This window comes from Nicotiana tomentosiformis, chromosome 5 (assembly GCF_000390325.3).
Source record: "Nicotiana tomentosiformis chromosome 5, ASM39032v3, whole genome shotgun sequence".
In the NCBI taxonomy this organism is placed as follows: domain Eukaryota; kingdom Viridiplantae; phylum Streptophyta; class Magnoliopsida; order Solanales; family Solanaceae; genus Nicotiana; species Nicotiana tomentosiformis.
Genome location: NC_090816.1, coordinates 25,008,087 through 25,080,175, shown reverse-complemented (window position 1 = coordinate 25,080,175; position 72,089 = coordinate 25,008,087). Strand labels below are relative to the sequence as shown.

Genomic DNA, 72,089 nt, shown 5'->3' with positions numbered 1-72,089 from the left:
GATAACCTAGAAGATAGAGTAAGAACTTGTTATAGAAAAGGGCAGTCCGATGCTCAACATATCCCGTATTCACGCAGGATCCAGGGAAGGATCGCACCCCAAGAGATGTGATGCATACAACCTACCATAATACAAGCATTAATGACTGTCGAACTTCTGACATATAGGTGATACGGAGACAACTTATAAGTTGCTCCAAGAGTAAGAACATGTTATAATCAGCTCAAATTTCAATTGCAATACTACACCGTCAGTTCATATACTTAAACCATATATATATATATATATGCACATGCCTCGTTCTAAGATCCCATGTTGTATCATTCTATCAAAGAACTAAAAAAACATGGCCTATGGTGTCGAAGGTAGTGGTTCTGGTCTAGCCAATATGAGAAGCCTAACACTACAAGTCTTCACTGGAAGATGGTTCATGGTATTTGCCACTGTTCTAATCTTATCAGCCTCTGGTGCCACTTACATTTTTGGTATATACTCTAGTGATATCAAAACTTCGCTCGGATATGATCAGACCACCCTTAATTTACTCAGTTTTTTCAAAGATTTAGGGTCCAATGTTGGTGTCCTTTCTGGTCTAATCAATGAAGTAACACCCCCTTGGGTAGTTCTTTCAGTTGGTGCAATCCTTAACTTTTTTGGTTACTTCATGATTTGGCTAGCTGTGACCAAAAAAATTCCAACACCTAAAGTTTGGCATATGTGTGTGTACATTTGTATTGGTGCAAATTCTCAGTCTTTTGCCAATACTGGAGCTTTAGTCACTTGTGTCAAGAATTTCCCAGAAAGCCGTGGCGCGGTTCTTGGACTTCTTAAGGGTTATGTTGGCTTAAGTGGTGCAATGTTGACACAAATTTACCATGCAATTTATGGTAATGAATCTAAGTCTCTTATTCTGCTTATTGGTTGGCTTCCTGCTGTTGTTTCTTTTGTGTTTCTACGTATAATTCGTGTTATGAAAGTTGTTCGGATTGCACATGAGATGAAAGTTTTCTATAGGTTTCTGTATATATCTCTTGGCCTTGCTGGATTTCTCATGTTGATTATCATACTTCAAAAAAAACTTGAATTTAAACAAAGTGAGTATGGTTTGAGCACAGCTATTGTTCTGTTTCTCCTCTGTTTACCACTTGGTATTGTTATAAAAGAAGAAGTTGATTCTTGGAAAGCCAAGAAACAAGCATTGGAAAGTATTTCACAAGTCAAATTGGTAACTGAGGAGCCAAATTGTGAATCTGCTCAACCCCAAATTCTGCCACAAACACCCTCTTCTGCCACTGCAAATAGAGCATCCACTTCAAAAAACCAAGAAACAGTTTCTTGTTGGAAAACAGTTTTTCGTGCACCGGATAGAGGAGAGGACTACACTATACTACAAACCCTTTTTAGTATTGACATGTTAATTCTATTTTTCGCGACGATTTGTGGTGTTGGAGGGACATTAACAGCAATAGACAACTTGGGACAAATTGGAACATCACTTGGCTATCCAAAAACAAGCATTAGTACATTTGTGTCCCTTGTAAGTATATGGAATTATTTAGGAAGAGTTGTGTCTGGTTTCCTCTCAGAACATTTCTTGTCAAAATACAAATTTCCTAGACCCCTTATGCTCACAATAACACTTATAATCTCCTGTCTTGGCCATCTTCTCATTGCTTTCGACGTCCGCGGTGGCCTTTATATTGCATCTATAGTCATAGGATTTTGCTTTGGAGCACAATGGCCATTGTTATATGCCATAATTTCAGAGCTTTTTGGGTTGAAATATTACTCAACTTTGTATAATTTTGGATCAGTGGCAAGTCCAATTGGTGCATATGTGCTTAATGTAAGGGTGGCTGGACATTTATATGATAAAGAAGCAGAAAAACAGATGAAGGCATTGGGAAGAAGTAGGAAAATTGGTGAAGATTTGGAATGTATTGGGGCTGAATGTTTCAAGTTAGCATTTATTATTATCACAGCAGTTACAATTCTTGGAGCTCTTGTGTCAATAATTTTGGTGTTAAGGACTAGGAATTTTTACAAGAATGATATTTACAAGAAATTCAGAGAAGAAGCTAAAGTGGCTGAAAAAGAAATGGCTATGGCAGAAAATTTTGGTGGTCTTCTTCAAAATAAAAATTCTCCAAAAGGATAGATTAGAATTTTGAAGAAGAAAAAGAAAAAGAAAGTTGAAATATGTAAAAGACAGAATAGACATTTGTTGGTTTGAAAGAAATTCTCAAGTTTTCTCTTTTACTTGTCAGTAAAAAAAATTTCTTTCTTCTTTGTCTACTAGATGGAGTATATTCAATTATTTATGTTACCTTTTTTTTCATGATATTATGTTTCTATTAATTATTTGCTACATATGTAATTTGATATTTTATCATATATCTAGCTTTTAAATATCAAATTTTTACAAACCTGTTATCGGAATTTTTAACATCATTGCAATATCATTAGTTTGAACTTTGAAGTACTCAAACTTTCATCAACCTTTAATTTTGCATTTTGACGTAATTTATGGAATTAAGTAGAAGCCCGTTAGCACTGTGAGTTTGTCTCTGTGTGCGCGCGTGTTTTAGATGTCTTTAGATATCAAATATAAAGATTCCCTAGTGGTCTTAATTAAGAGTTAGAGTCGAGTGCACGTCCGTATAACAATATTTTTATATAATAATTATTCATTATAAAAGTTTAATTTTTCTCATAATTAATTTTTATGTTATGTTATAATATATTTCATCTATAACAACACTTCACTGTAACAACCAAAAAATATTGAAATAAACGAAACTGTTATAGAGATGGTTGACTGTAAAAAAAAGTTATCACTACATATGTAACTCTTTATAACAAAGTTGATGTGATAATTATAGTTGTTATTTGTACATCATGCCCTTTTATAATTTTAAAATTAAGAAAATGATATTTTTAGATCTCTTACGTGTAAAAGACGGATCTCTTACCCATAAAAGTTAACCTTCCATGTCAATTTGCATTGCTAAAGTATAAATTTTTTACTCATTACATTGCTAGAGTATAAACTTTTTACTAATTATAGTCTGTTAATTTATCCAATTTAAAATTTTTACGAATTATAGTCTGTTAATTACATTGCTAGACTATAAATATTTTGCTTATTAGCCATATAATTACTAACATCCTTTAATTAAACTATAACTCTTGTTCTTTTAATAATTTTTATTTTTGGAGAACTGTGATCTGCTTGTTTGACTTAACGAGTGGGTTGGTAGCCATGTTAATTGTCTCAAATATTCTATTTGTTCATTGTACGACGAGAAGTTGCTTCGAATATTGAGGAGATCTAGATCCACTTTTAATAATTAAAATAAAATGGTCTTGCATTGATATATGGAAAAATTGCATACAAGGAGTTGAAAATCTTAATGATATGTTTCCACACTAAATGAAGAGAGGATCTAACCATATATTTATAATAGGAAATTACACTCAATAACCTTACAAATAAATGATTTTGATTTTTTATCTCAACTTGTTCTATGGGTAATCTTTTAAGGTAAAAAGTTAAAAATGTTACTTACGGGACAAGCGAAGGGCAATATTTATACTTGTTAAACTTAAAAGTTCTCCCTATGAAACAAACGAGGTTAAAAAATCAAGTGTGACGCTCAAAGTGTCCTACTTGCGCAGATCACCCCATTTATCGAGTTTGGGTATTGTTATTTTTAGTCGCGCCATAAACTATTTGCATTTAGAATCCGAAAAAATATTTAAAAAAAAATTATATAATTTTTGTATATAACATACAAAATGTGTATATATACAAAAAAAAAATACATTATTTGGTCTATTATTTTGAGAGTGACTATACAGTGTCATTTTACCTTTATAATACAATGGACCTTCCATTACAGACTCATAAATCTACAATACGGCATATACTACTTTCAAACTCACACTGATATATGAATGATTTAAGCCAACATGAAATTCAATAAATATGAGATACAAGTTATATTCACCAATTATATTTATTTAGCATGTTTTATAAAAGGCAGAATAGCCTCATAGACACGTGTACTTGTTTGATTTTGACATCTCGATCCTTTTACTTCACAAAGTTTCATCCAAACACTTGTCGTTATTCAAAAGGAATGTTTCAAACCTTTTTGACCTTTTGTGTTCTTCAAACGTCTGATATGGATGACACATCAATGCCCACGTCAGATTTTCAATAACACATCATTAATAATTAACTTTTTAATATGTCTTTTTTTCCATCTCACCATCCTCTCCATCTCCCTCCTCCCTTATTCTCCACCATTCAACAGACCTTTACCACCACTTCAAAACAACCTACAAGGAATAATGTTTCGATAATGAATTCATCAAAGAAAAAATTCTTTGCACTTGGCCATGTTATTATGTAACTGCAATTTAAGATTTTAATTAAATAATCTTCATGAAAATTCTACTATTCAGAATCCAAAATGGCAGCCTCAATAAGATCAAAATGGTCTCGTCGATGAACACTCTTTCCACTCCTTCTTTATTTTTAGAACCCATCTCTTAAAATTTGCCTCACCACCAATGGTTGTGATCTCTCTCCGACCATCCTTTACCTAAAAAACTTTTTCACCGCCGTATTCCATCATAGCACTAACAATCAACCATAAAAATTATCAACTAGAAATGACTCACCAAAAAAACCACCCAAAATTATTTGAGATTCCTCTAGAGAAAAACTTATCATAAAAGAATTCTGTCGGCAATCTTCTTTCACTTTTTTTATTTTTTTTCCTTGCAAAAATAGTCTTCAGAAGTGGGGGAAGAAAAATGAGGGAGGTGGAAAAGAAATTTCTCATTAAAAGTTACTCAATCTGGGGTGTCTTCAGATTTGGGGTGACCACGTGCTACTGGTGGAGAATAGATATGTTGCCGTGGGTTGTGGGTTTTGGGTTTGGGGGGAGGGAGGGAGGGAGTGGAGGAACGGAGGGGAGAGAGGAGAACGTGAAAAAGAAATCCTCTTTGACTTTTTTCTTAAATTTAATTTTTGTCTTTTCTTTTCTTTTTATCTTTTCTTATTTTAATTATTTTTTGGTTTAAATATTTACCTTCACGCTCCCTTTACGCGTGAAATATATGTATTTTGTCTAACTCAGCTGTCAAGTTTCCACATAGACATAGTCAACGGTCATAGGGGTTTAAAATATTACTTTGAACAACTATAAGTGTTTGGATGAAACTTTGTAAAGTAGAAGGACCGAAATATCAAAACCGAACAAGTACAAATATCTATGAGACTATTCTGCCTTTTATAAAACCAAATATTTAATTGAATTTTTATACAACCATTGATATCGCATGTGAGACGCCCCGATGGGATGTATATTCTTTTCTAGTAGAAAGAGCAATTTGATGGGGGCGAACAATAAATGTTTTCTGGCAATTCATCTTTCAAAATTTTGGCTCAACATTCAGTATTATAGCCTGAAACATAACAAAACTTTTAAAATTAGATAAAAGTAGTTTCTCCACAAAATTACTTTTTTGAAAATTATTTTTGAGAAAAATACACTTAAAAGCACTTCTTAAAAGCTTGGTCAAACACTAATTGTTGCTCAGAAATACTTTTCAAATTAATTAGTCAAATACAAACTGTCTCACAAAAAGTACTTTTGAGAAAAACACTTTTGAGAAAAAAATGCTTCTCAAAATAAACTTATTTTAGAAGCTTGGCCAAACATGCTTGTTTACCCTTAAAACGAATAATAATTAAATTTGTACGCGGTTTTAAGGATATGTGGATTGATTCAACACAAATAATCAAGAATATTAGATAAACAAGTTAAAGACAAAAATGAATAATCAAACCAATTGTAACGTTACCGTAACGATCCAGTCGGTCGTTTTGAGAGTATTAGCCCCGAACCCCTAATTATAGCTCCTTCTATATCTTTTTGTGGTTATGTAACTTGCCGGGTGGATTTGTTTTTAGTTTCGGAGTGAAATGGGACACATAGTCCCTAAAATATAAGTTTAAGTCGTAGGAATCGACCATAGTTTGAATTGTATGAAAACGACTTCGCAATAGAGTTTTGACGGTTCTTATAGCTCCGTAGGGTAATTTTGGTCGTTGGAGCATGTTCGAATGTTGAATTAGAGGTTCGTAGGTTATTTTAGCATCAATTGGCGAAAGTTGGAAAATTTAATAATTTTTAAAAAATTTGACTGGGAGTGGACTTTTTGATATCGGGTCGGATTCCGATTCCGGAAGTTAGAATAGATTTGTAATGTCAATTATGACTCGTGTGCAAAATTTGAGGTCAATCGGACTTGATTTGATAGGTTTCGGCATCGGATGTAGAAGTTTGAAGTTTTAAAGTTCATTAGGCTTGAATCGAGACGCAATTTGTGCTTTTAGCGATGTTTGATGTGATTTAAGGGCTCAACTAAATCCGTATGATGTTTTAGGACTTGTTGGTATGTTTGGTTGAGGTCCTGGGGGCCTCGGGTGAGTTTCGGATGGTTAACGGATCATTTTTGAACTTAGAAGATTTCTGGTGCTGGGCTGGTTCTGGTGTCATCACACCTGTGGTGGGTTTGGCCGCAGGTGCATTCTCGCATAAACGAGTTGGGAGTCGTAGATGCGGAGGCGAGAAGGATGGCCAGTGGTCGCAGGTGCGGTGTGAAGGTCGCAGAAGCGGAGTCGCTTATGCGGAAGATTGATCACAGGAGCGGACGAGTGTGGGGAGGCCTGTCCACAGAAGCGGACGTGTTTGCGCAGATGCGCACCCGGAGAAGCGGAATTGGGACCACATGTCACGCCCCAAAACAGGGGAGCGCGACTGGCGCTCAACCGAGTGAACCCGGCCGAACAAGCCTATTAGATTTCCTTCTACCCAAACTCATCCATGAATAGAGGTATTACATATTTTCCATAGTTAGACAAAAGATGTTCATGTCTACGATACCAATTCATTACCAATAGTTTCATCATATTTAAAGTCTCAAATGGACAAGTAATACAACCACAATATAGCATAGTTTGACTTTTCCAGCACCAATACACAACACACACTATGTCTACGGAGCCTCTAATAGATACAAAAGAGTACTTTGATAATGCCGGCAACAAGGCCCCGGTTATACCTCAAACACAATACATGAGGAACAAAAGATACTTTGGGACTACGAGGCGGTTCCTCGGGAGATCCCCCTATACTGCATATTTACTTTGGGATTACGAGGCGTTTACTCGGGAGATCCCCCTGTACTGCATATTTACTTTGGGACTACGAGGCGTTTACTCGGGAGATTCCCATTGTCTTGCATATTTACATTTGGAACTACGAGGCGGTACCTCGGGAGTGCCCCTGTTGTTTACCTCTAATTGATGGGCGGTTATTTTTTTGAAACTTCTTGTTTATATTCTCAGTCATTTCAAAATATTATTATATCTTCTGCCTTGTTTATCTTTTAAACCAGTAGGGCCCTGACCTTTCCTCGTCACTACTCTATCGAGGTTAGGCTTGGTACTTACTGGGTACCGTTGTGGCGTACTCACATTACACTCTGCACATCTTTTTGTGCAGGTCCAGATTCTTCTTACAGGCCAGATACTAGCAAGTTGGACTGTACGTAAAGATTTCAAGGTATATCTGACAGCGTCCGCAGACCTCGGAGTCCCCCTCTATCCTTATTATGTTGTTTCCCTTATTTTCTTTAGAATTGATGTATAGAGACACTTAGTATTTTCTCTTAGAAGCTTGTGACTTATCTCTACCGGATTTTGGGAGTTGTAATTATTGATTTACAGTTTTATATTTATTTTATGTATTGAGATTGGAGTTCAGTTAATTATTATGGTATTCCGCAAACCTGTTGGGCTTACCTAATCTCTAAGACTAGGTGCCATCACGACATTCTACGGAGGGTGAATTGGGATCGTGACAGTTACGACCTAGCTCGAACTTAGGTTGAACAACAGTTTTGTCCTCGATCAGATCCTTGGTTCGAATCCAATTGTAAATGAAGAACAAACAATAAAGTAAGAACTTTTCAATAGTTGGAAAACGGAAAAATAAATGTGTATTGTCTTGGTTTGCATGTTACAAAAATGTGTGTTATGAAAGAAAAATTTTCCCTTTATATAGTAGGAGAGTTTCATCCCTAGTACAAGTCTAAAAAAAGCAAAATCTTTCTTTTTCGTTAATTACTGATCTGTAACCGACATCGGGCGAGATCGGCACCGTGATATCTGGTTAGATACGGGATATCACGACCCTCTGTTAGTCGTGCATAACCGTTTGCCATATTTTTCGAGGTCTTATAACTTGCTTCGGGTCCGGGGATTGTTGCTTTATCATGCACGACGATGAGCACATTGTTCACCTTTCATGGGTCTCGGTACGAAAGGCTCCCAAACTCGATTTCAACCTCGTGTGTCTCTGTCCTTCTTCCGTCTTCTTCATCAAAAAATCGGAGTATGCATTATCCCCGATTTTACCCGTATACAAGGCTATTAGAGAGTAACAATTTGTGTTTGGTTAATCAAGTTGAAAATTACTTTTGCCAATATTAGAACAGTCATTTCTGTTTGGCTAAGATTCCAAAAGTGCTTTTAGGAAAGAGTTGCTTTTTTATCTAATACTATGCAAAAGTAGTTATTTTTTCCTAAAAGTTTAGCCAAACACTTCAATTTTCTAATATAAGCACTTTTTTAGAAAAAAAAAAATGATCCACTCCAACTTATAGCATGTTTGGTTAAGCTGGAAAAATCAGTTTATTTTGAGAATTACTTTTTTTCAAAAGTACTTTTGTTGAAAAGCAGTTTGTGTTTGGTTAATTAATTTGAAAAGCACTTCTAAGCAGCAATTAGTATTTGGCCAAACTTTTAAAAAGTGCTTCTAAGTGTATTTTTCTCAAAAGTGCTTCTCAAAAAGTGTTTCCGGGAAGAAACTACTTTTTTCCGCTACTCCAAAATTGCTTCTGCTTCTCCTTAGAAGCACTTTTTTTTCTTCTAAAAGCTTGGCCAAATACTTCAACTTAAAAAAAATACTTTTTTTTGCAATAAAAGTGCTTTTCTTTTGGAGAAGCTTGGCCAAACAGGCTATTAGCTACAATTGAGATAAGAGATTTAGCTAGCGTTTGGACATAGAATTGATTGAATCTTGAAAAAGAGTTTTTGAAATTGTGTTGAAAAATAATTTTTGAAAGTTGAAGTTGTGTTTGGACATGCATTTTAATTGAAAAAAAGTTAAAGTTTTATGAGTGAAAAAAAAAAATTCACCCATAAACTAGTTTTTGGGAACTTAGAAATTTGTGAATGTTTTCCCCAAAACATGATCATATTTCATAAATAAATAATATTTTCATTTTTTTTATAAAATAAAGCCAAAATTTATGGCCAAACAGCAATTAAATAAGATTACCCTTTGTTTTTAATTTTTTATATGAGAACCAACTTTGCATTCTTTTCCTTGCTTACTGAAAATATTATTAATAGTACTTTCTTTTCATGTTATATATAGATATTTTTTTTCATTTCAACAAAAAAGTTTTTTTTTTCATGATATAAAAAATACTTTCTTTTCACGTAGAAAAAATATTTTTTTTCATTTCAACAAAAAAATATTTTCTACTCTCTAACCAAACACTAGAAAATATTTTTCACTCACCAATCAAACAAGAGAAAATAAGTGATAAAACCACCTATTTTTCATGAAAATATTTTTTAGGAAAACATTTTCCTTTCGTACCAAACACACCCTAGATGTTATCTCTTTATCTTTACCGTATGCAGCGCTAACAGGGAAACATATATGCCTCGTTATACAACTAAATGTTTGAATCTATATTAGAATTAGAAACAATAAGATGCACCAAAAGCTAGAAATATTTCTCATTCATTATGCCATTCTCCTTTCTCATGTTCTTCTGTTATATATTTGTACTTGATTCCCTATCAAAATTTAAATAAACTGTAGTTCACAATATTGGATATTACTTTCAAGAAAATAACTCGAATGCGTTATACATTATGGTCTTGTTGTACTGTGATTTTGAGAACGATGAATATAACAATAAATCCTTTACTCACATAATAATAGCAAAAAATAAAATGTGATAAATGAAATGAATATTTTGACATAAAAGCTAGCTAGACCATAACATGTTACTGGAGTATACATTGCAACCAGAAGGAATTAATGTAGCAAAGGTGCAAAATGAGTGTTATATATAAGAAAGGTGCATGACAAGTGGGTTAGTTGGGTAAAATTCACAAATAGCCACTTTTCAACCCTCGTTGTAATTGAAAATAGCCACTGTCATGAAGTTTTAAATTCACAAGTAGAACTCCAAGACATTGTCATGGAATTTCACTGTGAAAAATTGAAACTCCATCATAGTGACTATTTTAAGGGCAAAATACGAAATTAGCTGATTGGCCGAAACTAATATCATTCGCTAGCTAAAAAGTATATAAAATACATACTATTTTATATGTATATAACACACACATGCTGAGAAATAGCCACAGTTTCAAAAGTAATCGAAATTTAGCCACTTTTCATGTAAAGATAAATCTGAACGAAAACATTGTTCAAAATCCGGAAAATATTCCAGCATAATATACTGAAGTTCCAACATAATATACTGGACTTCCAGTATAATATACTGGTCCAACATAATATGCTGAAAGTTCATACACAGGTGCTCCAATCTCCAGTATATTATGCTGGAACTTTCCGTGTGTTGGAATTCCAGCATAATATGCTAGAAGTTCATACACAGGTGCACCAATCTCCAGTATATTATGCTGGAACTTTCCGTGTTGCAGCCAAAAAGTGACTATTTTTTAATAATTTTGCAAATGCTGGTTATTTTTCAATTAACAATCCGAAAACTGGCTAGCCCGTACTATTTTCACATATATTTCTCTATTGTCAAAGACAAAGGCCGAAAAGTGAGAGCTATTTTCACGGTTAGTCTGACCTACTAACCAAACTAGACCAACTCAAAAAGTGGTTGGGGCCCGGCCCAATACCCAAAATAGAGGCCGGCTAAGCTTGGCCTGGCCCATGAAAGACCGATTTGGGACCTGAACCCGAACCAAGCCCAATATCGGGGCCCGACTTCAAAAAAGAAAAAACAGAATATGAATGTTTGGATTGGTATTGACAATACTCTTGAAGGGAATATAGGGAAAAGAAGGACTTCTCTTCTATCATTACTTTCTCAGTTGCTAATGTTATTTATGAATTATAATTTCATATAGAGATAAATTTGAATGATATTATGTAGTTTTTCTTACTTCTCTGTTAACTATGAGACAAAAACGTCTGAAATTATGATCAAATGGGTGCATTAGTTTATTAGGAAATCTAGGGGTTGCAAAGCATATAGAGTAAAGGACTTTTGTGCAGTTTATTCATAAATTTTGTTGAAAGATCTCTTAATAAAAGGTGCAACAGAGTATATAATCGAATTATCTCAAGAAAATATTCTTATGAAGATGTTACTACATTTTTTTTCTTCATGTTTCCATAAACTTTATTTTAATATAAGTTCTTAAATTTGTCTAAATTTGAATTTGTCTCGCAATTTTTTCATAACATGTGTGTGTGTGTGTTTGAAGAAACTTTAAAAATTATGTAAAATATTTAAGAAACTAAAAATAGTTTTTGGAATTTTGAAGTAGTCAAGGCGAAAAGAAACATTCAGAAAAGAAAAAAAAAAAGGCCACAAGAAACACACTATTTTTCTTTTGTTATAAAATAAAGACCGTAAAGTAAATAAACCGAAAACAAGTATAGAGAGAGATTGATATATTATTCAAACTTCAAACTTATGTACATAATGAATTGAAAACTCCTCTATTTATAGAAAAAAGGAAGCAGCTGTGAGACTTTTCAGGAAGCAGCTGCAAGGCTTTTCTTTAGCTGATTGTAAGTTGTCTGCATGAGCTACTTACAACCTGTCTGTTTAATAAGAAGTCGATGCAAATCATTTCATTGAGCTGCTTACAACCTGCCTGCATCAGCTGCTTGTAGATAAACTTCAACAGAGTACTAAATGGATAATCTTCTTCAGGAAGATTATCTATAGCGGAGTAATAAATGGACATCCACAATATAATTATTTTCATAACACTCTCCCTTGGATGTTTATTAAAAGGTATTGTGCCTCGTTAAAACCTTACTAGGAAAAGCCCAGTGAAAAAAATCCTAGTAAAGGAAAAAGAGTACGCATATTTAGTAATACGCATTTCTAGCTGCCTCATTAAAAATCTTATAAGGAAAACCACGTGGAAAAAAACCTTAGTAAGGAAAAAAGAGTACATCGCGTATTTTACTCCCCCTGATGAAAACCTTATTTCAAATATTTGAGTCTCCGCATTCCAATCTTATATACCATCTTCTCAAAAGTTGAAGTTGGCAAAGATTTAATGAATAAATCTGTCAGATTGTCACTTGAACGGATTTGTTGCACATCAATGTCACCATTTTTCTGAAGATCGTGTGTGTAGAATAATTTTGGTGAAATGTGCTTCGTTCTATCTCCTTTTATAATTCCTCCCTTCAATTGGGCTATGCATGCAGCATTGTCTTCGTATAAAATTGTGGGTCTTTTCTCATTCCAAACCATATTTTTCTCGAATAAAATGAATTATTGATCTCAACCATACGCATTCCCTACTTGCTTCATGAATAGCTATTATTTCAGCATGATTTGAAGAAATAGCAACAATAGATTGCTTTGTGGAGCGCCATGATATGATAGTACCTCCACATGTAAACACGTACCCGGTTTGAAATCTAGCTTTATGGGGATCAGATAAATAACTTGTATATGCATAACCAACAAGATCTGTACTATCTTTGTTAGCATAAAATAAATTCATATCAAGAGTTCCCTTTAAATATCGCAATATATATTTAATCTCGTTCCAATGTCTCAGTGTAGGAGAAAAACTATATCTTGCTAGTAAATTAACAGAAAATGCTATATCAGGCATTGTAGCATTAGCAAGATACATTAGTGCACCAATTGCACTGAGATAGGGTACTTCGGGACCAAGGAGTTCTTCATCCTCTTCTGGAGGTCGGAACAAATCTTTATTCACTTCAAGTGATCGAACAACCATTGGTGTACTCAATGGGTGCGCTTTGTCCATATAAAATCGTTTTAAGACCCTTTCTGTATAGGCAGATTGATGGATAAAGATCCTGTCTGCTAAATGTTCAATTTGCAGACCAAGACAAAGTTTTGTCTTTCCAAGATATTTTATCTCAAATTCTTTCTTAAGATATTCAATTGCCTTTTGGAGCTCTTCTGTAGTTCCAACAAGATTTATATCATCAACATAAACAGCAAGTATAACAAATTCTGAAGCCATTTTCTTTATAAAAATACATGGACAAATAACATCATCTATGTAACCCTCTTTCAGCAAATATTCACTGAGGCGATTATACCACATGCACCCAGATTGCTTTAAACTGTACAAAGATCTTTGTAATCTGATTGAGTACATTTTTTGAGATTTTGAATATGCTTCAGGCATTTTAAATCCTTCGGGGATTTTCATGTAAAATTCATTATCAAGTGACCCGTATAGATAAGCTGTAACCACACCCATTAGATGTATTTTAAGCCTTTCACGTAAGGCTAAATTGATGAGATATCGAAATGTTATGGCATCCATAACAGGTGAATATGTTTCTTCATAATCGACTCCTGGTCGTTGTGAGAATTCTTGTGCAACAAGGCGAGCCTTTTATCTTTCAACTTCATATTTATCATTCCTTTTTCGCATAAAAACCCATTTATGACCAACTGGCTTTATACCAGCAGGTGTTTGGACTACTCGTCCAAAGATCTCTTTTTTAGCAAGTGACTTCAATTTCGATTCAATTGACTCTTGCTATTTTGGCCAATCAAATCTTTGCCGACATTTTTCGACAGATCGGGGTTCAAGATTCTCATTATCTTGCATAATGTTAAGTGCAACATTATATGCAAAAATATTATCCACCACTATTTCAAATCGATTTAAATTAATCTCATCACTAGTAGAACTTATTAAAAGTTCCTCACTCACTTGAGTCTCGGGTTCATTGATTTCTTCAGGAATCTCAGAACTAATCAGATCTTGGGTCTCTTTAGGAGATCCCTTCATAATATCATTTTGATCATTTGTCGATTTTCTTTTTCTAGGATTTCGATCCTTAGAACCCAAAGGCCTACCACGCTTCAGGCGTGCTTTAGGTTCACTAGTTCTCATGCTAGTAGATGGTCCTGCTGGGGCATCAATTCGGATAGGTACATTCTCTGTAGGGATATGTGACTTAGTTATCCTTTTCAAATCAGTAAATACGTCTGACATTTGATTTGCTATATTCTGTAAATAGATGATCTTCTGGACCTCCTGATTACATATAGGGGTACGTGGATCAAAGTGAGATAATGATAAAACTTTTCACACAATTTCTCTTTTGATTTCCTTTTGCTCTCCCCATAATTGTAGGAAATGTGTTTCATCAAATCGACAATCTGCAAATCGAGCAGTAAATAAATCTCCCGTCAATGGTTCAAGATAGCAAATAATAGAGGGTGATTAAAACCCAACATATATTCCTAACCTTCTCTGAGGGTCCATCTTACTGCGTTGTGGTGGTGTTATTGGCACATATACAACACATCCAAAAATTCGTAGATGGGCAATATTTGGTTCATGACCAAAAACTAAATTGTGACGGAGAATATTTATTATAATATGTCGGTCTGAAACGGATAAGTGATGCTGCATGCAAGATAGCATGGCCCCAAATAGTAGTGGGCAATTTTATTTTCATAAGTAGTGGTCTTGCTATCAACTGTAGGTATTTAATAAATGACTCTGCAAGGCCGTTTTGAGTATGAACATAAGCTACAGGATGTTCAACTTTTATCCCAACTGATAGACAGTAATCATCAAAAGCTTGAGATGAGAATTCTCCAGCATTATCAAGGCGAATAGCCTTTATAGGAAAATCTGGGAATTGTGCCATTAATCGAATTATTTAGGCTAATAACTTTGCAAACGCCAGGTTGCGAGATGATAGTAGGCACACATGAGACCATCTTGAAGATGCGTCTATTAGGACCATAAAATATCTGAATAACCGACTTGGTGGGTAAATAAGTCCACATATATCCCCATATATACGCTCTAAAAAGGCAGGGGACTCAATGCCAATCTTCATTGGCGATGGTCTAGTGATTATTTTGCCTTGATAACAAGCATCACAAGAAAATTCATCATTTGTAAGAATCTTCAGGTTCTTTAATGGATGCCCACTCGAATTTTCAGTAATTCGTCTCATCATTATTGATTCAGGATGGCCCAAACGGCCATGCCAAAGCATAAAAGTATTTGAATCAGTAAACTTCCGGTTTACGATAGAGTGTGCTTCAACTGTACTAATCTTTGAATAGTATAAGTCAGAAGATAAAGTTGGTAACTTTTCTATAATGCACTTCTGGCCAGAAACATTTTTTGTAATACAAAGATATTCCACATTCATTTCATCTATCTTTCAAATTATCCCACATTATGACTGGATCTTTAACAGTAAGATATTTCATTTTCAGGCTCTCATCAAGGTGATGGCATGGGAATATCATTGCTTTGGCACGGTCTTGGTTTGATGCCTGATTTTTGTCCTTGATGGTGTCTGCCAGACCCATCGCATCAAGATGAATTTCGGCATCAAGCACCCAAGACATGTAGCTTTTGCCCGATATATTTAGGGCCACAAATTGAAGTTTAGAACGATTTGACATTATTTAGAAAAAGAAAGTCCGTACATATGATACTTTCAAAGTATTTGCTCGAGATGGCAGAGTCTCGTGCTGATAACGTGTTATAAAATAAAGATCGCAAAGTAAATAAACTGAAGACAAGTATAGAGAGAGATTGATATATTATTCAAACTTCAAACTTATGTACATAATGAACTGAAAACTCCTCTATTTATAGAAGAAAGGAAGTAGCTGCGAGGCTTTTCAGGAAGCAGCTGCAAGGCTTTTCTTTAGCTGCTTGTAAGCTGTCTGCATGAGCTGCTTGCAACCTACTTGTTTAATAAGAAACTGTTGCAAATCATTTCATTGAACTGCTTGCAACCTGCCTGCATCAGCTACTTGTAGATAAACTTCAACAGAGTACTAAATGGATCTATAGCGGAATAATAAATGAACATATATAATATAATTATTTTCATAACACCTTTCATTATTTTATATTTTATATTTTTCAATGTCTTAATAACCTCAAAATATACCAGCACATTCACACACTCAAAACTCAAAAAGCACAAATGTTCTCTCCTTCTCCATCCCTCTCTTCTCGGATCTCTCAGTTTCCTCAATCCAATACTATGCAGGTACCTCTTTCCACTCCCCTCTTTATTCCCTGATATCCAAATCAAATCTTTTCCTCACTTACACTTTTAAAATGTGTTTTTTCATATACCATTTTACATTTTGCTGATTGGTTCTTGCTTTTTAGCCCCCCTCCGGAATGGATTGTTAAAAAGATTTAAATTTTGATCTGGGATTTCGGATTCTTGCAGTAAATTAGATTTCTTGAATACCCTTTTGAGGAATTTGTATTAAAGTTTAAAAAAGATGATTCCTTTTTATTGATTTGGTAGGGATTTGTTTGAATTAATAATTCTTGTGAAAGAGGTGTAGGAAATAATTGTGAATTAGAGGAAGAACCCCATTTAGTGTTTTTCTTAAAAGCAAAGTGGTAGTTTTGGTGAAATAGATAAAGAGCTATGTTTAAGATAATAAAAAGAGGGAAGAAAAGCTCGAAAGGGGAGGCTGTGGAGCCTCCAATACCAACCTCATTGCCTAATGTGAATACTGACCACGCGTCGCGGATAGCAACATCGACTGTGACATCACAGCCTGTTACTTTGGCAAATGCTTCACCAGATCCTAGTGTGGTTGAAGTCTTGCCCTTATTGAAGGAGGTTGCACTTTCTGAACGCCATGTTTTGTTCATCCGGAAGCTCCAAATTTGCTGTGTGCAATTTGACTTCTCGGATACGGTGAAGTGTGCTAGACAAAAGGAGATCAAGAGGCAAACACTCACTGAGCTTATTGATTTAGTTCAATCGGGCTTGTGTAAAATGAACGAAATAATGCAGGAAGAGTTAGTTAGGATGATATCCGCCAATCTTTTCCGGTGTCTGCCTCCTGCTTCACATGAGAATACTGGGTCAGAAGGTGTTGAGGAAGAGGATGAAATGTATCTTGATCCATCATGGCCTCATTTGCAACTAGTGTATGAGTTACTTTTAAGGTACGTGATGTCGTCCGAAATGGATACCAAGGTTGCCAAGCGATATCTTGACCACTCGTTTGTGCTGAAACTGCTTGACTTGTTTGATTCAGAGGATCCTAGAGAGCGGGAGTATTTGAAGACTATTCTTCACCGCATATATGGGAAATTCATGGTTCATCGCCCATTTATAAGGAACGCGATAAACAATGTATTCTACAGGTTTATATTTGAGACGGAGAGGCATAATGGCATCGGTGAATTGCTAGAGATTCTTGGAAGTGTAATAAATGGGTTTGCTCTGCCAATGAAAGAAGAGCATAAGTTGTTTCTTGTTCGGGCGCTTGTTCCTCTCCACAAGCCTAAATGTGTTTCTGCATATCACCATCAGCTGTCCTACTGCATTGCTCAGTTTGTTGAGAAAGATTACAGATTGGCCGATATCGTCATTAGGGGGCTGCTAAAATACTGGCCAATTACTAATTGTGGAAAGGAGGTTCTCTTTCTTAATGAACTGGAAGAAGTACTCGAAGGTACACAGCCAGCTGAATTTCAGCGTTGTTTGGTTCCTCTTTTCAAGCAACTTGGACGAAGCATCAATAGTCCTCATTTTCAGGTCTGTGAATTACTGTATCCCTCTGCTCACTACATTCTATCTTTGTCGAGTATGAGTGAACTAATCATTGTGGATCTTCTTCGGTTTTGTATCTTCATGACTTCTTTTGTGGGACTGCAGCGTATTTGTTTGAAGGAACTAGGTTTTAAGTATAAATTTCATGACTTGATTACTTAAGAAATATGATAAGTATTTTGTAACTATCAGAAAATTGAATATTATTTTATGAAAAAAAAGAAGAAGAAGTTGAGAAGCCCTATTTGGAAATCTTTCAGAGAAAATGCAGTTCAACGATTTTGTGTCCTTTTCTCTTTAAAGAAAACATGAATCCAAAAAAAACTCATTTACTTACCAAGTGATCCTAGTGATGATATCTATGCATTTGACGATACATTTAAATCAATACGATCTAACTATATAATAGCTGATGCACCCTTATAATAGGTTGCAATGCGGAAATAATATGCTCCTAAAGCTGATAAAAGCATTAGAACAAAGTGATACTTGAGGTAGTTTCCACCTTTAGCGTAAAATTATCACATTTGACTATCCACATTCGTAGGCGGACACTTTTTCTGGATAGGTCGAACTATTGGAAGAAAATAGAAAAGGAAGATCAAGTGGGAGCAACGAAACTAGCGGACTGATCACTAAATAGATACAAATAGGTGCAAATTCTGACATCACCACAGAAAACTTGGTTCTTTCGCTAGATGCCAGCTAATCAATTGGAACTTGATTTCAGATTAGTCAAATACATTGACGAATGGCACAATACTGAAACAAGCCATAGTTGTTTTTGTCTAATCGGGAGAAAAGGTATGACATTTAAGAATTATTAAATACAACAACAACAACAACAACATTCCCTCCAAGAACTCCCCACCTTGCTCTTGGGGTGACTCGAACTCACAACCTTTTGGTTGGAAGTGGAGGTTGCTTACCATCAGAGCAACCCCTCTTATCTTAAGAATTATTAAATCTTTTTCTTAATTGTAAGACATTAAGGGGAAACTGAATCCACATCTCATTCTTACGTTCTTCATGTACAAAAGACCGCAGTAGTAAGTAGTTTTGAAGTCCTTTGCTTTGAAGATGCATAATTTACTATTTGTTCCAGAATCAAACAATTAATTGGAGCAATGAATCTTATATCCTATTAACATAGTGCCCCTCGGGCCCAACTTTCCGCTGGAAAAAATTAAAACAAAATGAATATGAAATATGGAGGTGAGGGTACTTATACATGTGAATTTAATTTATGGCCAACTTGTTTGTGAAAACATTTGAGTGTGCTTATTGATGCTTGTTGATTGCATACAGCTTTCCTTTTCTCCGTTTGCTGGTTGGCTGGTGATTCCTAAGATATTAATTGTAGCTTGCTGGACTTACAATTTATAAATCAAATGCAAGATAATTGCAAAGGAAAAGACTCAAAAGCTTTTTGCATGACAATCTGCAAGCATGGAGCTTAACTTGAAATTAACCGAAGTTCGCACAATGTGATAGGGTACTAGTTTTTGCAACTAAGGTGAACTGTTTTTCCAGTTTGAAGGCAGGGAAAATTTTGTTTTATCTAAAATCAAATTGCCTTTTGGCTCTTCTTAAACACTGTGCCTCAGAGGATCAGACTGGTGGTCGGCTTTCAAAGCAGAAGGTTAAATTAGAAGTTTGAATGCTGATAATATTTTAATGCACGAATTAATGTACATTAATTCATGAAATGACATTTAGTAGATATCTTGACTAGTTGACCAGACAATTAATGCTCAAAGGGACTAAATATTTTTGACAGCCCAAATGGGCTGGAATTGAGATTGAAGACTTCAGCTTGTCTTCTCTTCTGGCTTCTGAAATGCGGTTTCTTCAACCTAAAGTTAATAAATCCCCTCAAGTTTTACCTATCCGTTATTATTAAGAAAAAAGTTAATAATAACTAGTGTTTGGAGTTATTATTAGTAAATCGCCTAGCGTGAAACTAGTAACCAGATGATTGGAGTTCTATTTGAGAAGTTGACGATTTGACTGATTTTGTTTCTCTTTGAAGTAACATATAAAGAAGTTTTTCCTTCAATTATAACCTTCCAATCGCTGTTCTTTTGGACTAATCACGTTCATAGTTGCTATCACCATAATATAATAATAGAAGGGATTTGCCATATGAGGCAGCATTACTTTTACTGGATATCATTTTTGAATAAACTATGACTTATTGCTCTTTTTAGGGAGTTTTGATCTAAGGACACTTACCTTTGCGGCACATTTCCGCAAAGGTTAAACATATGATTTCCATTCAAAATGTTGTGCTTGATACAGACAATTAAGCATTGTGGATAGTTGTGGTGCTTCGATTTGGAAGGAGGAATGACTTTATTCTGCAGCATAGACATACTTATAGCATCTTATGATGGGATAAGTATAAGAATTATATGTTTTACCTTTAGCCCCTTTCGTCCTCACTTATTGGGTTGGCCATGCCTAGTTTAAGCTAGTTAAATGCTTCTATCTTCCTTTTAATTGTAAAGTTGACAAATCGTAACGGATTTATGTTAGTGAAACTCCAATTTTCTTTAGCAATTTATTATATCCATTCATTGATGTCTGAGTGCCTTTACTTTTAAGCACTTAATGCAATGCAAGAATCCGAATTTTAAGCACTCAGCAGACAATATTCTAAAATGAACCAGTTTACTTGTCAAATTTTGTCCCTTATTCAAACTTTTTAAGAATATTCAGTTTTAGTCCATTGTATGTACATGCTATGATTGAGTCGTTTCAACTTGAAGGTATTATTGTATTATAAGATATGTTCCAAAGTGGCCAAGCTTGATGAATGGGACTGCGTCAAAGACTGTTTCTGGTACATTTGTTGTTTCACGTTATGCTACCTGAGAGCTATATGTTGGAGCTTCTTATATGAAATTTACAAGCTAAGCTATTATGGTTTGATGTATTTTTAGAATTATGCAGGGGTGTGTTCTTGATGAACTTGAGATTCTAGCATTTAGAGTATACTACTGTTGCTTCTCTCCACTGATTTTGAGTTCACACTATATCCTATTGATACTTCATCCACTCATGAGTATTGTTGCCATTTCTTGCGCTTGAGTTTATGCATAGTCGAACTACATACAATGTATGTAATGGGTGACTACTGTTATTCCGGAATACACAGAGTTCCTATTTCTTTGAATTTTATGCCATGTGAACTAAGGTGAAATGTAACCAAAATGGTAGGCTTAGACAGGGTACTTACTACTGAAGGCCATAGGAAAATGTACTATTCTTTGAAAATAGTTGCTGAATTTGAAGAGCTGATATCATTATTTATTTAGTATGGCGTCTCATCTTGTTATGGCAATTTGGTCTGAAATAGTTTGTTTTTCTGAATGTTTCTTCTGTTCGTGCTTCCGAAGGTTGTATGAAAAATGAAATCTGATTCAAAGATTTTATGCATGGCAGGTTGCTGAGAGAGCTCTTTTCTTATGGAACAATGAGCATATAGTAGATTTGATCGCGCAGAATCGACGTGCAATTTTGCCAATCATCTTTGAGCCATTAGAAAGAAATATGTTTGGTCACTGGAATCAGGCAGTCCATGGGCTGACCTCCAATGTCCGGAGAATGTTCTTGGAGATGGATTCAGAACTTTTCGAAGAGTGTGAAAAGCAACACAATGAAAGAGCAGCCGGTGCCAGCAGAGTTGTGGAGCAGCGCGAGCTGACTTGGAAGAAATTGGAAGAAGCTGCAGAGCTGATCAGGTAGAACACGTTGGAACAGCTTATCAATTCCAGCTGAGCTCTGTGCGAGTACTCCTCCTCTCTTTCATTAACCAGAATGCTTACAACGTCAAACAATGCACGGTGATGGTTTTTGACTTTGCAAACTGAAGCTGATTTGCTCCGAGTTGTTTTTCCATGCTTCCAACTGCTTTTCTATAATTTGAGCGAGGCAGGCTGAAGGTATGGACATTGTGTTATCGTTCCTTGGCAGATATATCGTGGAAGTTTTGTTTATTTTAGCTATTAAGACAATTATTCTTTAGCATTTTAGCACTAACCAATAATCAAACTTCTGGTCTTAGTGATCACCCCCCCACCCCCTTCCCTCCCACTACCTTATTCTAGGACATGGAAATGAAAAAAGAAATTTATTATTCCATGGTTTCTTTATTGCCCTTGTATTTTGTTGGAAGTACGTTTTGATAGTGAGAATCTGCTAATTGACAGTTGTTTTTTTCTCCTGGTTCTATGTATAAGCAACTTATTTGTAGCAGTTCTCTTGAAAGTTTTTCAAAGCAAACAAATCTTCAAGGTGTCTACTGACCCTCCAAACCCTTCCCCCCGTATTCCAGCAGAGGTACCCCGGAAACAATAAAAAGAGAGAAGTGGCCTGGACACCACCGTCTTAAAAAAAAAAAATAGAAAGAGAACTGAATGGTATGTCTTATTGTTGGGGAGAGAGAGTCTATATAAACAAGTTACATTTCACTCTTTGTTTGCGCCTTTTTTTTTTTTTTGGGGGGGGGGGGACTGGAAGTTGAAGACGGAAAGGTTAAAGAGTAGGACTTTGAACATGACAGCTAGGTGATTAGATAAGAGTATTTTCCAACTATAGAAGGAAATGGGTTGTTCAGAATTTAACTGCTTAAGTTATCAGTTACTGACTACTATACATAGAAACTTTTAAGATTCTTCTCGGTTATATTTGGTTTCATAGAATCAAGCATCTGGAGAAGCAGGAAATAAGATATCCAAGTAAAAGAAGTGATAGCAGTAGGAAGGTATAAGCATATTTAGCCCCAAGAGTTGGCCTTGGGTTTGATTTGATCTTCAAGAAATATTACAATATGTTGGATAATATTTTAAGATGAATGTTAGAGACTATAATTGCTGGTGAAGCAATAATAACCTTAATTCCCACTTGATATTACTATCAATTAGTTATATGCCAGAAGTGGGAGCACCTAGTTATGATCCTTTGAAGTAGAAAATTTTCTTTAGATACATTCTTTGTAGAATAGTATTACAATCTTTCACATCCTAAGTTTACTATAGTAACAGTATTAATGGCAATGTCAATAGGCCACCATTGTTGGTGGTAACATACAAAATTAGAAGAGACAACAAGATGATGGTGGTTGAAGGTGATGATGATGATGATCCTGCCGATGCAACGCTGCCAAATACCTTTTCTAAGAAGTCATCATCACCGTCATTAGACCTAGCTCCGCCACCCCTGTTGGTTCCGACGGTGGTTCTGGTTCTCCCACCATATGACATGGCCACACTGGTATCCCTGTTGTATAATAGAAGAGTCCATTACCATGCTATACTTGCATTTAGTAAATGAGTAGAGGCAGATGTCTGCACAAAATGGCCTTTCTTGAGGCCACTATTTAAATTTTGTCCCCGTTATCCCAGTGAGCTAAATTTGTCTGGTAAATGAAAAATTCATTCAACCACTTTGTTGGTGAATTTAGCTCACATAATTTAAGAAGAGGCCTCAAAAAAGCGCCACAGTGCAAATAATCCAACATCTATGATTGGCTTGTTATGCTACAGAAGACTAGAGCAACTTTTATTGTTAGGGTAGGGGGACCAAATGTATCAAATATATGTAATTTCCAACATAGGATTTGGCAAATTTATCAAATATATGATGAGAAAATGCATGTTGGGAAATGGTACAATCATAATAAAGAGCTAGCTTTAGCTCCATTTCACTATTTCTTGGTAAGCCTCTTCTCCAAGATGATATCATTCCACCTACCAGAATACTTCAGAGTGGTAAGAACTAACTAGAAATTTGTTGTAAGAAACAAATACCATAGTTTTTTTCTCTTTCTCGTTGAAGTCTTTTAACTGGAGGTAGGCCTGTGAATAGCTAAGAGTAGGTAATGGGAAGTAGGGATAAAGCAGGGAGTACAATTAAAAGTGACTATTCTTAAATCTCTGAGAGTTGCACCAGAAAGGCCTAAAAGAGACTATAGTCAAATCCAAGCAAAAGGCAAAAAAACGTTGGGTGATTTTGTTTCATATGCTTGGGTTTTGGCGGGCAAGATTGCTCGATACCCTCTGAAATAGTAGTAATGTGGTATAAGCTTGTCTGGACACTACTGTTATAAAAAAAAAGTTTTAAAGAGAAGTCTAAAAGGCTCTTAGGCCTTTAGTTTAGTGGTAAAAGTGCAGTGCGAGATGCGTGGGTTAGGCATATGTCGGTTCAAACATTGCTGACAAAAACATGTTATTTAAGTGAAAAAGGGTAGAGGGATTAACTTATTATCAACAAGTTTCAAATCGTGGTCCACTAACCTCTAAGGATTTCTTGATTATCTATTAAAAAAAAAACCCTAAAAGAGATGTCCAACTAGGCTACTTTGGGGTTGTGGTCAGCTTCTAGATTCTGAAAGCCAGCATTAATCACATGGACCTATGCAGCATAACTTTGGTAATATATTCTCTATTCTTATCATTTTCCTATATTCTTTGTTTCGTTCTTTTACAAATTTATCCTCGTTTTTGTCCATAGGAAACGGAAAGGAAAGATGCAATGGAATTTAGCTCCACTATTTTCCTCGAATCATATACTCCCTCCACTCTATAAATCAACATGTTAACTGTGTTTCAGTTTCGCCCTAGTTAGGTCGACGCTATACTCCTGTCTCAAAATACTTGTCAATTTTCACTTTACGCCATAAGCCGTAGAATTAGACCAAGCTAGTGAAGGGGCTCGCTAGAGATTCTCGTCTTCGGCTCCATTCTAGAAATGCCGATCATGAAGGGACATCACGACTGTTTTTTTTTGTGGAATTGAACCAGCAACCTCACAAAGGTTTTGTACCCTTTGACCATTGAACTATACTTTTAGGCTACAAGCACAAAACGAATTTTACCTTATATGTACAGTATAATTTTCCGGCGAAGGGGGTTGAACCCTCTAAATCCGCCCTGATTAATAACTTTAAAAGTGTACATTTCATAAACAACAGCGTATTTCATATTCATTTTACCTGGGGACGCCAAGGATACCAGCATTCATAGTGAGTTGATCAATGAGAAAAGCAGATTTAGGCTCCATACTTGATGCCAATGCATATTGGTTACTAAGTCCATCACCTGAAGGAACAAAGTATGCTCCATTTACCATTTCATCCCCTTCCGTCCTCCAGTTCCACTGACTCCAATCTTGCTCGTTTGTGTCAACTCGCTTCGTCACCTGCTTACCATTCGTGATCAAATTTCAGTGACATTATTCGTTGAGTAAAACTTATTTATCTGAGATCTTTACACAAATAGCAGAGTTGGATTCATTGTTTACTTTTTCTAGTCAGTTTACATAATACGAGTTCAAATTTCAGTGACCTTAGTTGTTGTGTGAAACTTGTACTTCTCATTAATGAAATATATCCACATTGTTAAAACTATGAAGAAAAAAAGGTTACCTCCTTGGCATTTGGATCCTCAGGTGCAGTAAAACGGTTGCCCTGACTGTTGATGGTGGGATTAGCGCTACCACCAATTGCATACATTTGCCATTCTGTAAAATCATTGTTGACTACATGTATATACCCTCTTCTACACCTTGGCATTCTCTGTACTAGCCCTTGTCCAAAATGATTAAAAGCTATTGTCACCTGATATTCCATGAATTTATTTACATATCAAAATCCAAAATTTTCATCTTTTTATAAAAAATGAAAAAACAATGTGACACACTAACAATTTCTTTTGGTTCACATAAATAATAGGGCATGGAGGAAGGGGAAATACTTACCTCATTCAGTATTTACATCAAATCAAATAATTTTACTTTAAGCGTCAAAACATATTATAGACGAATTTAATTGTCAGTTCCATGACCTAGCGACCACGTGGGCATGTCTAACTGGACCTTTCATGTTATTTGAAAATATAAACCTCAAAGTTCATCTTTATGCAAAAAGAAGAAAGGGAAAATTACAAATATTATTAATTTTCCATATTGGTACCAAAAGATTCAAATAAATAACAGTGATCAAGAGGCTACTGAGATTTAAATTTTTCCCCCGCACATACTTTAAAATAACATGAAAGGTCCACCTAGACAAGAATAAATAATTGTGATATTTTGACTCTGAACTATCTTCTAGACGAACTAAATTCAAACTGTGACATCTTAACACCACAAAATTTCTTTAAAACCTAATTTACAAAAAAATTAAAAAGGTAATTAAGAATCTAACCTGCATGCCGAAATCAGGCAAGTAACGATCATCATGTCCCAAAAGCATAACTTTATCATGGTGAGTGAAATAACTATTAGATATAGTAATAGCAGTAGATCCCATAATAGCATCAATTAAGCCATCGGTACAACGAGACAAAGCACAATGATCAATCCAAATATTCCTGGAACTATATATAGAAATTCCATCACCATCTGACATGCCTCTCCATCCAACCTCAGTTGTACTTTGCCTTATATTACTATTTCCAGATGGAACACAATTATATATATGTATATTATGTATAATCACATTCGTAACATATTGTAAAGTTATACATCCACCCCCTGTAACATGCACGTTGGCGCCGCGGCCATCGATGGTTTTGTAATTGTTAATCATGAGTTCATGTTTTAGTGTTATGATCATGTCTCCGGCAAAGGTGATCCACAGAGGTTCGTCCTGGATCACCGCGTGCCGGAGAGTTCCTGGGGTTGGGTTCACGGTGTCTAAGTCGGAGGGATCGGTGACTAGGTAATACCGGCCTCCTTTTCCTCCGACTGCACCGTGACCGAACCCAATGGCACAGTCGGCGAGATGCTGGCGGTTGTTGGCCCAGTTTGGGTCGCACTTCCAGCAATCGTCTATTGGATTGCCCGTAAAACATTGGAAATTTGTTACTGTGGTGTCGAGTATTTGTCTTCTTGCAACGGATTCATTGACCCTCCTATCACCCAAAATAAAAAGGAAAAATATAAGAGATACTGTGTATTAATAAAAAATCTTGCGAAAAACAAAATGCATTAGCAAAAAGAGCCAATTCAAGAAAGCTTGTGTATGTAATATGAGCAAAACCAAGATTAAGTGGTGTTTGGACATAAGAATAGTGAAATTCTGGAAAATTCTGAAATATCTTTTCAAGCGAAAATGATATTAAAAAATTAGAGTTGTGTTTGGATATGAATATAATTTGGAGCTGCTTTTTGAATTTTTGTGAGTAATTTGAAGTGAAAATTTTGAAAAATAACTTTTTGGAATTTTTTAAATTTTCTAAAATCAACTTCAAGTCAAATTTAAAATTTTCATGGTGAAACGCTGATTACGAAAAAAGTAAAATTCTTTTTTATGGCATAAAAAAAACAGAGACATTCAGGAATAGAAAAGACAGATATGAGCAAAATACAGGTGAGGAATTAAAACCAAAAAAAAACTCATTTCACCTCTTTACTTCTTGAACAACAACTTCAGGAAAGGGGTGTTGATAAGGAAGAGTAAGATTAAAGGTAGCTATAATAAGAGGAGATAAGGTTAAGAAGAAGAAGAAAAAAAAAAGAATGCAACTAGAAAGCATTCTTGAAAGGAGGAAAAATGGTGATGATGAGTAGTATTCTTGTTATTGTACTTATGTTCTGATTCTTGTTTTTGAATGCTCAGCTAGGAAAGTTACAAATTTGGGCAGAATTATAATGTCTTTTATATAGTAGATATAATAAAAGTGGAAATGATTAATTATAAAAAGAATATTTGGCTTTATACTAGGGTCTTGGATTTCATAGGGGTATATTTGATGAAGGAAGTAATTTTAGAAATGGTGGCTGTGATGTTGAAACCAGCCAAAATCCAATTCCCATAGAAGGGAAATTGAAGAGGAATAGAGGATAGAGACTAGTTTTTTTTGTTCTTTCTATTCTCCTTTGCAAATTGCAGCCTCCTTAGTCTATCACATTCCTGTCTTGCATCTTAATTATTCTAGGATTTATTAATTAAGAAAGAAAAGTTTGGATTTTTATCCAAGAAAGCGGCTTATACAAAATGTACAAACAACTCCTTCCCCTCTTGGTGGATTTTTAAATTCGGTCCAACTAATTTAGATTCGTGTCGCATAAAATCAGGTTGCATAAGGCCAGTAAAAAAGAGAAATGCTTCCTATCAGAAGTTTTCTCACTCTAAGGACTTGAACTCTAGACATCTGATTAATGATAGAGGAGTTCATGTTCAGTGCCAAATGCAATTTCCCACCAATGAGTTCATCAGAACTCGATATTCTAGACGAAATAAATATTTATCTTAACACCTACTAAATTTTCTAAAAATATTAAACTTAGACCTATTATATAAAAATATTATAATTTTAATATTAAAAACTTTAAAGATTGAATCAATTAAATTTGCGTATTTGACCACACTCTACCTTTGGAGTTGGCGGTTAAGATTGGTTCCGGTTGGAATTGGCGGTTAAGGTTGAAAAGGTCAAAAGTGTTGTTCGCTACTTTTGGGATTGAGATTCTTTGCTGAAATGGAGATAGATTATGGAGGTTAACATCTCTGGATCAGGACAAGAACCTTTTCTCTGCTACTTTTCAAAGTAAAGTCTTAAACGGTGTGAAAGTTAAGATTTCCTAAACTCTATGTAATACAGTACAGTATCAATTGTTTACCCTTTTCTCAAGGCCATAACAACAATAAATTCAATTTTTAAACACATAAAAAGAAGTTTTACATACCGCCTCCTAAAAGATAACTAGCATTAATAAAAACAAGTTTTTCATCAAAGAAATTCAAAAATACGAATAAGTTAAAGGGATTCAACATCTAATGTATATACATGAAAAAAATTAATTATAATGGCCACAAAACCGATTGATCTAGTTGTGAAATGAGTTGCTTGAAAAATAAGATGAACAACTTGTTATGGTAAGTTAAATTACGTTTATTCACCATAAGTAAAATCTTAATGCATTAGGTGAAAGGATCTCGATATTTTTCAGATACCAACTTTTTATCTTTTGGTGGAAACTGGACGAAAAGGAGGGAAAGACTAGAAATTAGATTCCCAATTGGAAGCTTAATAATGACATCTAGTACATCCAACATTAAAAGCTTACCAGAGCCAAAATATGCTTTAACATCAGAATAATGTATCAGATGAGATACAGTCTTTATTAATTTTATGATATAAGCAAATCATATAATTGTAAATTTAATATTACAGAGACACAATTAGACGATTCAATGAGAATTCATTTTTTTTCAACCTTTTAAATATATACTGCTTACAAAAAAATTCTGGTATTCCATTTGCGAAGTTGAACTCCACATCTTCCTCGATTGTGGTGGACAACAGTTTCAAGTATTTCAACTTATTTTTTACCTTTTTATTGTTAAGAATTTGAGTAGGAGTACAAAGGTTAAAGTATAATTCAAACTATTTATGTTTTTAAATGACCTATTTTTTTTGTTTCATTAATATGTTAATTTATAGCCCTGCCTCCTTTAATCTTTTTAAGAGGAACTCCTCGACTACTACTGCGAGTAGAAGTTAAATGCATAAAGCAACTGACAAAAACATAAAAGAAAATGCACTATTTGCTTTTTAAAAATATATATACAATTTGCTAATAGTACTTTTTAAAAATAAAAAAATTAACTATTTGCTAATACTAATATACATTGACTCAAAAATCGACATGAGTGACCGAGTGGATTACCTTTTAGCTTCTTATTCTTATGCTCCAGTGTGGCTTGACTTCTTGGCTTCTTTTTTTCTTTTTATGTTTGTAGACATGATATACAGTTTTCTTCTTTTTTTGGTGTATGTTTTTGCAAAAAGCTAACTCTATACAATGATACTGTAAAGTTTTTACAAATTATAAGTAAAAACTGTAACTGCTGCTCATAATAAATAATATAAGTAACCTGAAAATAAAAGTAAACTTCTTCACCATATTTAAATACACTAATAGTAGAAAAAATTCATTATATTGTCACTGGATATAAGTTAAATCATTAGAAATAATATATTTATTAAAGTGTAGTTATTATTATTATTATTATTTTATTATCAATTATTATAAAGCTATATATTCTATCTCCTCAATCCTCATGTTACTTGTGCTTTTTTGGGAGCCCCTTTTATCCCTTAGTTTCCAAAACTAAGTTTTTTATAGTTTTTGAAGTCAAAAGAAACAAAGCCAGGTAGGATATATGGGATCCTTGTCAGCAAGTATGAAATTTTCCTTTCAAAACAAACATGTAGGGATGTTACTATATCCCTAATAGCATATGTTTGGTCAAACTTCTAAAATCAGCTTATTTTGAGAAATATATTTTTTTAAAAGTACTTTTTGATAAGAAACAATTTGTGTTTGACTAATTAATTTGAAACACTTATGAGCAGCAATTTATATCATGTTTGGCCAACCTTCTCCAAGGCAAAAAAGTATTTTTTTTTTCAATGTTGAAGTGTTTGGCCAAACTTTTTGAAGAAAAAAAATATTTTTGAGCAGAAGCCGAAGCAGTTTTGGAGAAACAGAAAAAAGTAGCTTCTTTTCGGAATCACTTTTTTGAAAAACACTTTTGAGAAAAATATATTTAGAAGCATTTTTTTACACTTTGGCCAAACACAAATTGTTGCTTAGAAGTGCTTTTAAAATTAATAAGCCAAACACGAACTTCTTCTCACCAAAAGTACTTTTTAGAAAACGATTTTGAGAAAAAAAAATTCTCAAAATAAGTTGATTTTAGAAGCTTGGCCAAACAAGCTATTAGTGTTTGACCAAGTTTCTAAAAAGTGATTTTAAGTGTATTTTTGTCAAAAATATTTTTCAAAAAAATAATTTTGGGGAGAAACTACTTTTTTCGGCTTCTACTCGTAAGCATTTTTTTTCTTCTAAAAGCTTGGTGAAACACTTCAACTTTGAATTTTTATTTTTATTTTTTAAAAACAATACTTTTGACCTTGGAGATGTTTGGTTCAAGCTGGCTATAAATTGCATAAGAAAACTCTTCTATATTGCAAGCATCAGAATTGAAGGAAATTTCATTGCCAAGCTTAAAAGAAACTAATGCTGTTATGAGATTTTTTTTCTTTCTAAAAGAAAAAGGAAAATCACAAATTTAAAGAGCTAACATATACCATTGTTGCATTTATACATATTCCGATGAACCCACACTACAACAAAAATCTTTCACAATATCAGTGCATGTAATTTGACATGTTATAATTGCAGGCTATTAATATATTTTTTAGATTATCATATCGATTGAGCTTGTTATGAAAAGTTAGGTACATATTAAATTGTAGGTTAGCTTAATTTGATAAGGTAAAAATATGTTAGTGCACACAATGTATTTAAACTCATCAACCCCTTACTTTTACGTGAAACTCTTGTCCGGGCACAATAGACCTCATCAACCCCTTACTTTTACCATTAAAATTCCTTCTTCTTTTTTCATGCATATAATATTGCAAATCGCAATGTGTACTCTCTCTTTTTCTTTTTTTTTTTGCTTTTTTCTTTTAAGAAAATATGTCTTTTTTTCCTTTTTTTTTTTAATCAAGAAGATGCATGTTAAATGCATGTGTATGACTTGGAATGGGGTATTTATGATAAGGATTTTGGAAAGGGTAGCCGATATATGAGTGGCAAGTCTACGTGTATTTTGTCCAAGCAAAGAAGTTATGCTTTTGTGCATTGCCTCGGGACACAGAAATATCAAAACACAAAAATGAGACGCCTAAAGTTGTTTTCCAAAAGTGCTCAACTTGGACTTGCTTTCATTTCTCTCCGAATCAAAGTATCGATTTTATTCTCTAATGATATCTACCGTGGAATTAACAAAAAAAGAAAGAAAAAAAAAGGTGGACTTTCGATGATACATTTAATGGATTAAGCCAGGCAAAAGATACTCTTTAACAACATGGTATGATACTATTTGATTTGGATCAAACTCGCACATTTTCTAAGAGGCATCATACGTTTAAGTTTATCCTTACCTTGTATATTTAGCTTTTTTCTTATCAATTTCAATGTGGACTTTGTTCCGGATTATCTTACCCTCGCACAAATTAAAAATAGTACTAGATTATTCATCAACAAGATTATAGATGAACTTATATATAGATTCAATGTGTGCCACCTACACAACATTGAAAGTACTTCTTGTGTGTTTTGAAACTACAAATAAATCTAGTAAATTTGTATGTTCTACGTCATCAGTCTGTTTTCCTTGCTTCATAAGTCTCCTAACCCTTTTGCTCTTTATAAGGGTTAGGAGTTGGGATTGTGGGTGATTATTACATGTTCTCTTGTAATCGTTTTCATAATCGTAAGGCCAAAGAGGCACAAGAAAAATTTTTAATACTTTATTTTTTTAAAATTTAATATATAAAATATATTTTTCATTTATAAATTATTATCCGGTATAGTAATTTTTTGTTTATTTTTATAAATTAAAACCCTACCCTAATTATTCGACACGCTTATATATTTATATAAATACCTATAATTTTATCAAAAGAAACCAAAAAATCAATTCAGTACAGTTTGGTTCTGTCAGTTTAATCGATTTTTAAAGATACATTGACACTCCCTAAAAGGAATATATCACCAATAAAAATAATTACTGTATTTTTATTTATATGTCATATTTTCTTTTTTGGCATTTCACTCTAGATAACCCAATTGCTCATTTGAAATATATACCCCTAAATCCCATCCTAACTTCCAGTAGATTCGACCCCGACTCCTAGTTGGGTATTTATTATTGCATACGACCGTTTTATATCTCTATTGAGGTGTACTTTGGACGTGATCAATTTTTGGCACCATTGCCGGGGAGTTAAAAACGGTGTTAGCTATATATTTGGGTGTGTTTTTGGAATATCTTCTTTTTTTTCCGTGTTACTAACTTATTTGAGAAATCGTAGGTACAACCATGGTGAACAATGAGCTCGAAAATTTGCCTTTGGGGGACGTGGACGTTGAGGATGACCAAGTTGATGAGATTCCTCTTGAACCTCAAGCCAATAGAAGAGGCTGAGTGCCTCATGATAATGTTCCCGCTCCACCCCCACCTCTACCATGAGCGACTCCACACTGGGTGTTACCCAATGAATAATATGCCAGTGCAATGGTCCCTCCCTGTATTAGGGCGGACAACTTTCAAATCACCAATGTGATGCTCACTTTGCTAGAGCAACGAGATTTCTTCACTGGTGCTCCAAGTCAAAATGCATACAAACATTTGAAGGGTTTTGTGGAGACTTGTTGGGGGAGCAAACAAATAAATGTCTCTGAGGATGTATTGAGGCTAAGGTTTTTTCCCTTCTCTCTACAAGGGAAAGCTTTAGATTGGTTAGAACGTTTGCCAAACCATTCCATTCACACTTGGGATGAGTTGGCGAAAAAGTTTATTTCTAAGTTCTTCTCTCTAGGGCACATGGCTACACTTCAGGATGAAATTTTGGCTTTCAAGCAAGAGCCAAATGAACCACTACACGAGATATGTGAATGTTATAGAACAATGATTAAGGAATATCCCAATAACGATATGACAGAGAATATGATTCAACAAACTTTCTATCGTGGGATTAATACAACCAACCAATGTGTAGTGAATCAACTTGTCGGTGGGAACTTCATGACTACGCCTTATGCGGAGGCATGTAAGATTTTAGATGAAATGGAGGAAACATCATCGGCGTTGCAATCCCGGGCTAATGTTCCACAAGGTGATCCGAACGTGGTCCACCTTCACAAAGAGTTGCATGACCATGGGCAAGCCATTTCCGAATTGACTACCACCATGATTCAATTAGTAAAGGCTCAACTTCAACAAGTGCAAAATCCTAAGCAAGTCAATACTATGGAGGGAGTGAACATAATGGTGATCAAAAGAAGGACCAAGGGTCCACAAGTGCAATATCGAGTGAAGAATTATGTGCAAGAGAATAGTGATTTTGATCAAGATGATTATTACAATGAACAAGAAGAGGAGGTGCAATATGTGAACAACTTCCAAGTTCAACAAAATAAATTCCAAGGCCCAAACCAACAATAATGTCGACCTCAAAACAATCAAGGCAATTGGAATTCTAACAACCAAGAAAATTGGAGTGGTGGAAACAATCAAGGGAATTGGCATAACAACAACAATCAAGGAAATTGGAGTGGCAATAATCAAGGAAATTATGGGGAGGGATAACAATCACGGCGGATGGAACAATAATAAAGGCAATCGGGGGTCGGGTTTTCAAAGGCCCCCGATGTATCATCAACCAAGCAACCCACCTCCTTATCCTTCTCATGGTCCAAATTCTTCAAACAATGATATGGGGCATATTGGGAACAAGTTCAAACAAATTATGGAAAAGAATGCCAATTCGGATGCCCAACTTGCCTCACACAACACATCGATCCGCAACTTAGAAGTTCAAATGGGGAAAATCTCTCAAGCTCTAAATTCTCGTCCTAAGGGGGCACTACCAAGTGACACGGTAGTAAACCCAAAGAGTGGAAACAATACAGGGCATGCCATGGCCGTTACTACAAGAAGTGGAAGATGTGAGAATGCACCCATCTCAAGTCAAAAGCACCTTGTGGATGATGAGCAAGTGGTACAAGAAGAAGAGGTCCCAAACAATATGGTGCAATAAAATGATGAAGTTCGGATTGATATTGATGATAGTGTGGAAGAGACTCAAAAGGAGGTGAACCCGTCTAGGGATCACATTATTGACATATCGGAGCCGATAGTGCAAAAGGCTAAGGCACCATTGCCTAAGCCTCCACCTCCATAACCTCAAAGACTTGCCAAGCAAAATGGCGAGAATCGATTCAAGAAGTTCATTCAAATGATGAAGATTCTCTTAATCAATGTGCCATTAGTTAAAGCTTTGGAACAAATGCTCGGTTATACGAAGTTTATGAAGGGTCTCGTGACAAAGAAGCGGTCAATGAATTTTGAAGCTATCAAAGTCACTCATCAAGTGAGTGCAATTGTGTATTCAATGGCTCCTAAGTTAGAGGATCCTGGTGCTTTCATGATTCCTTGTACAATTGGAAGTGCTGAATTTCCTAAAGCTCTTTGTGATCTTGGGGAAAGTATCAATTTGATGCCCTATTCGGTTTCAAGACCTTGAGAATTGGGCAACCAACACCCACCTCTATAAGATTGCAAATGGCCGATCGTACTATGAAGAGACCTTTGGGAGTGATTGAAGATGTATTGGTTCATGTTGATAAATTCATTCTTCCGACGGATTTTATCATTCTAGATTGTAAAGTTTATTATGAGGTGTCGATTATTCTTGGAAGACCTTTCCTTACTATGGAGAAGGATCTTTGTGATGTTGAAGCCGGAGAACTCACCTTTCGGGTGGGTGATGAACAAGTGGTTTTATATGTACGTAAGTCCATACGACAACCAAATAGCAACGAGGTGTGCTCTTTTGTGGACTTTGTGATCGATGTTATTGTTGATGACACAAGTGCTATGATCAACACTAGTGATATGTTAGAGGCCGTCTTGCTCAACTTTGATGATAACGAGATGGGTGGCTTCATGGAATATGTGAACTCTTTGCAAGGAATGGGATCGTACAATTATACACCCCGAAAATTATTTTTGGAGCTTGAAAATAGGAAAGATCCTCCTACAAAGCCTTCCATTAAGAGCCTCCTAAGTATGGTGTACGCCACAAGGTTGCCACCCCGTTTCATTGACAAATGAGTGTGCTAGTTAAATCTTCGAACAGGTGACTAACGTGCAGGTAGATTCTATATTAGCGGTGCTACAAAAGAGGAAGAAGGCTATTGGGTGGATATTGGCGGATATTCGGGGGATAAAACCCGCATTTTACATACATAAGATCAACTTGGATGAAGGCGCCAACCTATATATTGAACATTAAAGGAGAATTAATGAGGATATGTAATAAGTTGTCATAAAGGAGATTATCAAGTGGTTGGATGCCGGGGTTGTCTACCCCATTTCCGATAGTTCGTGGAATTTTTCGATTCAATGTGTCCCGAAAAAGGGGGCATGAAGGTGGTCACCAATGACAAGAATGAGTTGATTCCTACAAGAATGGTGAACGGATGGAGGGTGTGTATGGACTATCACAAGCTCAACAAAGTCACAAGGAAGGATCATTTTTCACTTCTTTTCTTAGATCAAATGCTTGATAGATTTGCCGACCATGCTTTCTATTGCTTTCTTGATGGGTATTTGGACTACAACCAAATTTTTATTGCTCTGTAGGATCTAGAGAAAAAAACATTTGCATGTCCCTATGGTACTTTCGCCTTCAAGCGGATGCCATTCAGTTTGTGAAATGAAAGCGAATTTTCAAAGGTGTATGATGACTATCTTCACGGACATGGTGGAGGACTACCTTGAAGTGTTCATGGATGACTTCTCGGTGGTTGGAGATTCTTTTGATGATTGTCTTGTAAATTTGGATAAAGTGTTGGCAAGATGTGAAGAAACAAGTTTGGTGCTTAATTGGGAGAAGTGTCATTTCATGGTCGAGGAAGGCATTGTCCTTAGTCACAAAATCTCAAGGAATGGAATTGAAGTTGACAAGGCAAAGATTGAGGTAATTTTTAAACTTTCACCTCCTTCTTCGGTGAAGGGTGTGCGGAGTTTCTTAGGCCACACGGGGTTTTATTGGCGTTTCATCAAAGATTTCTCTAAGTTGGTGAACCTGTTGTTCAAGCTTCTTGAGAAGGATACTAAGTTCAACTTTGATGATGATTGCATGAGAGCTTTTGAATTGTTAAAGTTTAAGTTGAAAACTACTCCCATTATCACTTCTCCAAATTGGAATGTCCCTTTTGAACTCATGTGTGATGTAAGTGATGTAGCGGTTGGGGCTGTTTTGGGACAATACATTAACAAGATTTTTCAACCGGTCTACTATGCTAGTAAGACCATGAATAGTGCCCAAGTCAACTACACCGTTACGGAGAAAGAGCTCATTGCTATTGTGTTTGCAATTGTGAAGTTCTGCCTATACTTGATAGGTGCAAAGGTCATTGTCCACACAGATCATGCGGTACTTCATTATCTTATGAGCAAGAAAAATTCCAAAGCTCGGTTGATGAGATGGGTGCTTTTGTTGCAAGAGTTCGATATTGACATCCAATATAGAAAAGGGAGTGAAAACCAAGTGACCCACTTGTCTCATTTGGAGGAGGAGGGTAGGCTGCATGATGGCCTTGAAATTAATGACTCTTTCCCCGATGAGCAACTCTTGGCTATTTCAATGAAGAGGGGCCATGGTTTGTGGATCTAGCAAATTTTCTTGCATGTGGAATCATCCCGAATGAGTTCTCTTCAAACCAAAGGAAGAAGCTCAAACGGGATTGTCAAAAATATTATTGGGAAGAACCATACCTTTTCTAGATTTGTACTGATTGGATGATTAGAAGATGTGTACCGGAAGAAGAGCAAGGTGAAATTCTTGGAGCTTGTCATTCTTTGCCATATGGTGGTCATCATAGTGGAGCAAGAACGGCGACCAAAGTGTGTTTACTTGAAATTGAATTACTTTATAGAGCTTAAGTTTAATGTTATGATAGTGTAAAAAAATATGCACAATTATATCACTTTAAAGATACTTACTAATTGCATGTAATAGCAGTAATAAATAACCTAAAAATATTAAATAGCCTGATATTCCTTACATCCCAAATTATGTGATGGTGTTTGACTGAATATGAAATTTAAGAAAAAAATTTTAAAAAAAATTATAGCTTGTGGTGAAAGTAAGACATAGATATGTATGGCTACATAAAATCTCATTATGGACAGAATGAGCATTTTAAAATTAAATTGTTAGTTTTAAAAGTAAAAAAGTGTCATTTTTTGTGTTTACGAATGTTATGACTTGTATTGCAATATTGCCGTAATCTGGAGTCATTTTGCCTGATTCGTTGCTTAAGTAGAACCCCGCCCAGCAGGAGTGTTCATAAAAATTCGAACCAAACCGAAAATCAAATCAAATCGATCGAAAAAAAATCGAAACTTTTATTGTTTGACTTAGTTTTGGTTTTGAATTTTTAAAACCCAATCAAATTTTGTTTGTTTTGGTTTTAATAAAAAAATAACCGAAAAAAATTGAACCAAACTGACTATAAAAGTAGCTATTTAAAATTTATTATTACTCCTATATATGTGTATTTTTATATAGAAAGTTTCTAAAATTGTATGGTACATGTTAATCATTTGCACTTTTAGTCTAATTTTTTGCTATTATAATAATCCAATTATTTGCCTTTACAAGTACAAGAATTTATTTCATGTTAAAAGTAATTTATTTTTAATTGAGTTCTTAAATTATTATTCATCACTATTTGATTCGATTACTATCAATATATCATGGTAAATGATAAATTTTTCAAAGAACAGTTGATTTGATAGTTTACGTTGAAAATGTAGTCACCGAAATATGTATTTGAAAGTGTATGTCTCATATTTTAGAAAAAACTGATAAATAACCGAAAAACCGATAAATAAGCGACATAAACCGAATTGCTAAAAAACCAACTTAATTGGTTTGGTTTGATTTGATTTCAATATTTAAAAAGACCGACTTACTTGATTTGATTTTTTTAAGAAAAAATCGACCCAAACCGAACCACCACCACCCTACCGCCCACAATCAAGTGCTGCAAAGTTTCCCATTAACCTAGTAGTAACGTCATTCTTGCATTTGGCTTGTTCAGGTTCGTCCAGTTTATTGGGATTATAGGTGATGACCGTTTGAGCTACAGATTTTTCAGTGTAGAATAGCTTATCATATCTGCTAATTTTTTGTCAAGTTTGTACTAGTGGCGTCAAAATAGATAAAATAATAATAATTATTTATCTATATTATTCATTAAAAAATAAATTGAATAATAAACGTTTTCAAAATTGATCAAATACAGATAAGATTCATATTATTCATTTACAATGGATACTTAATGGATAACCTAGAGGTGTACAAAGAAAACCGAAAAATCACACCAAACCGATTATCCGAGTCAAACCGAGAAAAAAGACCCGATTATAGTTTGGTGTTGGAAAAAAAAACCCGACCATAATTGGTTTGGTTTGGTTTTAACTAAAAAAAGTCAAACCGAAACCAAACCAACCCAACATTACATTTATGGAAGTTTTAAATATATTTAATGCATAAAAATAATTATTCTAGTGTAGTTTGTCAATATTTCTTAAAGTTTTTCATAATTTTATCTTTTAACATATTATTTCAAACTTGAATTTATAATTTTTGAATGCTCCAATAAGTTTTATAGTCTATAAATGTTAGTAACTCAAACAAATTCCAAACCAAAATCAAATCAATATTAATGTTAAACATTCAATTCAATTGCTAGGAATGACATATCTATTTATTTAGTTTTTCCATGGTTTAGATAAAATACAAAACTTATTTATTTTAGTGTTTAGTCATGTAAATAATAGTACTTATTAGTCGTACTTATTTTAGCAACTTAGTAATTTAAGATTATGTTTATTTTCATTATGGCTTATTAATAATATTTGTTTTGTGCGATTTTATTGTCTTTATTGTTGAATTTTTAGTACCATGCCATGATTCATCTCATATTTTATATTAGTTTCTTGAAAACACCTCATATAATTATGTCTTACTAGGATTAAAGAAATAGTTAGAGCACAAATTCTATGTTTTGTGCTATGAAAACTATATGAAAAAAAAATCGAAAAAATCGAGATTAAAAAATCCGATTTTTATTGGTTTGATTTGGTCTTTAAATTTAATAACCTGACACAATTGGTTTGGTTTGGTAATTAGAAAATCCGAACCAACCCGACCTATGTACACCCCTAGGATAACCAATGAATTTAACTTTTATATCTGCAAAGATTTAAATTGGGGGTTTTTTAAATTTGAAAGACTAGAAATTCTCCCAAAAGTGATCACATTCAAGAAGTCATGGATAATATGAGTATCCACATTATCATCCAATTAATCAATTTTCTATCCATATTAAATAAGGACGGATCATATGTTTTATTCGTTTTTGAATTACCCATATTTGATCCGCCCGTTTATCACCCCTACTTGTATCTATCCGGTTTGTTCGAGTTTAAAACTACTTCCTTATTCTGTTCTATGTGAATCCTAGACTGACGATGGAGGAGAGTACTTGTATTTAAATTTTGTATAAAGCTCTCTCATCTTAAGCAACTTCTTTGAACATCAAGGACAAGCAGATGTAAAGTATATCTTTAACTAGAACAATTCCCTCCAATTCATCTATTTATTTTCCCAAATGAGATGCATCATATATCTGGGAAGTGGCACGAATAGCCTGTTCGCCAAACTTTTCCAAATTTAGAAGCACTTTTTTTTTCAAAAAAAGTATTATTTTTTTAAAGTTTAAGTGTTTGGCCAAGTTTTTGGAAGAAAAAAAAGTGTTTTGAGGAAAAGCAAAGCAGTTTTGAAGAAGCAAGAAAATATAGCGCTTTCACAAAAGTATTTTTGAGAAAAATACATTTAGAAATACTTTTTAAAAGCTTGGACAAATATTAATTGTTGCTCAGAAGTATTTTTTAAATTAATTAGTCAAACACAAACTACTTCTCACTGAAAATATTTTTGAGAAAAAATATTTCTCAAAATAAACTGATTTTAGAAGATCGGCCGAACATGCTAGAAAAAGCAATAAATTCAAAATTACTAGGCAAGGCCAGTCAGCAGAACTGCAGAAGAAGTGGAAAATTCTGATTAAAAGCTCCTTTCTACAAACTCTATTTCATGATAATAATGACTCTCTCAGTCCCAAAGGAAAAAAGACAACTTATATGCACAAACTCCTTATTTAGGTGATTTTGTGTAAAAGTTCCCTACCCTTTCCTTTTCTTTCTATTAACTGCCCACATAACCTTTGGTGGAGCTAAGGTGGAAGAAAGGGTTGAAAAATTACATAGGAGTAATGCATCTGATGACATGATCCTGGATAAAAGGGGGTGGAGGTTGAAGATTAGGGTAGAAGGTTAGTAGGTAATTGTGTGTTTCCCTTTGTCTTCCCTGATTCGTTAGTATTAGTGTTAGTACGGTACCCTTTTATCCTTAGTTTGCTATTATCGCATTTCATGTTCTGTTGGTGTTTCCGTAGTTTGCTAGCAGTACTTCGTTCATATTCTCGTTTGGTACCTTGGATTTAGTTTTCTAAATATATTGTCTTGCTATTACTTGCGATCGATACCTCTTTCATATTCTCTGTTGCTATCTTCGATTTAGTTTTCTAATTATATTATCTTGCTATTACTTGCTATCAGGGCTTTTTTCACCTTCTTTAGCCGAGAGTCTATTGAAAACAGTCTCTCTACCCTTCCAGGGTGGAGGTAAGGCTACGCACATCCTATCTTCCCCAAACCCCACTTGTGAGATTATACTAGGTTGTTGTATATTGTTGAATCCTCGTAACATAAGAGAAAATTCTAGTGAAGTCGCAAAGGGAGTTTAAAATTTACTTTAGGTTACGGGTTCAAATTTAAGTGTAAAAATCTAGTATTTTTCATTAATTTCCTTGTATAAATTTCTTGCTCCTCCACTGTTAACATAACTTGGGAGCCAATCAGCAGAAGTAGCTAGCTTTTTATGGATCTTGTTGATTTTTTGGATTCTATGAGACTAGAGATGTAAGTTGAGACATTGTAGTTACACTATTGTACTTTTTCCAGTACCTTCTTGTTACTAAAAAAAATAAAGACAGCCATGTACACAAGGCATTTCGTGCTCACACAGAGTCCAGGGAGCGACCGTGATGTAAACAGCCTAACTTAGTGCAACTAAATAACCAAACAGTTGAACACGAAACCTTTTTGTGCAGACAAAACATTGAACTCATATTTCAAGCATCTTTGAAGAAGTCTTCGCATGAAGTACCTAAGAGATAACCTTTTCCCAGAAGAAACACAAAAAGAGGAAAGAGAAGTACTCGGAAGCTGCTGATAAGAGCATTATTTTGGACGAGTAGTCCAATCTTTAACCGGAATCAAACTTTCAGCATACTGATAAGCACAAACATGATTAAAACGTAAAGTATCACCTATTTCACCAGGCAACTCGCGGACCACTTTAGCAGTTTTAAGTAGTAAGTTGTAGGTGACCACCTTTCCGGGAATAGTTAGCAGAAGGAATGAATCTTCTTCACTCTCTCCTCGAATCACAGACAAAATGGAAAATGCATATTGTGCCAGATGATGTCTGTTGAACTATCTCAGGAAATGAAGATGAACACGATACTTTACTGACCACTTCCAGGTATCTTTGTCTAACTCAAGCACATTAAATTTCTTAGCATATAGGCTTTGAACCTGAATAAGATGCAAATGACCACCCCATTCCCCAAAATACCTATTTTTTTTGGATTCGTTTAATACTTAGTAGTCAATAATTTTTTTGTATTCGTTTTCAAGCCTCTCCCTTAAAATAAAAAGGCCCAAAGAGGTAGCTCCTCTCTCCACAAGTAGAAAAATATGAACTCTTCTCCCTCTCTTCAACAATGACTTTAGACAAAGCAGCAACATTTGTCGACTTCAACAACTGACAGTTTGTATTTTGATGATAAGTTATCATTATCGTTAAGTTTGCAAAACGTTGCACGTTAAACTTTGTCACTACAAATTGGCATATATAAAGATATTAGTGCTCACGTCCCACTCAAATCATGGATCCGCATATGCTCTATCATGCCTTGTACAATTACCATGTCACCTATTTTTGTACTTAAATAACAACGGCGACTAGGCTTCGCTTCCAAACAAGTTGGATCAGCCTTATAGATCTTCATTGACCACATTTATAATATTTTCAGGGAATATATTAATTCATGAAAAAAAATATATCAACTACACCTATTTCAAATAGTGAAAGGACCATTTTTTATATCAAACTTCAAAAGACATCGTTTTTGGTGCCTTTGATGAAACAAATAAGGAAATATTGGATTAACCCCAGATAGATTTTGTTATGAACATGCCTTTTACCGATTATATTATTGGGCTGGTATTTGGGCCAGTTATTAAAATGAGAAAATACCAATATGTGATGTGGGATCCGGATTGAGAAAATCCATTAAAATATTACAGTGATGAAGGAAATAGAGTAAATATAAATAGCAGGAGTGTGTAGTTGTTAGGCTAAGCTAGAACTTGTCATTCTCTTTTCATTAGCTATTTTGTAATAGCAATCTGGAACCTCTCTTTTCTTATTTTCCATTTTTTTGTTCTAATTCCTCAGTTTGGTTTAATATTGCATTATCCTTACATTTAGTAAATATGGATCCATTACATTGGTGCTCTCGTTGTCCCTCTACCAACTGGGTGACTTTTCCACCTCCAGCTCCAGATCAATCACTACTGCAGAACATGAGTTGCGACTCTATTATATTTGCTGAAATGATCGATGAGGAGACTAATATGGTTGTTCCAATTTCAGTACATATCTATTCAGACATGACCGCAACCCTGGTGTTCGACGAAATGCCTCATTGCCTCTCCAAGATGTTTGTTGATCCACAAACCAAACAAAATCCCAGCCTATTAGAGTTTGAGCACTCTAGTGCTGCTGTCATTTTGTCTGTTGAATCTGCAAATATTTCTGATGCAGTCGTCATTTCCTCTGAATTGAACTCTGGTTTGGACGATAGCACCACAAAGGAAGAAGATTTCGTGACAACAAATCTTAATTCGCAGCTACTTGTGATTGTTACTGGGGACACAAAGTGAGAAATTAAGCGGCATGAATCTCTGTCCATTGCCCCTAATTTCACAAACCTTGAGAAATCTGGTGTTGCTTCCTCACTGTTCGATGAAACGCCTGACTATAGTGGAGCATTTCGGTATAGTCTAATCTCTGAGAAGGTGGTTGCTCAATATATGTTACTTCATTTTCCATTTGATCCCGGTTCAGTAGCTGGACGTGTGTTTGACAGTATAGAAATTGTGTTTGATAATAGTCTTCAGTTGAATCTTCCATGTATTACACCACTATTAACAATGGCATTGGGAGAGAAATCCATGGTGTCTACTACAGGCCAGCTGTTAGACACAATGTCCCAATCGTGCGACCATTCCAGGATGTTCCTCCATGAGTTATCCGCTGCCAACATCTTTACCCCTATGGTTAAATCTGAGTGGAAAAATAGAAACTCAAGCCCTACGGACAAGTTATTTGTTGAAAGCTTCCAACGAATTGACACCAAGTCGCCCTGGGGTGGTATTGAGACTATCACGAACAGTGCAATAAGAGCTTGTGCTAGCCATACTGCTATTTGCATGAGCAAAGTTGAAGGAAAATTATGGGTCAGCGAATTTATACAGGAGCTTGACATGGAATTTGACTGTATCGTTTTCTATACACTATCGGATTGGGTAACATCTGTAATATTTTATGGTTGTAATAGAGCCACTGCTTCATTTCCACCTGATTTTGGACTACCCAATTGCAAGTGGGTAGATACTGGTCAAAGGGCTTCCCAGATTGCTAGTTGAAGACAAAGCAAGATTCACTTCTCAAATCCTCAGTTTATTTTTTTCTTCAATCTGAATCTGAGATCCATCTGTTGATAACTCATACAGACCACATTTCACGAGGCCTAGAGGCACCAAAAGCTGTGCTCCAACATCTGCGAGATGCACAGCCCTTAATACATGTTTTATGTCATAGGAAGCGCAGAGAAGTTTCAAGTCACGCTTGGTCTGATATAGAATCTGGCCTGCTAGGAAACCTTTATTTTGTTAAATGAGGCATAGCCATTGAAGGAACAGAGATAGAACAGAGGAAGGAAGAAGAAAGTAATAGAGCAGAGTTTGGAAATATCGAAACTGACTTTACATGCACTGTACATGTGATGTGTATATATATATACATACATCACTTAACCACTATCTGCCTGACAATATATTAGCTGTTGACAGCTGTACATTTATCCCACTAACTAACTTCTAACCTCCTAACTAACCTTTACACTATGCATACTTCTCAACACTCCCCCTCAAGCTGAGGGATGAAAGAGGTTCTTCATTTCCAGCTTGCTATTCAAATACTCATGTTGTGGTTTGCATAGACTCTTGGTAAGCAAATCAGCAGGCTGTTCCTTAGTCCCGATATGTTGAGTCTGAATTTGATCACCCTCAATTTTCTCCCTTACAAAAAGACAATCAATGTCAAAGTATTTTGTCCTTTCATGAAATATGGGGTGTGCTGCAATCTGTATAGCTGCTTTGCTATCACAGAACAACTGCACAGGAGTGTTCACTCCAATTCCTAGCTCTCCAAACAAACCAACTAGCCAAGTGACTTCAGCAACAGTAGCTGCCATGCTCCTGAATTCTGATTCAGCAGAGCTCCTAGAAACTGTGCTTTGCTTCTTGGACTTCCAAGAAATTAGAGCTTCACCAAACTTAACTATATAACTAGTAATAGACTTCCTTGTTTCCACACATGAACCCCAATCTGAATCACAGTAGGCAACCAGTTCCTTGTTACCTTTTGCTGGCATAAGCAGTCCCAATCCTGCAGTTCCCTTGATATACTTGACCACTCGTACAGTTGCTTCCATATGTGACTGCTTAGGAGCATGCATGTGTTGGCTCAGTACTTGAACAACAAAGGCAATGTCTCGCCTTGTCATTGTCAGGTACAACAGTCTGCCTACTAATCTTTGATAGCTACCTGGGTCCTCAAGTTGTGCATCTGTAGAGGCTTCCCCCTTGTTCATGAATTCATCAAATGCTACTGAGGTGAGTTTATGATTGAACTCAAGAGGTGTAGCAACAGGCTTTCCACCAGCCAATCCCAACTCAGATACTAACTCAAGAGCATATTTCCTTTGATTCATAAGAATTCCTTCTTTAGATCTGGAGAACTCAATTCCCAGAAAGAATTTTAATTCTCCCAAGTCCTTCATTTTGAACTTAGCTTGCAAGTCTGTCCTCACTTGATGAATAAGCTCCACATTGTTCCCAGTAACCAGCAGATCATCAACATATACTAGGATTACTATCAGATCACTACCTGCCCTTTGTGTGAAAAGAGAGTAATCATTATGATGTAAACAGCCTAACTTAGTGCAACTAAATAACCAAACAGTTGAACACGAAACCTTTTTGTGCAGACAAAACATTGAGCTCATATTTCAGTAAAGGTTCTACAACATTCAAAAAGAAAAATACCTAATCTTTTCGCTACAATACCCCCGAGATCTTGGTGGCATATTTTTCACAACGACTTCTCTGATTTAGCATCAACGTAAACGGAGTATTCACCAATCCAGTGAATTCCACTATTCCAAAACACTCCACTATCAAAGCGCATACCATAAGGTGGAGAGAAACGACAACAAGATCTCAATGAGTCATTACCTGGCACATACACACTCACTTCGAAATCTGAAGTGCCAAAAAAGTGACCCTTAAAAGTAGTACCCAAACGCTTAATACACAAAGCTTTGTAATAGGGTGGTTCTGAAGGATCAAATATCAAATTATATCCATAAACCACTTCATAATACATGACATAGGGGTTCGGCAATTTATGATACTCATTCTTTGCAGGATTGTAAACGATACCAAGTTTGAGTTCAAATACTTCAGTTTTGGAGGAGATCACACACATCATCAAGCCATTGCAAGACTGCGTAACCTTGATTGCATCTCCTATATATATTTGCAGCCACTTCAAGGAATTGAAGAGGAGGGAGGCTAGTTACATTATCTGTGAGTGGAAGGGATTCAACTTTTTGGAGATTGGTTAGGCAATTGTAAAAATAGATCCCAGACGGGGTTGGAGCACTAGAAACTGCAAGAGTACGACAATGACTAACCCTAAATTGCATACTGTTAATGATGGAGAACCAAAGTTTGCATACTAGAGTGAACTTGATGAGAGATCTTGCAGGCAAACGGAGTAGAATTTCAGATAAAAGGTCAGCATTTCCAGCGATGACATCCACCGCTGCAGTAACAGTAAGTCTTTTATCAATGTGGCTCTTCGCCATTGTCAGTCTAGGAACAAAACAACGAATCACTTTTCAAACTCGAACAGACCTGATAGATACAGGCATGGCAAACAATTAGCATATATGATACGCTATTCTAGACTGAATAAGACTTGAATTTAAAATTACTTGCAGCCTAAAAGTTGTAGCTCAAACGATCATCACCTATAATACCAATAAGCAGGACGAACCTGAACAAGCCAAATGCGTAAAATGACGTCACTACTAGGCTAAGTATGAAACTTTTCAGCCCTTGATGTTGAGGGTTTGGAGGGGGGCGGGTTCCAATTCAAGCAAAGAATTAACAAGCAATGACTAAAGATTAGAGCATATTTTTCAGATGGTAGCAATCACGCATTTTGGATGTGTCTGGTATCACAAACAATAGTATTTGCTTACCTTGGATTGTTGAAATCATTTTCTTCTTCCACCAAAAGGGGAAATATGACCTTATTCACTTCTGAGTTACTTATAGGCAAAAGTCATTTACAAGTATCTCAACTTCTCTTGCTTTAACCAACATTTCCACAACATTGTTAATCTTTAAGATAAATAAAAAAATCATAAAGACCCTATGATCAGTACTCTATCACAAGGGCAGACCTACATATAGGGTAGAGGGGTCACCGGAACTCGCAAAATAATTTACTGGTGCCCCAAAAGACAAAAGAGGCTGGATGGTAGTTTTGGTTGAGTGTATGGCTAAACTCTCTCTATGAGTTTGGAGACCTCGGATCGAAACTCGACAGCTGCATCTTTAATGTTTTTGTTTCACTTTATTGATTCCAACCATAATTTATACTTAATAATCAATTGGTTTACTTTTTTTTCCTTTTGGAATTCAATTTTAGTTTAATACTTAGTAGTCAATAATTTTTTTGAATTCGTTTTCAAGCCTCTCCCTTAAAATAAAAAGGCCCAAAGAGGTAGCACCTCTCTCCACAAGTAGAAAAATATGAACACTTCTCCCTCTCTTCAACAACGACTTTGGATCAGCCTTATAGATCTTCATTGACCACATTTATAACATTTTTCAGGGAATATACTAATTCATGGAAAAATATATCAACTATACCTATTTTCAAATAGTGAAGGACCGTTTTTTTTATATCAAAAGACATCCTTTTTGGTGCCTTTGATGAAACAAATAAGGGAAAATTGGATAAACCCAGATAGATTTAGCACTATAATGTCACACAGCACAAGTAAAAGAACTGGATAAATGAACACCCTACTCCTACCCTTTGAATAAAAACAGAAAAGATAATATTCAGCACACACCCTTTATTGCAAATAACAAAAGGACTGTTTATTTCTTACAAAAGACATCTTTTTCATAGCAATTAATGAATCAAATAAAGAGGGAATTGGATAAATCCAGAAAGATTTAACACTATAATGTTACACAGACAAGGAAAATAAATAAACAAACTATTCTTACCGTTTGAGAAGAAACAGAAAAAGGCCAGCAAATGCAACAAGAACTCTCCAAAATTCAATCCATTGATAACAATGGGGAATTGGGGATTCTATGCTTCTAGCGGTAGTCTTAATGCTTTTTTACCGAAAAAAAGAGAAACCAACGGCGAAGTGGGAATATGGGGCCGTGAAAGAGTAAATATGTGGAAAATAAATTAGGGGTTTATGTTTCTTGATTTGAGTTTTATGAAAAAGGCGCGAACATTTTCACTCTTCACGGTCATGATAAATACACATTTTTATTACGGATGGTCACTTTTTTAACACGTGTAGAAAATACACTACAACAAAAAGAATAAATAGTGCATAACTTGTATTTTTCTTTTCTGAAGTTCCTGTCCCCCTCTTGATAAATGAAGAATAAGTTACATTATTTCGTGTAAGTTATACAAATTTTTATAGTTTAAAAATAAAAAATCAATGTCATATACTGATATGTTATTTTTATTATTGTAAATCATTATTTATAAAGTTCATTAACTTTTATATATGTGTGTTAAGTTGAATTTGAATTACTTAAGTTGAGCTCTTAAGTTAATGTAAAAAGCATGCATAATCATATCACTGCAAGATACTTACTAATTGCTTGTAATAACTTTAATTAAATATCCTAAAAAATGTTAAATAACTTGTTATTCCCTCCCTTCCAAATTATATGACGGTGTTTGATTGGGCACAAAATTAAAAAAAAAATAAAAAAATTATAACTTATGATATAAAATAAGATATAAATATTTGTATGGTTACACATCACCTCATAAAGGTTTTTTTCTCTCTCATAAGGGTAGTATAAGCATTTTAAAGTTAAATTGTTAGTATTAAATATAAAAAGGTATTACAGTAGTTTTTTGTATTTACAAATGCTATGACTTGTTTTCGATCATAAATTTTAAAATTTCTTACTCTCCATCCAAATTTATGTGACACTCTTCTATTTTTAGTAGTACCAATTAAATTAAAATATTTATTTTACCCTTAATGAGGTGCTGAATATTGTGACCGTTTTGATAAATATTTCGAAGAACAAAGAATTCGTCACCGAAAAACTCCACTCAAAACATCTCAATTGAATGATTTGGAAGAGAGAATGAACAGAACTCAAGTAGAGAGAGTTAGATACTTACTTTTAGAGGTTAAATTTTCAAATAATTTTTGAGGGGAAGCACTTAATGTTGTTGCTTATGCTATTAATTTGTCTCCTATTATTGCCTTGGTTAGTGATGTTCCAAATAAGGTTTGGTTTGCCAAATATGTTTTTTATGATCGCTTGAGAGTTTTTGGGGAATTGGGTGTAAACGTTGTGTGCACATGTTCCTAAAGATGTAATCAAATAAAGACAAAAAAACACTAAAGATTATAATGGAGTGATAAGTGCTTATTTATTTTGATTAAAGGTCGTAAGTTCAATCGCCATTTATGTTTATGAAATTGCTTTTAGAAAGAAACATTTTTTTCTCATAAAGTAGGACTTTCCTAGGTGAATTCACCTTAGTTGTGCCCCAAAGTGGGGTGCGGGAGACCCAAAAAATGATGGCAAAAGATTGGTAAATCCTCTTTTTTTACTTTCTATCTTTTATGAGATGATAAAAGACTTGTTCGTGGAAAGGCGAATGTAGACAACTTTTTCTTGTTAGAGAGGCTGCATTTTTCCAGAATTCCTTGTACAAAATAAAAAAAGGAAAAAAAAAACTTATAAGCACGCATTCCTGGTCATAATTAACACGAGATGCACGAATTTCATCAAAAAAGAAGAACAGATACAAAAATGCAAGAAAAATAATATTAAATGTCTATTTTTCAAGAGTATTAACAATAGAACCCCACAACAGCATGCTAGTTGTCTTTAATCCACATGCAGCATTTCTTTCATTAACTCAACAAAATTTTAGAAATTATTCAAAAAAATTTCCCTCTTTGGTTTGATTTAACAATGAATTCCAATCTCCAATCTTGTCGGAAACATAGGATTCTTATCCTAAATTTATCCAATGTTCGCATGTCAACAGTATACATTACAAATCTACATGTATTACTTTTTTGAAGTGGTAGGCCATAAAAAAAGCAACAATTAGCAAAATATTTCTAAAATTGTAGACATATTAATTACTTATTTGTTTAACTTACTAGTTGCTACTATCTCTTCTATTATTTACTTTATAACTACGAAATCAGTGAAGTATACCTGAAGATCATTTTTATTTAACTATGTGATCAACTCGTCTAATTGTTACGAGATTACACCACTTTTATTTATCTTATTGTTTATCCGAAAAACGATACAGTTGAATTTGTTCGTGGTTTCTAGACAAGTGAATTAATTTGATCCAAAAAGTAATGAAATAACTAATGAGATATAAAATACTTAGCCTTAGAATGTAGAAAGAACGGCAGAGCTGATGAGTCCGGAACAGGATTTTCGGGCATAACAATGATAAGATCAAAAGCAAGAAAGTAAAATTGTATTAAAATGCTGTATATAATATAGTGTCAGTTAGCTAGAAAATTCATGTCCATATTTATAGTTACGTCTAAGGAAGGAAGTCCTAGGATCACGCCCTTCTTTAATGTAAATTATGAGGGTCATTGATGAAGATGTAACGTTGGACATAAATGCTACATCCCTTGTAACGGGCCATCATCTTTAATGTTGCAAAATAGTTTGTATTAAATGTTACCATGCGCAAAGCATTTAATACTCCTTTTATATCGTTATTCCTTCTGGTGACAAGCGGAATAGCTATGTTCAGTGGCTATCCCCATCTTGTGTTCCATGTATCCTTTCTTTAAACGATCACATGTCATGTCATATTTTTCCCTATGCAGATAGTCCTCCTGCTTTCCGATGACACAATCTTGAGTTACCGGAAAGTTGGTAGAAAGCACCTTTTTGGTGGGAATTACTATAACTCCCTTTGAAGTTTTCTGACAATTGATTAGACGCACGTATCTCCGCATTTAATGCCCCGAACACGCATCATCCCACGATTCAGCACAACTTTTACCGATTATCGAGGTAATCACGTCCATGAATTTAGCTGCCAAAATTTTACTTATACGCATCATCATCCTCTTATGTACTTTATAATTTCTCAAATTTCTAATTTGCATCTTTATTTCCCAATTTTTCTCTGATCTTCTTCGAACCAGAATTTTCCTTCCTTCTATTACAATTTCTTCTTCTTCAAAACTTGCTAGTTCTTCAAAGGGAAAGAACAAAAATCGAGGATTCCGTTCCTCCAACAGCGGGTTCCATCATCCCAAGAAGGCTTAGTAGTTCGAAGAATTTTGAAGAAAAATTTCCTACTGCTAACCCTCACACGTGGGTTGTTAGCAGGTACCCTTCTTCTATTCGTCTTTCCAGTATTTCTGCTGTGAAGGAGGACTACCGCTGTCATGAGTTGGACATCATTGCCCCTGACCTATCGGAGCGAGTAACCCTTCCCAGGGAAGGATTTACATATTTTTATACGTATTCCTTTACTTTGGGTGCGTTTTCTTTGAGCGGAGAGCTTAATCCCATTTGCAGCAAAGCGAGCAAGAAGTGTTAACCCTTAGCCAAAAAATTGGGCCGCTGAGGGTTAGATTTGATGAAGCTAAGGCTAAATGGGCAGAAGTCCAGAACGTTGTACTTGCTACAATCGATCGTGAGGCTGCCTTTGCTGAAAGAGTGATTAACTTGGAGGCAACCTTAAACTCCAAAAGTGAAGAGCTTGCTGTTGTGGTGGCAAAACATGCCCAACTAGAAGAGAAGTATAAGAAAACTATCGAGCATAATAGGCTCTTTAGTTCAACTGTCCGTGAGCTCGATGTTAGTCTCAAATCTGCTAGGACCGCCCAAGAAAACCTTTCCGCTGAGGTTACTCAACTCAAAGAAGAACTCAAGCGTCGAGCGGCTTCCCTCATTATTGAAAAAAATTATTCCATAAATATCATGAGGAGAAAAACCTTGGAAGAGGCCAAAACTGGTATCACTGACATTCATGCCGAAATTGCTAAGGCCCAAGAGCTTGAGTTGGCTGCAAAAAATGGACTCCCGGCGCAGTTTGACGCTCCAGGTTCTTCTGATTCCGGTTCCGAGTTTTCAAAAACTGAAGAGGGATCGGAAGGTGATGATGCCAAAGACCAAGTTGGGAAAAACATTAAGCCATCGGTTGAACTATCTACTACTCCCGGGGATGCAGATACTTCTCTTCCTCCTGATTCCGGAGACGCTGCAGTTTAGCTTTACTTGTCTTTTCCTGTTTTGTATTTCTTTTGGCATGTTCTTGTAAATGAAGACATACTTTTTCTCAAATGTTTGTTTGAGTCTTACTTTTTCTTGAATATCCGTGCAAATTTTTTAACCCTTATATTCTTTTAAGGATTTTGAGCATGTTTTTCTGTATGCGGTCTCGGATGTATTTTCTTCGATGCACTTTGTTTCCGAGAATTATCCCTTTTGTATGAGGGTTTCAATAAGTATTTGCGCAAGTTTTCTTTTTGCTTATTTTTCATACACGACTTCAGGTGTATTTTCCCCCGATGGTGTTCTAGATTTCGAGTATTGATTTTTCTATAACCAACCCTTTAACGTGGGGGTTTTATAAGTATTTGTGCAAGTTTGCTTTTTGCGTCTTTTTCGTATGCAGCTTCAAGTGTATTTTTTCCCGACGGCATTCTAGATTCCGGGCATTGATTCTTGTCACGACCCTAAATTTCCTCCATAGGATGTCGTGATGGAACCTAATCTCTAAGACTAGGTAAGCCTATCATTGCGGAATAATTGAATATAAACTGAAATTTAATCCTTAACAGTTGAACAAATAAGAACTGCAAATTTACAAATTTAACTCCCAAAACTTGGTATGAATAAGTCACAAGCTTCTAAGAATTTATCCTCAATGTCTCTATATATGAGAGTCTAACGAAAATAAGGAAGCAACATAATAAGAATAGAAGGGGACTCCGGAGTCTGCGGACGCTGGCAGATATACCTCGAAGTCTCCGTACACAGGTAGCTCATTGATATCTGGGTTGGTAGGAGGTATCTGGATTTGCACAAAAAGATGTGCAGAAGTATAATATGAGTACACCACAACGGCACCCAGTAAGTGCCAAGCCTAACCTCGGTAGAGTAATGACGAGGTTAGGTCATGCCTTACTGAAATAATAAAAGACAAGGAGAAAAGTTTAATAATATAATAATAATAATAATAATAATAATAATAATAATAATAATAATAATAATAATAATGGGGATGAATCAAGTAAGTAGTATGTCACAATATAACTACACATAATAAGGGCAAATAACACCTCGCGGAAGGAAAACAGAAATTTACAACTTTAAGGAAAACACCAAAATAACCAAAGGCAATGCAACCATAAATAAATATCAACAAAGGCACTCCCGAGGTACCGCCTCGTAGTCCCAAATCATAAATAAATTCACAATATCTCATTTACTTATATCACCGCGGGAGCCTTCACATTAAATTTTAAAGAAATTATTTTTTCCGAAATAGCATCCCGTGTTTTAGCCACCCTTATCACACCGCATGACTTCTAGTAGTTTCCCTACTAGCCACGCATATCAAGCCACCCTTATCTCATCGTATGCGTTTCAACACCCCGACCTTATACCACCACATGCATATCAATATCACAATATATCACAATTTGCACCTCAAGTGCCCAAATATTTCAACTTGCCAAAATAAATCAACAACAACAATATTTCCACAATAAGGAGCTCACGACACAATCACAATGAGTACAAAAATCTCAAATATTCGGGAATGAACAATTCAGCAAAAATAATATTTTATAATTTTTAACATGTTGCCTCAATACTAGATTTTTAAAATGTCAAATATTTCATATTAATAATTTTTAAATTTAAGAAAACTAACCTTCAAATAATTCACAGAACAAAGAAAAATAGAGTTTCAACTAAACAGGTAAAACAATTAGTAAGAAAAGGTTAGATAATTTAAAATATAAAAAAGTAAATCAATGATGATAAATATAACATAATAAAATAATTTAATTAATATGCAATAGTGATCCACACAATTTAAAGATAAAATCCTCCACATTTAACCCGTGTACACACTTGTCACCTCGTGTATACGACTTTCATCACATCAACATTTTTATATCAATACTAATTCTAAGGAAAATTTCCCCCACATAAGGCTAGACAAGTCACTTACCTCAAACCACGCTCAATCCGTCAAGTAGTATGTCTTTTCCTCAATTTTCTGATTCCGATCGGCTCAAATCTAATCATAATTAATTCTATTCAATCAATACAAATTATAGGAATAAATTCTATAAGAAAATATAAATTTTCTAATAAAATCCGAAATTTAACCCCAAAATTGTCCGTAGGGCCCACATCTCGGAACCCGACAAAAATTATAAAATACGAATGCGCATTCGACCACGAGTCCAACCATACCACATTTACCAAATTCTGACATCAACTTGACCTCCAAATCTCAATTTCTTATTTTGAAATCCCTAGGCCCAAATCCTCTAATTTCACCTCAAAAACATATAATCTAGTCGTAATACTCGATGACAATCCAATATTATTGACTAACAATGATCACAAGCGACTTACCTCAAGTTTTCCCGTGAAATCCCTCTGAAAAATAGCCCCAAACCGTGTTGAAAATGTCCAAAATGTCGGAAGCCCTCTATTTTGTAATCTGGTTAGTGCTTTCGCACATGCGGACACTTAACCGTATATGCGGTTCCGCTTTTGTAGAGATTATGGTCGCTTCTGCTGGATGGCTCGCTTCTGTGGACAAGAGTCCGCTTTTGCGACGAGGCTGCCCCTTCCCCTTTTCCGCTTCTGCGATGCGTGTGCCGCTTCTGCGGTCGCGCTTCTGCGATGCCCCGTCCGCTTCTGCTAGCTCGCACCTGCGGTCTAAAATCCGTAGGTGCGATTACACCAGAAGGCCAAAATTTTAGATTTTTCTTAAGTCCAAATTTTGATCCTTTAACCATCCGGAATCCACCCGAGGCCCCCCGAGATCTCAATCAAATACACCAACAAGTCCTAAAACATCATACGAACTTAGTCGAAACCTCAAATCACATCAAACAATGCTATAACCATGAATCATACCCCAATTCAAGCTAAATGAAACTTAAGAATTTCCAACTTCTACATTCGATACCGAAACCTATCAAATCAATTCCGATTGACCTCAAATTTTGTACACAAGTCATAAATGATATAACAGAGCTATGAAAATTTTCAGAACTGGATTCCGACCCCGATACCAAAAAGTCAACTCCCTGGACAAACTTTCCAAAATTTAAGTTTCGCCATTTCAAGCCAAATTCTACTACTACGGACTTCCAAATAATTTTTCGGACACGTTCTTAAGTCCAAAATCACCATACGGAGCTACTGGATTCATCAAAACTCTATTTCGATGTCGTTTTCACATAATTCAAGATCCGGTCAACCTTTTCAACTTAAACTTTCAACCTTGAGACTAAGTGTCTTAATTCATTCCGAAATCTCTCCGGATACAAACCGACTACCCCGGCAAGTCACATAACAGTTATAAAGTACAAAATGAGCAGTAAATGGGGGAACAAGGCTATAATTTTAAAACGACTGGTCGGGTCGTTACATCCTCCCCCTCTTAAACAAACGTTCATCCTCGAACGAGTTTAGAATTATACCTAGAGTGGTGAAAAAATGAGGATAATAATTGCGCATATCATGCTTGGTCTCCCAAGTCGCCTCCTCGACCGGTTGACCCCTCCATTGTACTTTTACTGAAGCAATGCTCTTCGATATCAACTTTCTTACTTGTCTGTCCAAAATAGCCACTGGTTCCTCAACATAAGATAGATCCTTGTCTAGCTGGACTGAGCTGAAGTCTAACACATGAGATGGATCGCTGTGATTCTTCCGGAGCATGGAAACATGGAACACTGGATGAACTGCAGTGAGATTAGGTGGTAATGCAAGTCTATAAGCCATCTCCCCAACTCTCTCAAGGATCTCAAAAGGCACGATATACCTAGGGCTCAACATGCCCTTCTTCCCAAATCTCATAACACCCTTCATGGGCGAAACCCAGAGCAAGACCCGCTCACCAACCATGAATGCCATATGACGAACCTTCCGATCTGCATAACTCTTTTGTCTAGATTGGGCAGTACGAAGTCGATCCTGAATCAATTTAACTTTTTCCAAAGCATCCTGAACCAATTCCGTACCCAATAGCCTAGCTTCACCGGCTCGAACCAACCCACTGGAGACCAGCACCGCCTACCATATAAGGCCTCATACGACACCATCTGAATGCTCGACTGATAATTGTTGTTGTAAGAAAACTCTGAAAGTGGCAAGAACTGATCCCAAACACCCCCAAAATCCATCACACACGCACGAAGCATATCCTCCAATATCTGGATAGTGCGCTTGAATTGTCCGTCCGTCTGAGGGTGAAATGTTGTACTCAATTCCACACGAGTACACAAATCTCGTTGTACGGCTCTCCAGAATTATGATGTAAACTGCTTACCCCGGTCAGATATGATGGATACCGTTATGCCATGAAGCCTGACAATCTCGCGAATGTAAACCTGAGCCAGCTGCTCTGAAGAGTAAGTAGTAACCACAAGAATGAAATGAGCTGACTTGGTCAATAAATCCACAATCACCCAAACTGCATCGAACTTCCTATGAGTCTGTGGGAGGCCAACAATGAAATCCATAGTGATCCGCTCCTATTTTTATTCTGGAATCTCTAACTTCTGAAGCAATCCACCCAGTCGCTGATGCTCATACTTCACCTCCTGGCAATTTAGGCACCGAGTTACATATTCCACTATGTCTTTCTTCATCCACCTCCACCAATAGTGTTGTTTCAAGCCCGATACATCTTTGCAGCACCCGGATGAATGGAGTACTGTGAACTGTGAGCCTCCTGGAGAATCAACTCACACAAACCATCTACATTGGGTACACATAGCCTACCTTGCATCCTTAATACACCATCATCTCCAATAGTGACTTCCTTGGCATCACCGTGCTGAACTTTGTCCTTAAGGACAAGCAGATGGGGGTCATCATACTGACGCTCTCTGATACAATCATAAAGAGAAGATTGGGAAACCACACAAGCCAAAACTCATCTCGACTCGGCTCGGAAATATCCAATCTAACAAACTGGTTGGCCAAGGCCTGAACATCCAAGGATAAAGGCTCTCTACTACCGGTAGATATGCTAAGCTACCCAAACTCTCCGCCTTACGACTCAAGGCATCAACCACTATATTGGACTTTCCAGGATGATAGAGAATGGTGATGTCATAATCATTAAGAAACTCCAACCACCTTCGCTACCGCAAATTAAGATCCTTATGTTTAAACAGATGTTGTAGACTTCGGTAATCGGTATAAACCTCACAATGGACACCGTTCAAATAATGCCGCCAAATCTTTAAGGCATGAACAACAGATGCTAACTCAAGGTCGTGGACATGATAATTCTTCTCATGTACCTTTAATTGTCTAGACGCACGTGCAATTACCCTACCGTCTTGTATTAACACTGCACCGAGACCAATACGTGATGCATCACAATACACAATATAAGACCATGAACCTATCGGCAACACCAATACTGGGGCTGTAGTCAAAGCTGTATTGAGATTTTGGAAGCTCTCCTCACATTTCTCGGTCCACCTGAACGGAGCACCCTTCTGGGTCAATTTGGTCATAGGTGCATCAATATAAGATAAACCCTCTACAAATCAGCGATAATACCATGCCAAACTAAGGAAACTCTAGATCTCCGTAGCTGAGGACGGTCTGGACCAACTCTGCACTGCTTCAATCTTCTTCGGATCTACCTTGATCGCCTCGCACGAAACTATATGACCCAAAAATCCCACTGAGTCAAGCCAGAATTCACACTTTGAAAATTTTGCATATAACTTAATTTTTATGCAGAAAAGAAATTGTTATGACTTGTGACTATTTTGTATAACTTATTTCTACGGGGCTGGTACCGATGATGTATTCTATTTCGGATTTTCGTCCTGGTTGATGTGGCATTCAGTGTTGCCTAGCATGCAATGTTGCCGTAACCTCATATCATTCCCAGTGTTCAAATGCGAATTGGAACACTAGAAGTCTTTTATCTTCGAAGGTCCCACCAGTGAATTGCTAGGTAATCCTTCACTCGGAAACATATCTTGTTTCCCCTTAGGAACCCATGCTATCGAGCAAAAGAATACCTAACAGTCCTTTAGTGGTTTGTTGTCATGACCCAAAATCCGAACCTGTCATAATGGCGCCTATCTCAGTACTAGACAAGCCGACAACGTCAATAACCCAATTTTTTCTTTAAGTTTGAAAACATAATGTTTAATACAATACCAAAAATCTCACAAATTCCGATACAAACACTCCCAAAACCCGGTGTCACTGAGTACATGAGCAACTATACATTATAAGTCTGGAAAACATGGTCTATTATAGTTTGAGACCAAATATAGTAAACAGAGAGGTAGGGAAAGAGAGACAAGGTCTGCAAAACACAACAGCTACCTCTGAATCTCCGGAAAATCAATCAACACCCATTATGTCCGAGATCACCTGGATCTGCACATGAAGTGCAGGGTGTAGTATGAGTACAACCAACTCAGTAAGTAACAATAATAAATAAAGAACTGAAAGTAGTGACGATCTTCACGGCTAAGTCCAAATACAGTAATTTCCAACATAAAAGGGTAGGCATACTCTCAAGTTCAACATTTAAAATTCCACAGTAATTTCACATCCACTTCGACTGAAACAGAAGATAATGTCTTTTAGAAATTTTCCAAAATAATGATATATGATAGCTGAAATGCAGAAATAATGAAATCAATGCATCCTCTCAGAGTAACAGTCACTCAGTTCTCCCATTCACTCCAACCTCACAGTCACTCCTTCCTCACAGTCACCCAGCACTCGTACTCGCACTCAGTAGGTACATGCGCTCACTGAGGGTGTGTACAGACTCCGGAGGGGCTCCTTAAGCCCAAGCGCTATATCAAGACAATCATGGCATATAACAATGAAACATGCTGCGGCACGCAGCTCGATCCCATAAATATCTTCACAATTAGGCCCTCGACCTCACTCAGTCATCAACCTCTCCAGTCTCTTGGGCTCAAGATGTCATGAAAATCAGCCCAAAAATGATAATGTAATGTATCAATAAATAGCAACAAGAACTGAGACATGATATGAAATGAATGAACATGACTGAGTGTGAAATTACAGCTTGAACATATAATTCAACCACATAAATGACCCTAGTGGGTACCAACAATAACATCATATGTCTAAGCATGATTTTTAATATGACCCCGAGCTCAATTTTCTCTAACACAGAGAATGTACAGATATGAACAGATCATTCAACTATATAGTTTCATGGAATTGACCAAGTCACAATTCCTATGGTACACGCCCACACGCTCGTCACCTAGCATGTGTGTCACCTCAAAACTAATCACATAACACATAATCCGGGGTTTCATACCCTCAGGACCAAATTTAGAACTGTTACTTACCTCAAACCGTGTAATTCTTTATTCCGCTATACCCTTGCCACGAGAATTGTTCTTCGAAGTCCTCTTATCTAGCCATAATTAATTCGATTCAGTCAATACTAATTATTGTAATTAATTCCATACGGAAAATATTTATTTTCCAATAAAATCTGAAATTTAACTCAAACATCGCATGTGGCCCCCACATATCTAAACCCTACAAAAGTTATAAAATATGAACGCCCATCCAACCACGAGTCCAACCATATAAATTTCACAAAATTCTGACATCAACTCGACCCTTAAATCTTCAATTAAAGTCTTTGAAGATTTCTACCATTTTCAACCCAATCTTTACCCATTTGAACTCAACAATCTTTCCACTAACCTTATTGGTATGTGTATGTATAAATAATGCTCTCACACCTAAGAATCATACTCCCAATCACTCATCTTTACCCAAACTCGAAATTGAAGACTAGTGTTAGAAATTCTTACCTCTTTGAAGCCCTAGCAAGATCCTTGTGAAATCTTCAAACCTTGAACAAGAATTGATGGACAAATGACTAGGTCTTCACTTTCTCTCTCTAAGATACTCTTACCTCTCTCTAAAATATCAGATGAAACCCTACAAAATGACCCTCAATAATGTTTTATAAGAATGGGGTCGGGTTTATAAAATCTGAAAAATGAAGCTCTGAAACACACTCTGCGGTCGCATATGCGATCGCAGAATTGATATGCGGTCCGCATATCAGCCGCAAAAATTTGTGCCCAAAATTGGAGGTCGCTTGCCTAGGTTTGCGGTAGTTATACGACCCGCAAACCTATTCTGCGGTCGCATAATGCACATCAGAACTGGTCTGTGGTCACATAATGCACCGCAGATCTTCCTCCAAGCTGCCCCACCTCTGATTCACTCTGCGACCATTATGCGGTCCGCAGAGTGATTCTGCAGCCGCATAGTGGGCCGCAGAAATGACTTTTTTGGCAAAACTTTTTCCTTTACTTCCCAGTGCATTGTTCACCCCAAAAGTACTAATTAATCTAACTCAGCACCACAAAACCTTTTCAACTTAAGTTATAAACCTTGGAACTAAGTGTTTCACATCATTCCAAAACCTCACCGGGCCCGAACCAGTTACCCGACAAGTCGAATAACAACCGTAAGACATAATTTGAGCAGTAAATGGGGAAACAGGGTTGTAATACTCAAAATGATCGGGTCGTTACATTTGTGCTCATGAATGATGGTCTTATCACTATCGTCTTCGTAGTATGCTTTCTGTCGCTGCCTCGTTAAAAATCTTGCCAGAAAAATCCAATTGGGACAAAAACTGAGCGAAGGGAAAAATGGTGCAGCACATACTTTCTGTTTGACCGTTGTTTGTCAGCAGTAATATCTTTTGAGGTGAGCCACGTTCCAGTTGTTGGGCAACTTGTCTCCGTTGTGGTTCTCCAACTCGTATGATCCTTTCCCAGTGATAGCTGAAACCTGGTAAGGGCTTTGCCATGTTGGGCCTAACTTGCTAGCGTTGAGTAACCTTCCTCAAGACCAAGTCTCCTACTTTGAAATATCACAGGTTGGCTCTTCGATTATAATATCTCTATATTCTCTGCTTTTGAGCCGCCATTCTGACATGCGCCAAGTCCCTGCGTTCCTCAAGCAGTTCCAAGTTAATTAGCATTGCTTCGTTGTTCGATTCTTCGTCCGCCTAGAAATAGCTTATGGTTGGTTCCCCTATTTCCAACGGTATCAAAGCTTCTGCTCCATACACAAGGGAAAAAGTTGTTCTCCCGTGCTTGACTTGGTCGTTGTTCGCTAGGCCCACAGAACCCCAGGTAATTCTTCGGTCCAGTTGCCTTTTGCTGCTTTCAACCTTTTCTTTATATTTTGTATAATCACTTTGTTTGTTGACTCTGTTTAGCCATTTGCGCTCGGATGATAAGGTGAAGAAGTAATCCTTTTTATCTTCAAATTTTCAAGGAACTTTGTAACTTTTGCACCGATAAACTGCGGTCTGTTGTCGCATGCAATCTCTTTCGGTATCCTAAACCTACAAATTATATTTCCCACAGGAAGTCGACCACTTCGCGTTCTCTGATCATCTCATAAGGACCTGCTTCCACCTATTTAGAAAAATAGTCAGTCAAAATTAAAAGAAATCTTACCTTTCCGGGAGCCGGTGGTAGTGATTCGACGATGTCCATCCCCCATTTCATGAACGGCCACGGGGATATAATCGAATGTTACACCTCATATTTTCGTACACGAAAGTACGCCATAAATAAATTGATGGAAGCTCGGAAATAAGATGTTACATCTCGCATTTTCATACGTTAAAGTTTCGTCGTAAGTTAATCGACGTAAGTTCGGGAATGAGATTATTTTGAGATCATAAGCATTATGTTATTTCAAACAAGTGATAGGTAAATTCGTGTAGGTGAGAGGGTAAGCGAATCGTAGAAAATGAATTTTCATTGAAGTTTGACATTTTGGGATAAAATACGGCTCGAGGTGAAATACCCGGTATTTATGGACTAGTGCCATACAAGATACCACATGACCATAATAGTGAGGTGTACAAAGTGTGTTAAAAGCGAGCAGTATTTTAAGTAATTTGAGATAATTCCTAATTATGTGGATAATCGGGTAATTATTAATTTTAGTGAGAGATTAACAATTAATTAAGATGTTGGTGGTTTGGTTGGGAATGGATGAGCATTAACGTGGTATGCAACAAGTCACAAAATATGACTCTTAAATCATTCTTCAAGGTGGCAAAATTTGTGAGATTATGTGACTTAATCATACCAAGTGTACGGCCCACACCCACTTATATAAAAAGCCTCTCAAAACCATAAAATTAAGGCTTATAACTACATGTAGTAACTGATGGAATTCAAGACTTCTTTAATTCACAAAAATGAAGACATTTACATCTTTAAAGTAACATATAGCTTTAGCAAGAAAAGTTATTCAATATTGTGATCAAATTCATTAAGAGAGACGGATTAAAAATTCAGCAAGGTAACGATCTTAAGCAAAAATTTCATACGAAGTTATACTGCGTTATAGCAACCGGATTTGCAAATTCTAAGGAAGCACGGTACAATCTTTCTCAAGAATATCACACAGACTTTTTCCCTACTTCGGTCCGCCATTACATGTTGTCGCAATTGACGTGTGTTAAAGGGATTGTCAAGAAAATCGGCTCAGGTATGTTAAGGTTAAGCCCTTCCTTCATTTTGGCATGATCTTGTAACTACATGTGTTTGATAACGAGGCATAAAGAGAAGTTCATACTCCCAAATTTATATACATTATCCTAGTCACATAATTTATACTATTCTCCCTTATCGGGACTTTATATTCAATTGAGTATTGTCTTCTTCTAGTCAAAAGAGCTATATATATATATATATATATATATATATAAAAATACTGTAATACTATATATATATATATATATATATATAAATACTGTAATATATATATATATATATATATATATATATATATATATAGTATTACAGTATTTTTACCACCATCGAGCTATAATCGGTAGGCAGCCCCCTATTGGGCAACCTTTGATCAGATGGTAAGTTATATACCTCGCCTACTGTGGCCGAGCGCCTATGAGCGAGCCCAACATGGCCGAGATACAGAGCCTAGTATGGCTGAGCGCCTATGAGCAAGCCTACTATGGTGGAGCAGTTATACGTTCCGAGCCTTATAGGACTGGACATCTATTTTATTTACTATATTGAGAGAGTTGAGTCAGTATCAGCAGGTAAGTATATCTCCAGATCATCTTTGACTCCTAGTTACTTTCAGTTATTATATTATTAGTTCAGTTTCAGCTTTCAGTGATTTTATTGCCTTGCATACTCGGTACGTTATTTTGTACTGGCGTCCCTTTTTTTGGGGACGCTACATTTCATGCGTGTAGGTTCAGACAGACAAACGGGTAGACCTGCTCAGTAGGTGTTGCCCGAGTTCAGCTTTATCGGTAAGCTCCACGTCCTTCAGAGTTGCCGGGTCTAGAGTTTTATGTACATCTTGTATATATATGTATACAGCTTATGGGTAGACAAGGGCCCTATTCTGATCACAGTACATCCATCAGTAGAGGCTTGTAGATATATCTCTTCAGTTAGTGCAGTATGTCGGGCTTGTAGGCCTTGTATGTATATTTTGTTGGTTTATCAGTTATAGTAGTTTTGACGGCATTGTCGGCTCAGCTTTATATTGATGTTTAGTCAGCGTTAGCTTCCGTTCAGATTTATATTTTGCTTTGAAAATTGTCTTGCAATATGGCCACAACCAAAGTATGACATTATATGTTTAGAGTCCCTTAGTCACAAGTTGGTACGCAAGGATAGGTGAGGCACCGGGTGCCGATCTCGCCCCCCAGGTTCCGGGTGTGACAAAAGTGGTATCAGAGCAGTTCTGTCCTAGGGAGTCTACAAGCCGTGTCTAGTAGAGTCTTGTTTATTGGTGTATTGTGCACCACACTTATAAGCAGGAGGCTACATGGCATTTAGGACTGTCACTCTTTCTTCTTACTCTAGATCGGGTGGTAGAGCTCAGTTGCAAGAACTCAATTTCCTAAACCCTATCTTATTCATAATACGATGATACCTTCATCCAGAAAGACGGTTGGTAAGAGATATGGCTGTGGAAGAGTTGAATCTGAGGAACTCGATTTTGCATCATGTTTATAATGAGTAAATGTAAGGTCTTCGACAGATCATGTGCGTACTAAGATATGTAAACTTCTTGATAAGGAGCCTTAAGGCAAGAATGTCTATCCACCCATATGGTGAAAAACAATTAGAGATTCAGAAGATAGATATAAGTTTCAACAAATAAAAGAAGCAAGGTGAAGAAGGGAACGAGGTACCCAATTAGTGAAGATGATCATTATCTATAATTCAGGAAAAAAGATATAAGCATTTTGATTTACCTTCGACAGTAACAGAGGTATGTACAATTGGCCACACTGATCTCAGTTATGCCCTATGGGAGCTAGCGGATAAGGTTTAAGATAGGACATGATATCAGGATCCGGCTGGGATTAGATTAACCCGAAATGGTGAATGAATTGGTTATGTTAGTTGACATTTCCAAAGGATATTACAAAGGTGCTAATAAATCTCCTTGTGAGATGCCCAGATGGTACATTCTAGAATAGTACAACTAGATATGAACACTAGGGTGTTCGAAATCTTTTTTTATTTGCAAAGACATGGACTAAAAGCCTTGAAGGGATAAATATTACCTTAGTATGGCTCCCGTCCCTAGTAAAGAGAGAATATTAGGCAACCCGAAGAGCCAGTGAATGGAGCAAGGGGAGCTAAAAGCAAAAGAATGTCTTGTTCGAGTTTTCAGAATAAAGTGATAGACATAGATGTTAGCGGGAAATAAGAAGAGAGTCAATGAAGCATTATGAGTAAGATATAATACATGGATGACAACGGTAGATCAAAAAGATGATAGAATTACAGATTCTATAGTCAAGTGAAGGAAAAGATGAGATGTGACAGGCCTTGAGACAACAAAAGAATATAGGCCATAAAGTCATATCCTCATTTTGAAAAATAAGTTCGTGACTCTAACATGATTACCAAAAGGAAAAGTTAGACCCCAGAATAATAGAAATTAGTATGGACTGATGAACAAGATAAACTAAACATGAATTAGGGACTGAGTGATTTGATAATAGTCGGTATCATGAGAATTTCATATTTAGTTCCGGCGATAATAAATTGGACAACAGAAGAAGATTCGTGAGAAATTCAGAGAATGGTAATTCAGGAAGACGCTTTCCTAAAGCAAGAAATGTGAGCAAAGTTAAGCTTAAGGGGCTGTGTGTGCCAGCTACACTAGGTGTCTCCCTCGTGAGTAAGAAATTTTGTTATCCTTGGTACAGAAGGATTTCCGCAAGGTGAGTAAGGGTCATCGATGGTGTGAAAAGATGCCAAAGTTGAAGAGGTAAAATATCTATAGGTAGATCGTCGTAGCTCCAACTCTTAGTACTCCCCTAAAGGGGGGGATATAGGGTGATGTGGTATTAAGTCAGAATTAAGTGGTTCTAGTAATTATGGAATGGTAAAGGAAGAGTGCGACAAAAAAAATGAAAAATGGATGAGATTGCACTTATTCAAAGCCTATAAATAGGCTACGATTCTAGAACATTATGCAAAAACGACGTCAAGGAGAGGAAGTGAGGGTTCCTTCCCGAGATGTTATTGATAAATAAAGAGCCAGTACGAGACGTAAGTTAAGATAAAGGAAATAACACGAGAGAGATTGCGGGGAATATTGATATGAGATTGGGCCAACGATTAATTAGTAGTTGATTCAGGAAGAGCCTAGTTATGACTAGGTAAGGGGATACAGACAAATCAATAGATCGTGCAAGATAAACAGAGTAAACCCCAACATGGGGAATTCAGTCTCGCAAATATGACATCGTGACCTTGAGAAGTATTCAGATAGGGGTTGGGGTAATTAAAGATACCGTATGAGTGTTATGGGAAGATAGTCAAAACTTTAGTTCAGGAGCAAACGTACAAGCACATAAGTGTGGAGGGAAGTAACTAAGGAATTTTATAGGTGAGTAAGAATATCAAGAATTCCATTGGGTATACGATGTAATAAGCTCGCAGCTTTACTAGGGCCAGAAGGTATCCCTAAATACTACCACAAAAGATTTTCTAAGGAAATAAGAAAGAAGGCTCCAACCTAAACTCAATAACCTAAAGAGGGAATGTTCTTATAACAGCAGTCTCACAACGACATTGTATGCACTCCATAAGAAAGTGGCACCTACCGTGGCTAATAAATGGGAAGTAAAATCAGAAGTGATATTCAAGATCATATGAGTGGTATAGAATTCCAACATGCATGGGAAGTAAGATAAGCTAAGTATGCACGCAACAAGGGGGCAGAAGACCAGGAAAAGTAATGTCTTACATTTAAAGAAATCTGAGAAGGAAAGAAAAGAATTATTCGATTAATGATCTAGAGTTAGTTGCGTTATGAACGCACTTAAGATTTAGGATTATTATCCATACAGCGTATATGATGACAATCATATAACTGTAGAAGATTCTGGTATAAGTTAAAAGAAGTAATTAAGTCCAGGTCATAGACAAAGGATTGAATTGTTAGAAGATTGTATCATGGATATTCCATAGCGTCCATGAAAGGCTAAAAGTAATAACTGATACCATGAGCCACAAATTGAGAGATAGCTTAAGCCTACATAAAGACTGATCAGAAGGAGGAGGAAACTAAAAAGTTACATCAACGAAGTAAATCAGAAGTTTGATTATTGGACCCAGAAAATTATAGACCTCGTGATTGAGAACATTACAGGATTACTCTTAGATATCATAGGTACAAGAGAGATAGTATAGTAGCCATATTCTATAATGGTTCTACGATAAAGCCAGTTAGAAGAAGTACCAGCCTCATAAGAAGTCGGTATAAAGCTCCCACTAGGTTGTGTATGCACCAGAGGTGCAAGTATTATAATAGAGCTTCAAGTCATGGATGTGAATTATACCTATGTGGAAGGGAGGTCATGAAAGAGATAGAAGAGGTGAGGTGATATTTTAAGGTAAGGTAAATGTGAACAACAAATGAGATACTGAAGTGCAGAAGGTTGTGGATAACCCATACTTCAGATAGAGGGATAGAAGCGCTGGGATTCAGTATCCAGGTATGATAGCGGCATCATCAGTGGCACATCTTCCAGCCTATGGTTTCTAGGTATCGAGAGGTCTAGTTAAAAGAGTAAAGAAGAGTTTGAGAAGACGTGATGTCTCACTTGACGTTCCAGAATAACATAAAGAAATCTATGGTGCAAGCAAATTGAAAGAAGGTTGCAAGTAGTATAAATGGATATGTGTAGGTCGCAAGCTAAAGTATAGTAGAGCGACATGGTTTTAGGAGGACAAGAGTAAGGATAAGAAAGGTCGAGTGAGAAGGTGACGAGAATGGATAAGTCCTCGGGATTAAGCCCACGAAAACGAGAGAGCTGATGGATTCTCTATGTTATAGAAAGCTCAGTATAGCCTGAATGAACTCAAAGGAGTCTAAGACTAATAGTATTTAGAAGAGATGGAATGCTGCCCTGTTAGTAGAATGAGGGTGTAATTGTGATAAATAAAGGATGACGTTTGGACCTTACCTGAGTAATGATTTGAAAGGATTTCATGAATTGTACATGATTAAAATATCCACATAAGGTAAATCACATTGGGATGCTATGAGATGGATCGGTCTCATTACTCCAGATGCCCCCGATGAGACGTGAGCCCTAGCGGCAGTGTTACATAAAAGGTCAAGTTATAAATGGTAGATTATAGATCAATATTGAGGTGAATCAACAATGGATGGATAAGAATTACAAAGTATGAGATGAGAGTAGGCCGTTATTCTTAAGATGAACAGTAATGAGGAAGCATTAAAGGACCTAGACTTATACATATATGATAAGCAGCGAAAGAGTAACTTGGAGTTTGGTAGTATGCCTCAGTAACGATAAATCGAAGTAAGAGTTATGGTATAGTATGACCTACCTAGATACAGTAAAGTCATACGTATGGATAACCGGGTCTATGAAATAAGATATAACAATATTTGTAAGTTCAACAAAGTGCCAAGCGAAGAACTTCAGTATACTGATAGATGCCAGAGGGACATTTTGTCAAGCTCTGTATATGTTCACAAAGTGAGGCCTAGAGATTGGCTAACAACTGGAGGGAAGAGTCGCATAGGCGCACATATAAGGAAAAAGTCGTACAACCTGCATGACAGAAGGTAGCAAGAATTACGAGATTAGAAGAACTACGACCACAGGCCGTGGTATGAGAAAGAGACCTATAGGTGGGAATACCCTGGACTTTGGATTTATTCACAGAACAATTGCCTAAATGGCAAGGAGAGTATTAAGGTATTCACAAGAGCTATAAGTTATGATAATGATAAGTGCATTAGTCAACATTCAAGGACGAATGTTCCAAAGGGGGGATGATGTTGCACCTCATATTTTCGTATGCGAAAGTACGTCATAAATAAATTGATGGAAGCTCGAAAATGAGATGTTACATCCCGCATTTTCATACGTTAAAGTTTCATCGTAAGTTCGGAAATGAGATTATTTTGAGATCATAAGCACTATGCTATTTCAAACAAATGATAAGTAAATTCGTGAAGGTGAGAGGGTAAGCGAATTGAATAAAATGAATTTTCATCGAAGTTTGACATTTTGGGATAAAATACGGCCCAAGCTGAAATACCCGATATTTATGGACTAGTGCCATACAAGGTACCACATGACCATAATAGTGAGGTGTACAAAGTTTGTTAAAAGTGAGTAGTATTTTAAGTAATTGGAGATAATTCCTAATTATGTAGATAATCGAGTAATTATTGATTTTAGTGGGAGATTAACAATTAATTAAGATGTTGGTGGTTAATTGGTTGGGAATGGATGAGCATTAATGTGGCTGTCAACAAGTCACAAAATATGACTCTTAAATCATTCTTCAAGGCGACAAAATTTGTGAGATTATGTGGCTTAATCATACCAAGTGTGGGGCCCATACCCACTTATATAAAAAGCCTCTCAAAACCACAAAATTGAGGCTTATGACTACATGTAGTAACATATGGAGTTCAAGACTTCTTTAATTCACAAAAATGAAGACATTTACATCTTTAAAGTAACAGATAGCTTTAGCAAGAAAAGTTATTCAATATTGAGATCAAATTCATTAAGAGAGATGGATTAAAAATTCAGCAAGGTAACGATCTTAAGCAAAAATTTCATACAAAGTTATACTGCGTAATAGCAACGGGACTTGCAAATTCTAAGGGAGCACGATACAATATTTCTCAAGAATATCACACGGATTTTTCCCCTACTTCGGTCCTCCGTTACATGTTGTCGAAATTGATGTGTGTTAAAGGGATTGTCACGCGAATTGGCTCAGGTATGTTAAGGTTAAGCCCTTCCTTCATTTTGGCATGATCTCATAACTACATGTGTTTGATAACGAGGCATAAACAGAAGTTCATACTCCCGAATTTATATACATTATCCTAGTCACATAAGTTACAGTATTCTCCCTTATAGGGACTTTATATTCAATTGAGTATTGTCTTCTTCCAGTCAAGAGAGCAAATGGTCTATATAAATACAGTATTACAGTATTTTCACCACCATCGAGCTATAATTTGTGGGAAGGCCCCTATTGGGTAACCTCTGATCAGATGGTAAGTTATATACCGAGCCTACTACGGCCGAACGCCTATGAGCGAGCCCAGCATGGCCGAGATACAGAGCCTAGTATGGCCGAGCGCCTATGAGCGAGCCTACTACGGTGGAGCAATTACACGTTCTGAGCCTTATAGGGTCGGATATCTATTTTATTTACTATATTGAGAGAGTTGAGTCAGTATCAGCAGGTAAGTATATCTCCATATCATCTTTGACTCCCAGTTACTTTCAGTTATTATATTATTAGTTCAGTTTCAACTTTCAGTTATTTTATTGCCTTGCATACTAGGTATGTTATTTCGTACTGACATCCCTTTTTCTGGGGACCTGCATTTCATGCGTGCAGGTTCAGACAAACAGAAGGGTAGACCTCCTCAATAGGTATTGCCCGAGTTCAGCTTTAGCGGTAAGCTCCACGTCCTTCAGAGTTGCCGGGTCTAGAGTTTTGTGTACATCTTGTGTATATATGTATATAGGTTATGGGTAGATCGGGGCCCTGTTCCGATCACAGTACATCTATCAGTAGAGGCTTGTAGACATATCCTGTCAGTTAGTACAGTATGTCGGGCTTGTAGGCCTTGTATGTATATTTGGTTGGTTTGTCAGCTATAGTAGTTGTGACGGCCTTGTCGGCCCAGCTTTATATTGATGTTTAGTCAACGTTAGCTTCCGTTCAGTTTATATTTTGCTTCAAAAATTGTCTTGCAATGTGGCCACGACCAAAGTATGATATTATATATTCAGAGTCCCTTAGTCGCAAGTTGGTACGCAGGGATAGGTGAGGTACCGGGTGCCGGTCTCGCCCCCCATGTTCGGGGCATGACATCGAATGTAGGGGTTTTAAAGGTTGATGTACTAGTGGTACATAGTGTTGGCACTTATCACATTTTTGTATGAAGTCTTTAGCATCTTGTTCCATATGGGGACAGTAATATCCTGCCCGAACTAATTTCACCACCAAAGAATCTGCACCCGAATGATTGCTGCAGATCCCTTCATGGACTTCTCTCATGACATAGTTAGCTTCTCATGCTCCTAAGCACCGGGCCAACGGGCCTTGAAAGGATTTTCTGTACAATTGGCCTTTCTTGAAGCTGTAACGTGCAGCTTTGGTGCGTAACGCTCTTGATGCTTTGGGGTCTTCGAGCAACTTTTCATGCTTGAGATAATCTATTATTTCGTTTTTCCAATCCTAGACCAAACTAGTCGAATTCACCTCATAGTTACCGTCTGTGTCCAAGAATAAGTTCAGCAGTTGTACTACCATCCCTGATTTCGATCCTTGTATTTCTATTGATGAGCCCAAATTTGCCAGTGCATCTCCTTCCGCGTTATCTTCCCTCGCGATATGAGTTATTGACCACTCCCGAAATTATGCCAATAAAGCCTGAACCTTTACCACATATTGTTGCATACGTTCCTCTTTGGTGTCAAAATTTTCGTAGACCTGATTTACCATCAATTGCGAATCACATTTGATTTCGATGACTTCAGAGTCAAGCCCCCAGGCCAATTCGAGCCCTGCAATCAAAGCTTCGTACTCTGATTCATTGTTAGTTAAAGGAATCGTTCTGATGGCTTGCCTTAAGGTTTCCCCTGAAGGAGTGATCAAAACTATTCTGAGCCCTGACCCTTTTACGTTTGAAGCTCCGTCCGTAAATAAGGTCTTCTGACACCATTATTGCCTCCTTGGTTTCCAGACGCAATAGTCCCAGATTGAAATCAGCCACGAAGTTAGCCAAGACTTGCGACTTAATTGCAGTCCTATTTTTATACTCTATAT

At 36.1% G+C, this 72,089-nt stretch overlaps 6 protein-coding genes across 10 annotated transcripts; 4 read left to right on the top strand and 2 right to left on the bottom strand.

Annotated features, from left to right (window-relative positions):
- Window positions 1-301: 301 nt before the first annotated feature.
- On the top strand, window positions 302-2,299 carry LOC104094596 (protein NUCLEAR FUSION DEFECTIVE 4-like). Its single transcript, XM_009600559.2, has one exon. It carries the CDS (start codon window positions 347-349, stop codon window positions 2,156-2,158), a length of 1,812 nt encoding a protein of 603 aa, XP_009598854.1. The 5' UTR covers window positions 302-346; the 3' UTR covers window positions 2,159-2,299.
- A 14,031-nt stretch (window positions 2,300-16,330) lies between these two features.
- LOC104099435 (serine/threonine protein phosphatase 2A 57 kDa regulatory subunit B' beta isoform-like) lies at window positions 16,331-22,179 on the top strand. The gene is made up of 2 exons (XM_009606423.4): window positions 16,331-17,939; window positions 21,402-22,179. The coding sequence occupies exons 1-2, from the start codon at window positions 16,815-16,817 to the stop codon at window positions 21,702-21,704; spliced, it is 1,428 nt and encodes a 475-aa protein (XP_009604718.1). The 5' UTR covers window positions 16,331-16,814; the 3' UTR covers window positions 21,705-22,179.
- Window positions 22,180-22,925: 746 nt separating this feature from the next.
- LOC104099437 (probable pectate lyase 5) lies at window positions 22,926-27,838 on the bottom strand. The gene is made up of 5 exons (XM_009606426.4): window positions 27,366-27,838; window positions 26,164-26,872; window positions 25,384-25,575; window positions 24,952-25,157; window positions 22,926-23,237 (listed from the first exon to the last, which is right to left on the bottom strand). The coding sequence occupies exons 1-5, from the start codon at window positions 27,494-27,496 to the stop codon at window positions 22,991-22,993; spliced, it is 1,485 nt and encodes a 494-aa protein (XP_009604721.1). The 5' UTR covers window positions 27,497-27,838; the 3' UTR covers window positions 22,926-22,990.
- A 5,219-nt stretch (window positions 27,839-33,057) lies between these two features.
- On the top strand, window positions 33,058-35,068 carry LOC138892044 (uncharacterized). Its single transcript, XM_070175736.1, has 2 exons — window positions 33,058-33,924; window positions 34,790-35,068. The coding sequence occupies exons 1-2, from the start codon at window positions 33,058-33,060 to the stop codon at window positions 35,066-35,068; spliced, it is 1,146 nt and encodes a 381-aa protein (XP_070031837.1).
- Window positions 35,069-41,793: 6,725 nt separating this feature from the next.
- On the bottom strand, window positions 41,794-48,600 carry LOC117277532 (uncharacterized mitochondrial protein AtMg00810-like). 5 transcript variants are annotated; one of them, XR_004507832.2, is made up of 3 exons: window positions 48,409-48,589; window positions 46,144-46,974; window positions 41,794-42,322 (listed from the first exon to the last, which is right to left on the bottom strand). XR_004507832.2 is itself a non-coding variant. In XM_070202086.1 (2 exons), exon 2 carries the CDS (start codon window positions 46,101-46,103, stop codon window positions 44,964-44,966), a length of 1,140 nt encoding a protein of 379 aa, XP_070058187.1. In that variant the 5' UTR covers window positions 46,104-47,016; window positions 48,409-48,600; the 3' UTR covers window positions 43,014-44,963. The 5 variants fall into 5 exon arrangements, 4 of the variants coding, with proteins under 4 accessions (XP_070058187.1, XP_070058186.1, XP_070058188.1 ...); XM_070202086.1 differs by lacking the exon at window positions 41,794-42,322 and having other exon boundaries at window positions 43,014-47,016; window positions 48,409-48,600; XM_070202085.1 differs by lacking the exon at window positions 41,794-42,322 and having other exon boundaries at window positions 43,014-46,974; window positions 48,409-48,600.
- Window positions 48,601-49,976: 1,376 nt separating this feature from the next.
- On the top strand, window positions 49,977-52,668 carry LOC138892043 (uncharacterized). Its single transcript, XM_070175735.1, has 3 exons — window positions 49,977-49,990; window positions 51,781-51,877; window positions 51,973-52,668. The coding sequence occupies exons 1-3, from the start codon at window positions 49,977-49,979 to the stop codon at window positions 52,666-52,668; spliced, it is 807 nt and encodes a 268-aa protein (XP_070031836.1).
- Window positions 52,669-72,089: the final 19,421 nt, after the last annotated feature.

Excerpts from the sequence above, each read along its gene's own strand:
- LOC104099437 (XM_009606426.4), bottom strand. The coding sequence starts at position 27,496 with ATGCTTTCTAGTTGCATTCTTTTTTTTTTCTTCTTCTTCTTAACCTTA. Across the intron at positions 25,576-26,163 it reads TGCCTGATTTCGGCATGCAG|GTGACAATAGCTTTTAATCA; the intron begins GTTAGATTCTTA and ends ATGGAATATCAG. Across the intron at positions 25,158-25,383 it reads AGGATCCAAATGCCAAGGAG|GTGACGAAGCGAGTTGACAC; the intron begins GTAACCTTTTTT and ends AATGGTAAGCAG.
- LOC117277532 (XM_070202086.1), bottom strand. The coding sequence starts at position 46,103 with ATGAGCTCAATGTTTTGTCTGCACAAAAAGGTTTCGTGTTCAACTGTT.
- LOC104099435 (XM_009606423.4), top strand. The coding sequence starts at position 16,815 with ATGTTTAAGATAATAAAAAGAGGGAAGAAAAGCTCGAAAGGGGAGGCT. Across the intron at positions 17,940-21,401 it reads TCAATAGTCCTCATTTTCAG|GTTGCTGAGAGAGCTCTTTT; the intron begins GTCTGTGAATTA and ends TATGCATGGCAG.
- LOC104094596 (XM_009600559.2), top strand. The coding sequence starts at position 347 with ATGGCCTATGGTGTCGAAGGTAGTGGTTCTGGTCTAGCCAATATGAGA.
- LOC138892043 (XM_070175735.1), top strand. Across the intron at positions 51,878-51,972 it reads CCCCTGACCTATCGGAGCGA|CAAAGCGAGCAAGAAGTGTT; the intron begins GTAACCCTTCCC and ends TCCCATTTGCAG.
- LOC138892044 (XM_070175736.1), top strand. The coding sequence starts at position 33,058 with ATGGTCCCTCCCTGTATTAGGGCGGACAACTTTCAAATCACCAATGTG. Across the intron at positions 33,925-34,789 it reads ACAATGAACAAGAAGAGGAG|ATTCTCTTAATCAATGTGCC; the intron begins GTGCAATATGTG and ends CAAATGATGAAG.